General features: G+C 46.2%; 3 protein-coding genes and 1 pseudogene across 4 annotated transcripts; all 4 read right to left on the bottom strand.

The window, feature by feature from the left end:
• Positions 1–16675: 16675 nt before the first annotated feature.
• On the bottom strand, positions 16676–23209 carry LOC105727905 (glutathione S-transferase Mu 5). The gene is made up of 8 exons (XM_012468077.3): positions 23081–23209; positions 22746–22821; positions 22311–22375; positions 21921–22002; positions 21721–21821; positions 20732–20827; positions 20534–20644; positions 16676–17188 (listed from the first exon to the last, which is right to left on the bottom strand). Exons 1-8 carry the CDS (start codon positions 23114–23116, stop codon positions 17099–17101), a joined length of 657 nt encoding a protein of 218 aa, XP_012323500.1. The 5' UTR covers positions 23117–23209; the 3' UTR covers positions 16676–17098.
• Positions 23210–33134: 9925 nt separating this feature from the next.
• Positions 33135–39492, bottom strand: LOC105727904 (glutathione S-transferase Mu 2). Of its 2 annotated transcripts, none has more exons than XM_021671935.2 (8): positions 39391–39492; positions 39036–39111; positions 38530–38594; positions 38140–38221; positions 37940–38046; positions 36873–36968; positions 36672–36782; positions 33135–33669 (listed from the first exon to the last, which is right to left on the bottom strand). In XM_021671935.2, the coding sequence occupies exons 1-8, from the start codon at positions 39424–39426 to the stop codon at positions 33580–33582; spliced, it is 663 nt and encodes a 220-aa protein (XP_021527610.1). In that variant the 5' UTR covers positions 39427–39492; the 3' UTR covers positions 33135–33579. The 2 variants fall into 2 exon arrangements, with proteins under 2 accessions (XP_021527610.1, XP_021527611.1); XM_021671936.2 differs by having other exon boundaries at positions 37940–38040; positions 39391–39491.
• Positions 39493–46307: 6815 nt separating this feature from the next.
• Positions 46308–51865, bottom strand: LOC110568499 (glutathione S-transferase Mu 1). The gene is made up of 8 exons (XM_064372730.1): positions 51555–51865; positions 51198–51273; positions 50692–50756; positions 50302–50383; positions 50102–50202; positions 49070–49165; positions 48869–48979; positions 46308–46835 (listed from the first exon to the last, which is right to left on the bottom strand). Exons 1-8 carry the CDS (start codon positions 51588–51590, stop codon positions 46746–46748), a joined length of 657 nt encoding a protein of 218 aa, XP_064228800.1. The 5' UTR covers positions 51591–51865; the 3' UTR covers positions 46308–46745.
• Positions 51866–55054: 3189 nt separating this feature from the next.
• LOC135273082 (large ribosomal subunit protein uL30-like) lies at positions 55055–57076 on the bottom strand (annotated as a pseudogene).
• Positions 57077–58753: the final 1677 nt, after the last annotated feature.

Genomic DNA, 58753 nt, shown 5'->3' on the forward strand with positions numbered 1-58753 from the left:
AGCTCACTTCCAACAGGGAAGATGAGTCGTTTTTTCTGCTTCTAGGATTGTAGAGAGCAGTTTACAGCCTGAGAACCATCACTGGATAAGAAACTACAGCCTGAGACCCATCACTGGGTAAGAAACTGGTTTGGGATTCTGTCTCGCAAATTATTTTTAACTGATTAAGGTTAGCATTAACAACCAGCAGATGTTAATTTCTGCTTACACTTAGAGCACTCAGAAATCATACAGTGTGTGTGATCATTGTTAGTTTTGCTTAACTATTTTGTTGTTTCTGTCTTGTTGGGTTTTTTGCTGTGTGTTTCGGTCCTTTCCTTATCAAATGTGACCAACTCCAAACCCTCTAGCTCATGAGTGTGGAATATTCCACTCTGCAGAAAAAGAGCACCTTGCTCCCCTTAGCCTTTTGGGGCATTCTCAGGCGACTTAAAATCACGTAAGGGTGTCCGGGAGGAACACTCCCTAAGACCTGAGCGGCTTTAAATAGGTTTCCCCCTCAGGAGAATATAGTTAGGGTCTAATCTCAGCCAGCAGGTGCATATAAGGAGCTGGCCCTTCCTGCATCTTGAGCCCCTAACACACTGTACCAGGTGGCTGCAACACAGGTGGACCGAACTCATTCAGGGATAACAGCCCTGAAAAGCCAGGTCTGCAAGTAGCACATGTTGGGTCCAGTGCACATCCTGACTTGGTCAAATCTGAAGGGAAACTCTAAATTATGGGGAACAATCCTCTGAAGTGGCTAAAATACACCCCCAACACAAAAAGGTGGTATGCTAGGGGAGAAAAACAGCCAGCAAAAGAAAATAAAAAAAGAGGAAATATTTCTTAGCCAAGCATGGTGGCTCATGCCTGTAATCCCAGCACTTTGGGAGGCGGAGGCAGGTGGATCACGAGGTCAAGAGATCGAGACCATCCCGGCCAACATAGTGAAACCCCATCTCTACTAAAATACAAAAAAATTAGCTGGGCGTGGTGGTGTGCCTGTAGTCCCAGCTACTCAGGAGGCTGAGGCAGAAGAATTACTTGAACCCAGGAGGCAGAGGTTGCAGTGAGCCGAGATAGGCCACCGCTCTCCAGCCTAATGCCTGGTGAAAGAGCGAGACTCTGTCTCAAAACAAACAAACAAAAAAAAAGATTTCTTATTTTGACTACTAAAGGAACTTTACATAACAAGGCCACCTTTTTGCCAGCCAGACCAAACTGAAAGCATTGGCTGTCCCACCACACTGCAGTTCGATAGCTAAGGTCTTCCTTCTTTTTTTCTGCCATGACAGATCTGGTTCCTAAATTAAGCCCTTGCTGGTTTGATATTTGGTACTTCTGAAATAGCAGCAATTTGTCCTAGCTGAAATATAGTAATGAGATTTTAAAACATTTTTTTAAAAGGAGCTCAGTGGTGAAATATCAGCTTAATTGAAAGCTATCATCCAAGAGGTGTGCGTATGTGTGCCTAAGTGCGTATTTGTACTTAAAAGGCCTTTTTGTTTTTGTTTTTCTCATCTAGAACCTTGTCTTTTTTGAGCAAATGGTTTTTTTTCTTCTGAGTTGACTGAATTCTTTCACCTGATTTTTTGACTAAAATATTTATTGCTACTCTTGGGTTAAGGAAGAACGTAATTTAGACACTTAGACATGTGTTTGTTTAAAAGAAAAAATTAAGTGCACTGTAAAAGCATCACATGGTCTAGCCTCATAATAATTCTCTCTTTTTGGAGAGCCAGGATTCAGTATGGGCTCTGCCCAGAGCTCAGAGATCCAGTTAAAAAAAAAATAATAGGTAGGCCGGGCGCAGTGGCTCACGCCTGTAATCCCAGCACTTTGGGAGGCCAAGGCGAGTGGATCACGAGGTCAAGAGATCGAGACGATCCTGGTCAACATGGTGAAACTCCATCTCTACTAACACAAAAAATTAGCTGGGCATGGTGGCGCGCGCCTGTAGTCCCAGCTACTCAGGAGGCTGAGGCAGGAGAATTGCCTGAACCCAGGAGGTGGAGGTTGCGGTGAGCCGAGATCGCGCCATTGCACTCCAGCCTGGGTAACAAGAGCGAAACTCCGTCTCAAAAAAAAAAAAAAAAAACAAATAGGCAGTCCCTATCTAAACAAAATTGGTCTCCTTATACGATCCAATGATAAGTTTCTGTAATTTGTATTCAGTTGCCAAATAAATCCGTTTTAATTTCCCTCAGCTCACCAGACATTCTCTTCATATCTTATGATGTAAATTTAGCTATCTAAACAACCTGAGTTGTTTCCTTTTTTATTTTGTTTTGTTTTCTTTTTAGAGTTGTTTCCTTTAATAAACAAATTTAAGGCTATTTAGCTGACAAATGCCTATGGTTGTGAAACAGGTTATCAAGGATCTGAAAATCTAAAATAGGGGGCAAAAAAGGTTTTTTGGGGACTCTAGGAGATATACTTCTATGGGCATGCCTAATACATTCTATGTATTTATGTGTTATGTTCAAAATGTTTCACTACTGAAAATATATAAAAGGGCGCCAATTAATTGGCTTAAAGAAAAATAAAAGCATTTAAATAAAATACTTTATAAGGAAATGAGAAAAGACTAGTCAAATGCTTTTTCAAATTTATGTAACTTAAGTACAATCTTTAATAAATAAGCTAGCTTTAAAATTATTGGTAAAGTGATATTAGAAATGTCTTAAGAGGGCCAGGCGCGGTGGCTCACGCCTATAATCCCAGCACTTTGGGAGGCCGATGCGGGTGGATCACAAGGTCAAGAGATCAAGACCATCCTGGTCAACAAGGTGAAACCCCGTCTCCACTAAAAATTACAAAAAATTAGCTGGGCGTGGTGGCGCGCGCCTGTAGTCCCAGCTACTCGGGAGGCTGAGGCGGGAGAATTGCTTGAACCCAGGAGGCGGAGGTTGTGGTGAGCCGAGATCGCACCATTGCACTCCAGCCTGGGTAACGAGCGAAACTCCGTATCAAAAAATAAATAAAAGAAAGAAATGTCTTAAGAATTGCCAGCATACATTTTTGTTTGCATTTGTTAATCAAGCAGTTTCATTCTTACCCCTGCCAAATACTATAAGGTGTAAAAATTTGGCATTGGAGTTAGGAAACTATAAACCCACCCCAAAACAGAATGATCTTTGCTTGTGTAATTTTTAATGCGTAAGACATTAATAATGGTTTAATGAAAATAGCTCCATCTTGAATTAGTAAGAGTACCATAACTTCTAATCCTGTGGCTTTAGGCAGTCTAGTCCACAAGCATAAGGAAGTTTGTTTTGGGAAAGGACTTTATCATCTTTGTTTCAAAGCCGCATTATAAATTAAGTTCTTCCCAAAGTCCAGGAACAAGCAATAACAGCTTGGAGGTTAGAAATAAGACGGAGTCAGTTAGGTCATATATTTTCGCAGTCTCAGATTTAATTTTGCAATGGCGGTTTTATAACTTTAAATGGTAACTATTGCAGTTTTCATAAATAATATTGGTAAACAAAATAGGTAAATGTAATGGGATAAATACTTGTAAACAAATTTGTCATAATTTAGAATCTAAAGTTATATTAAATTAAAGAATAGGTATTTCATTCTTTAGGTATTTTCCAATAAATATACATTGTAGAAAAACATTCTTGCTAAAAAAAAAAAAAAAAAAAAAAAGTGTGTCTTTTTTATAAAAGGTAGACAAATTTTATCTAATTCAAAGTTTAGGCCGGGTATGGTGGCTCACACCTGTAATCCTAGCACTTTGGAGGGCAAGGTGGGCAGATCACCTGAGGTCAGGAGTTTGATACCAGCCTGGTCAGCATGCTGAAACCCCATCTGTACTAAAAGTACAAAAATTAGCCAGGTATGGTGGTGCATGCCTGTAATCCCAGCTACTTGGGAGGCTGATGCAGGAGAATCACTTGAACCCAGGAGGTGGTAGTTGCAGTGAGCCAAGATTGCCCCACTGCACTCCAGCCCCTGGATGACAGAGTGAGACTCGGTCTCAAAAATAAAACCAAAGTTTATTTAATGGTTATGTGTAAAACAAAGTAAAAGAAAAAGTTATAAAAATAAAGAGGGTTTTTTTGGGGGGAGGGTCAAGGAAGCTTAAAGAGAAACAATTTTATATGAAAAAGAATCTTGTATGGTAAATTTAGTCCTAAAATAAAATGGCTAGTTGTTTAAAAAGGTAGGGGGGTGTTCAGGACAAACCAGAAAGTCCAATCATGTCATGAACAGTCAGTATAAGTCATAATAAAAGACTTTATTTTTTAAAAAAAGCAAAAACTCTTATGTGATCAACTTGTCATATTATTATAAAGTTTTGGTTTGCTTAGGAATAAAAACTGAGATAAAAAAATTTTTAATTAAGTTTATTATATACATATATCTTCCTGTATGTTCTTTTAAAGTCCTTGTGACATTGCATTACAGGGCTTTGACGCATGAGTCTAGAAAGGACACCAAGTCCTGCTAAATCTTAAATACTGGCAGCAGTTAAAGCCTCATCATCAGGCCCAGTAGAAGATGCCAAATCAAAATAAACTGCAAGACACAGGGCCGGAAATTAAAGCTATTCACCTCCTCAAGGCCCAGGGATTGTTGCAGAAGAGTAAGGTGCATGAGACTGTAAGGGCTGATTTTGAAAGATAAAATAAGTTCAGTTTCTCTATAAATTTTTTTATTTTTATTTTTTAAATTTTTTTATTGCATTTTAGGTTTTGGGGTACATGTGAAAAACATGCAAGATTGTTGCATAGGTGCATACGTGGCAGTGTGATTTGCTGCCTTCCTCCCCTTCACCTATATGTGGCATTTCTTCCCACGCTATCTCTCCCCAACTCCCCACCCCCCACTGTCCCCCCCACTCCCCCCCAACAGACCCCAGTGTATAGTGCTCCCCTCCCTGTGTCCATGTGTTCCCATTGTTCAACACCCGTCTATGAGTGAGAACATGTGATGTTTGAGTTTCTCTATAAATTAATCATTAATGTTAAAGGCACACTGATGCAAGACCAGTATATGGGCCCCTGTGTCAGATTAACAAGGTTTTCTAAAAGCATTAACTGACACCTTAATAAAGGTTATAAAAGGCTTATGAAAGCTATATTTTATGGTCAAGATTAACATTTTATACATTGTTTATTACATTTTGAAAAACAAATGTAATTGGCTTCATGCTGTTTTTATTAGAGCTTATTGTTTGGAAAATTAGGTCCCCTCTCTCAAAGGATAAAGGTTTTCACCTTTATTTAAAAATCCTTGAGTTATCACTTTGGTTATTTTACAATAACCTGTGATCCTATTTTGTGATATCAAGTGTTTTAAACCTTTGATATTTGACAAACATTCCAAAATCAAATTATAAATTATGTCTTTTTCTGACCTAATTAATCCTTTAAGATATTAGACTTCCTAAAGTTGAAAAAAGTCATAATTTGGCTTATTTGGTACAAAAATTATATGGGAAGCATTGTCAAATATGAAATCGTGTTTGATTTTCTTTGGGCTAAATTTGTATAAATAAGTTATTGGTATGTGTTCCAAAATTTGTGTGTGTGTGTGTGTGAGCAACATGGCTGTTTATTCACCTGGGTGCAGGTGGGCTAAGGCCAAAAAGGGTGTTAGCAAAGGGTGGTGGGATAGCAGTTGGTTTTACAGATTTGGTGTGGGCAGTGGAAAGTTACAGAGTAAGATCAGTTACAGTAGTGGGGGCAGGAGCAAGGAGTACACTTTACCGTAAGTTCAGTTACAGTGGCGGGTGGGGTAAGGAATAAGAATAGTTAAGATAGGCCGGGCGCCGTGGCTCAAGCCTGTAATCCCAGCACTTTGGGAGGCTGAGGCAGGCGGATCACCAGGTCAAGAGATTGAGACCATCCTGGCCAACATGGTGAAACCCTGTCTCTACTAAAAATACAAAAATTAGCTGGGTGTGGTGGTGTGCGCCTGTAGTCCCAGCTACTCAGGAGGCTGAGGCAGGAGAATTGCTTGAACCCAGGAGGCGGAGGTTGCAGTGAGCCGAGATTGTGCCACTGCACTCCAGCCTGGCGCCTGGTGACAGAGCAAGACTCTGTCTCAAAAAAAAAAAAAAATAAGAATAGTTAAGATGGCAGGGTAGAGTGAGGAGTATTCACATTATTATAATAACAGTTAAGATGGCAGGTGGGTTGATGTCAGGGAAGCTCCGCTAGGCGATCAGGGATAATGGCGATCACAGGCGGTGGGATGGGGGTGATTAGCTGAGGCAGGCAGGACTTCAGAATTTCTGGGTCTGGGCTTGCACATGGAGGCCTGACATACCTGTCAAAATAGCTGGTGGTGTATGTCTTGGGGCTGGTCTGATGATCCCAGGTCGGTAGGTAGATCTGTTCATGGAGGGAGCACAAGAACAGGGACAGGATTTGGTCTCCTGTAGTTCTCCTGTCCAGGTTTCAGCACCAAATGTTAGAAACATGCACTTTGAATGAAGAGACTCCCCAAACAGGCTTTGTGTGAGCAACATGGCTGTCTATTCACCTGGGTGCAGTTGGGCTAAGGCTGAAAAGTGCGTTAGCCTGTGTTCCAAAATTATGGGACACTCCTATAATTCTGCTATAACTTCATGTACATTATCAGTTATAACTGTTATGTTAAATTATTGTATGCCACAGAGGTAACAAACTTCCTTGTCAGTTGTGTCTTTGACTATGACTGCCCTAAAACTTATTGTCATCCATGGACAATTGTCTTTTTTTGGTCCTTTTTAGATGCTGATTCTATAATCAGCTAACAGAGATTTCTGATAACTCTGGAGATTATGACATTAGAATAGAGAAAAAAACTTTCAGGACTCTCATGGAGAGCTAAAATGTTCATTAATATTAGGCAGAACGGGAATTAACTGCATAAACTGAACTGATAGAATACTAAAGTAGGCCAGGCCTGGTGGCTCATGCCTGTAATCCCAGCACCTTGGGAGGCAGAGGTGGGCAGATTACCTGAGGTCAGGAGTTCAAGACCAGCCTGGCCAACATGACAAAACCCCATCTCTACTAAAAAAATACAAAAATTAGCTGGGCATAGTGGTGGACACCTGTAATCCCAGCTACTTGGGAGGCTGGGCAAGAGAATTGCTTGAACTGGGGAGGCGGAGGTTGCAGTGAGCCAAGATCGTACCACTGCACTCTAGCTTGGGCAATAGAGTGAGAAGACTCCCTCTCAAAAAAAAAAAAAAGAAAAAAAGGACTAATCTTTTTAAACTTTGCTTTAAACATTACTAATCCTTTGTTTTGTTTTTCAGAGTCTTGAAATTTTTCTTTTGAGCTATTGACAGCTTTTAACAATTTATTCCTATGAACAAAATTTGGAGCATATTTGTTTCTGTCTACCTAATTTCTCCACAATTTGGAAACTATCTGTGAGTATTCTTAACTTACGGTAATATGATTATTTGCTTAAGTACAATAAGAATCTGTTTTCATTTGTAACAGGACACAATTGGAGAAACTGGTTATTTTACCAAAGCTTCAACTTGAATAGTGTGCTTTCCTTTAAGGACACGTTTTCCTTGGGAAACTGGTCTTATACCTTTGTCCACACAGCCCTTGTACAGGGCTCTTGACCTGTGGTAGGTAAAGAATGTCACTTTCTGACGGGTCTAAGAGCCCCAAGTTTATCTTGGAACCTCAAGAGGAGAGGATCACCCAACTCATAGGTATTTGATGGCACAAATCCATGGCTGAGCTCAGCTTTAAAAAAAGTCTCATCTAAAATTCCTCCTGTGAACCCCAAAAATCTGAGACAGGTTCCAGAAAATCTGAGACAGGTCTCAGTTTGGTTTGTCTGTTTGTTTATTGATAGAGGGAGTCTTGCTCTGTCACCCAGGCTGGAGTGCAATGGCGTGATCTTGGCTCACTGCAACTCCATGTCCCAGGTTCAAGTGATTCTCCTGCCTCAGCCTCCCAAGTACCTGGGACTACAGGTGTGCACCAATGTGTACCCAGCTAATTTTTGTATTTTTAGTAGAGACAGGGTTTCACTATGTTGGCCAGGCTAGTCTTGAATTCCTGATCTTGGGTGATCCGCCTTCCTCAGCCTCCCAAAGTGCTGGGATTACAGGCGTGAGCCACCACACCCAGACAGGTCTCAGTTAATTTAGAAAGTTGATTTTGCCAAAGTTGAGGACGTGTGCCTGTGACACCGCCTCAGGACATCCTGACAGCATGTGCCCCAGGTGGTCAGGGCACAGCTTGGTTTTATACATTTTAGAGAGACATGAAACATCGATCAATATCTGTAAAAGTTGCTGGGTCTGTCCCGCAGGCCCTGGCCAATGGATGAAATGAGTACTCACACACAGGTATGCAGTGTGAGAGCAGCTAGGTGACTGCCTGGCTCTAGTGGCCAGAGAGCAGCCCAGGGAAGTTGAAGCTGCTTGCTTTTATTCAGTGCAGGCACAATACCAAAAACCTGGAGCAAACACAACCTGTAGGTAATTAACATTTATTGTTCCCCTTTCAGGGAAAGTCACCTGCTGGGATGATCAAAAGTCATCAGTTCCTGGTTAATACAAGTAAACAAGCCTGTTTAAGATAGATTCCCCTATGCTCCCTTGTACCCACTCCTTACTCTCTGCCTTAGGGCTATAGAACAGCTACCTTCATCTATTCTCTTGGGGCTCTGGAAAAACCCTCCAACCTTTCAGAAGGTTTGTGCCCTTTCCCTATAGTTTCTCCTGCCACTCTGACTGATCCCCCACAAGAAATACATTGGTTCGGTCTGGAAAGGCAGGACAACTTGAAACAAAAGCAGGAAGACTCAAAGCCTGGAGGGAACTCCCAGGACACAGATAGGTGATACACAAATGGTTACATGCTTTTGAGTTTCTGATTATCCTTTCCAAAGACGGATCTATCTCAGTGAGCAGAGGGGTGACTTTAATTAGACTGGGAGGCAGGTTTGCTCTAAGCAGTTTCCAGCTTGAAGTTTCCTTAGTGATTTTTAGGGACCCAAGATATTTTCCTTTCACACTCCTATAGAATAATATTCCATCAAAGTACATTTAAAAGCTTATATAGGCCAGGTGCAGTGGCTCATGCCTATAATCCCAGCACTTTGGGAGGCCAAGGCGAGGGGATCACAAGGTCAAAAGATCGAGACCATCCTGGCCAACATTGTGAAACCCCTCTACTAAAAATACAAAAATTAACTGGGCATGGCGGCACACGCCTGTAGCCGCAGCTACTCTGGAGGCTGAGGCAAGAGAATCGCTTGAACCCAGGAGGCGGAGGTTGCAGTGAGATGGCACCACTGCACTCCAGCCTGGCAACAGAGCAAGACTCTGTCTCAAAAAAAAAAAAAAAAGCCTATGTAAACAATAATTATTCTTGCTGTACTGTTTACAAATAATTAGGCCAAGTATAATGTGGGAAGTAGAAAAGTTTCTTTTTAAAGTTTCCTTTCTTGTTAAAGAATAAGTGTGCTGATAACTTTGTTAAGCTCTATCCTATGTAGCTGTTAGAGATGCTGTGCTTACAGGCACATAGAACATTCTATGTCCTTGCACTTTAACCAAAATATCTGTGCTGGATGTGCTCACAGGCATGTCCCAGCTCTCCATTGCTTTTACCTGTTTAAAAAAATTTTCAGTTGTTAGCCAATCAGGTTTTAGTTTAGACTCTGAAGTCTGGCTCCAGCCAACAGAAATCAGACACAGCAGTAAGGACGACCCCAAATGCGTAAGGGATAAATTTGTGTGTTTTCCTTTGTTCTTTGTACTCTTGTGGCAAGATGGCTAGTGAGAGTACCTTTCCTGCAGCCCAGGAAGTAAAAATTGCATTGCCGAAAGATCCTTTGTCTCAGTGCTAATTTTTCTTTGCGGCACTGAGCATCTATTTCCAACATCTATTTCCAACACATAATAAAGCAGACTAGTCCTACCATGATTTGTCTTTAGCAAAAATAGGAAATTGGAGAGAGAAAAATTGTGTTGCAAAAACTATAGTATACCTAGTGTTAGATTTTAGTCTTGCCTAATGTTTTTCAATTTATATTATTTTCTACAGTTTGGACCAAATTCTAATTTTTCTTGGCTGCAAGTCTCCAAAATAATGTTTTCAATTTTTTTTACTCTTTTTTTCCCATTTTTTCCTAATGTAGAATCATGGAAAACTAAGCTGTGCATTCTTAAAATTCTGCAAACAAAAGCTAGACAAAATAAACTTCAGAAGAAAAATAATAGGAACCTATTTAAATACATAAGCAGGTTTCATGCCTGCTACTTACATATGGACTTCAGAGGAATGTGGCTTATATCGATTTTTCCAGGATTCTTCTTTTGATTGTTATTGTTGTTTCTCTCTTCCTCCCCGCTATTTTCTCTTCATAGGATGTGAGACCTCACAACCTGCTAAAAATGAACTTTGAGGACCTATGCGTCTAGGAATAAATCACCCTAGCCATGAGCGATCAGATGAAACCTGAGACCAGAGACTCATTTCCTTCTAAAATGCTTTCTCCAAAAGATTTTTTTTTAAAGGGGAAAATGAGAAAGGAAAACATTTTGGGGCCCCCAAACTCAATAAGGTAAAAAGAAAATTGAAATTGGAAACTGCTCAGGGCAAACCTGCCTTCCATTCTATTCAGTCATCCCTCTGTTCACTAAGATAGATGCAGATTCTGATTGCCTCCTTCAGAAAGGCTTATCAGAAACTCAGAAAAATGCAACCATTTGTCTCTCACCTACCTGTGACTTGGAAGCCCCCACCTGCTTCAAGTTGTCCAGCCTTTCTGGATGAAATCAATATAGTTTTTACGTATATTGACAAGCCATAGCTTTTACATATATTTACAAACCAAGCTGTGTCCCAACCACCTTGGGCACATGTCATCAGGACTTTCCGAGGCTATGTCACAGGCACATCCTCAACCTTGGCAAAATAAACTTTGTAATTTAACTGAGACCTGTCTCAGATTTTCTGGGTTAACAAATTCATGGTCTGGCTTGTTCCTTGCTTAGGCCAAATTGGAATGAAACATTTCATTTCCAAAAACAGGTATTAGCTCTTAATGTTCTTATGGGGTTTACAATGGAAATAATTACAGATAACATGTGAGACTTAAATCCGGAAGAAAAGATGAAATGGGTATGTGTATATTTGAATTTTAAATAAATAGGTGCTGCTGTGTGGCCTGACTTGGAGACAGAGGGCCAACCTAGTGTTCAAAGGAGATGTTTTCCATGATGCAAAAGAATAGGAATAGAACACACAAGCTAATCATGTTCATGCTGTATTGGAAGTGTGAAGGACAATTAGAATTAAATAGGCCTGTACTTTATCTTCTGTGGTACAGCATTTCCAATTATATTAACAGATACTTTTTTTGAACTGTGACCAAGACCCATCTGCTTCTTTCCAAAATTATGTTTCAGGCTGGGCGCAGTGGCCCATACCTATAATCCCAGCACTTTGGGAGGTGGAGGGAGGCAGAACCGGGCAAATCACTTGAGCCCAAGTGTTCAAGACCTGCCTGGGCAATATGGCAAAACCCCATCTCTTCAAAATAATGGGGGGAAACAATTAGCCAGGCATGGTGGCATGTACCTATAGTCCCAGCAACCCAGGAGGCTGAGGTGGGAGGATCACTTGAGCCCAAGAAGATCAAGGCTGCAGTGAGCTGTGACTGCACAATGCACTCCAGCTTGGGTGATGGAGTGAGACCTTGTCTCAAAAATAAATTAAAAAAAAATAGACTGAGCACAGTAGCTCATGCCTATAATCCCAGCTACTTAGGAAGCTGAGGCAGAGAATTGCTTGAACCTGGGAGGCAGAGGTTACAGTAAGCAGAGATCATGCCACTGCACTCCAGCCTGGGTGACAGAGCTAGACTTTGCCTCAAAATATATATATATATATTTTTTATATATATATATTTATATATATATATGACCAAGTTCTAGTCAATGATGCTAAGCAGAAATTGTGTATGTTATTTCTAGGAAGTTTCTTTAAAAGGGAGGAAGCAACTCCCATTCCTCTTTTTCCCTTCTGTTGTTTGGAATGCAGATGTGATGGCTGGACTCTAGCAACTACTTTGGACAAAAAGGTGCTTGGATAATTTTTCTTGGATAATGGCCTTTCCAATCTCAAAGAAGGGAGAAGGGAAACCACATGCTGAAGATAAAGTTAAGAAGCTAAGTCACTAAAACCATTGTGAAGCTGACATTACCAGCACTTAACTGTCTACCTCAAGGCACTTTTTTACATGAGAAATAGATATCGGTCCTATTTAAGCCACTGCTATTATTTGGCTATACACGGTAGAACTTAATGCCAACTAATCCTCTTGCTCTTCCAGCCTCCCTTGTGGCTGAGGCACAGACTCTGTTAATCGCACAGAGTGGTGCAAGACTAAAGAAGCGAGCCCTGCTTCTTTGCTTTCTTACAAGAAGGGTAGTGGTGGAGGGATCAGGAGTTTGGAGACAGCAGTGGTGAAACTGGTATCCAGTGCCATGTGTCATGGGTAGGGATTCTGGTGATGGTGCCCAGGAATAGCTGTGGTGCCTTCTCTAGAATAACCCCACATGTGATTAGGCATACTTCCTAGCTACCCAGCTTCCAAATCCAACTCCCTGGCCCTCCCAGGGATTCAGTGAGCTACCTGATATCTCTAATAAATTCTTTTGCTGTTTTAGCAACAGGGAACTCTAAGTGATATGCCACCCCCCTCAGGTCTAGCAGAAGATAAAGATCTTACCTTTAATACCTTAGCCTCTGTCCCACCTGCTTTGAACCACTGGCTTAAACCCAAGGTTTCTCCTGAACTTGGGTTTAATTCACCTTTATCTCTATTTTCTGGATGCGAGAGAGATGTAATTGGCTACCAAAATCCATTGTTCCAGTATAATATGCATCTATCCTTGTGACTAAGTATAGCCACACAACTGCATCTCACCTGTGGAATGTGAATGCTTGCGACGTGGGCAACTTCTGCCTCACTTGCATAATGGGAAGTCGCTTTCTTAGCTTGGGTGATACAGCTTCAACCAAGGGGATAAGGAAGCACTATAGGGGATGACAGAGTCACAGGGTGGAAGGAGCTTGCGTCCCTGAAATAACTTCACAGAGCGGGACAGCTTCCTGGCAACCTGGACTCTTCCCTGTAGAACTGTTATACAAAAGGAGAAGAAACTGTTTTCCATAAGCTGCTGTCTTGGGGTCTCTGTCAGCTTCATCTTTTTCAGCTAATACAGTAGTAATGGGGGAATATAAAGCATGGAAGTTGTAGTTAACAACAGATAATTACAGATCATTGCAGGAGCCACCAACGCGGGCAGCTGTGTTCTCCGAGTGCATCTCATTTTCTGATTCTATTCTATTAATAGAAGAGGGAGAGTCACCGAATGCTGTGTGAGCACTGTTGTGAGGCACCGAACAATGTCACGGCCCGGACTTCTGCTGGGCTCTAGCCACTATCAGATTATCCTTTTTGGTGGCTCAGTGTGAAGTACACAGGTTTTATTTACTACTTCTGTCTCTGACTGTAAAGTGTATGTTTTTGTCTTTTATCATTTTGACCACAATGTTTAGAAAATCATTTTCACTTGCAGTTGTCTTTGTTTACCACATCTTCCCTCTTTTTTAAGGATTGAGTTATGTGGGTGTTTTTCTTGGATAATCACCTTTCCAATCTCAAATGTAGTATTTTATGTTTAATGTAACTATGCACTTTTAATTTGAGCTTCTAGACCAGGAATCAGAAAACTACCACCAGCTGCTGTTTTTTGTTCTGTTTTGGTTTTATTTTTTATTGTGGTAAAATACACATAACATAAAATTACCATCTTAACCATGTTAACAATTCACTGATATTAAATGCATTCATAGGCCGGGCGCGGTGGCTCACGCCTATAATCCCAGTACTTTGGGAGGCCGAGGCGGGTGGACCACGAGGTCAAGAGATCGAGACCATCCTGGTCAACAAGGTGAAACCTCGTCTCTACTAAAAATACAAAAATTAGCTGGGCATGGTGGTACGCACCTGTAATCCCAGCTACTCGGGAGGCTGAGGCAGGAGAATTGCTTGAACCCAGGAGGCGGAGGTTGCGGTGAGCCAAGATCGCGCCATTGCACTCCAGCCTGGGTAACAACAGCAAAACTCCGCCTCAAAAAAAAAAAATGCATTCATAATGTTATGCAACTATCCACACTATATAGCTCCGTAACTCCTTTCATCTTATAAAACTGGAACTCTATATACCTTAAATAATAACTTCCTGTTCTCTCAGCCACTGACAATCAGCATTCTACTTTATGTTTAGATGTTTCTTGACTACCTCACATAAGTGAAATCATAAAGTTTTTCTTTTGTTGTGACTGGCTTATTTCTCTTTGCATAATGTCCTCAAGGCTCACCCATGTTGTAGCATATGTCAGAATTTCCTTCCCTTGTGAAGGCTGATCACATTCCTTTGTATGTATACATGATATTTTATTTATTCATTCATCTGCCAATGCACACTTAGATTGCTTCCACATTTTAGCTGTTGTGACTAATGCTATTATGAACATGGGTGTACAAGTATCTAGAGAGCTTGCTTTCAGTTCTTTTGGGTGTGTACTCAGAAACTGAATTGCTGTACCATATGCTAATTTTATGTTTCATTGTTCGAGGAACTGCCACACTGTTTTCCACTGTGGCTTTGCCATTTTGCATTCCCACCAACAGTGCACAAGGGTTCCAGTGTCTCCATATTCTCACCAGCACTTGTGATTTTCTGCCTTTCGATACCATCCTAAGGGGTGTGAGGTGGCGCCTCATTATAGTTTTGATTTGCACTTCTCTAATGCTTAGTGATATTGTGCTTTTTTTTTTTTCGTGTGCTTATTGCACATTTGCATATATTCTCTGGAGAAATGTCTGTTCAAATCCTTTGCCCATTTTTGAATCAGGTTGTTTGGTTTTTGTTGTTGTGGTCACCTGTGTCTGTAAATAAAGTTCCACTGTAATGCAGCATCCCGCCATTCATTTATGTATTATCTGTGACTGCTTTTACACTATGATGATAAGGTTGAATAATTATGCCAGAGCCCATTGGCCTGCAAATCCTAAAATGTTCACTACCAGCCCTTTACAAAAAGTGTTTGCTGACCTCCATTCTCTAGATCTATGTCCATTTTACTCCAGTTAAAATTTCCATGCTATTGACTTATCTTTTACCATAATATAACTCCTAACTTCTATTATTTTTCCTTTTTGTTTTTAATCCCTTCTGTATTGAAATCAAAAATTCATAAATATTTGGCTTAACTAATTTTTCTTACTAGTTTCATAAGCTTTTAATTATGCTGAAATTTTTTTTAGGCAGGGTCTCACTGTTGCCTAGGCTGGAGTGCAGTGGTGTGATCTTGGCTTACAGCAGCCTTGACTTCCTGAGGCCAAGGGATCCTCCCACCTCAGCCTTCTGAGTAACTGGGAAAGCGCCACCATACCCAGCTAATTTTTGTATTTTTTGTAGAGATGGGGTTTTGCCACATGGCCCAGGCTGGTCTCAAACTCCTGAACTCAAGCGATCTACCAGTGTGGACTTCCCAAAGTGCTGGGGTTTATTACAGGAGGGAGCCACTGTGCCTGACAAATTAGTCATTTACTCCTTAATGACCTTTAACATTACACCTATTGCTCCCTTTTTATTTAACTGCAGGAAGTGATGATCTGGACAATAGCCCCACAAGACTCTCCTCAAAATCCCCCTGTCTGGGCTACGTCTCAAGCCTGGGCCTTACTAAGGCCCAACTCCACTATCCAGCCACTGAGGAACCTGCTCATCAGATGGTTAGCCAATGAATCCTGCTCCTTTGCATATGACTTAATATAAAATACTCACAACACCTGCTGACCACACAGATTGCTACCATGTGGCCCAAAAAACCAGGCTTCCCCATCTCAGGTCAAGCTATTCAAAGGAAAGCTAGCAGCTATTAAATGCTGAAGTTACAGAGAGCTACTGGCTCATTCTCTGAGACCTGTACATGTAAAATCTTCTGAATGTGGTCCTGTATTTTCTCTGGTTAAGACAACTATATCCAAAGCCCTAAATCCCAATAATGACTGTACAGGTTGGCAGACTCTTCCCTGGAGAGAATTCTTTCAAATTTCCACATTTATTAAACATTTACTGTATTTCAGGAACTGTGATTCATACTACTAGAGGTAAAATGTTAAATAAGATATAGCTTCTCTCTTCAATAAATTTATGATTGAGTTTGGGTGAAAAATAAGTACCACAATTGCAATACAGTGGGATGTGTTTTATTGAGAAGTGTCATGATGAAGGATATCTAGATCAGAGAAGGCTATCAGGACAGGGTGAAAGAAGGCAGTCCACCTGGGAGCTGCTCAGCCCCCTTCCCCATCAGCCTAGCTCCTCTTCGAACCATGCCAATTCTAGATGGCCTGCAGGAGGCTGAATGAGTGAGGAACTTGGCATAGAGGAGTACGTTTCTGTAGTTATCCCCACAGTGAGGAACAGAGGGATGTGGCTAGGGGGCAGAAATGACCAAGGAAACTTATGAACCTGAGGGACCACCACCCCCAACACACACACACACACGCACACACACACACCCATCCACTAAGCTCTGGCTGTGGACAACAGAAGACCAAAAAACACCCACAATTTGAACACAGTCCTGAGTCCAGGGAGACTCAGGGAATAAGACAAGACAAATCAGGCATGGTTAAGGCTTTATTGGACATCACACAGGGCTGCGGTATAGAGACCCAGCAAAGGGAGCAGGGCATGTAGATGGGCTTTGAGGACAGTGCTGGGGAGCTCAGGGATCAGTGTGGCTTCTCAAAGAAGAGATAAGCACGGATAGGAAAGGCAGTCAGGTTGGCATTAGTGCAGGAAAAGGGAGATGTTAGGAGGGGGACTTTGGTGGAGGACAGTGGGGAGCCGAAGCTTTAAAGAGCCTCAATGTGGGGAGGGCTCATGTTAGAAGAAAGGAAGACAGTGAAACCTTGGGGAGGAGAAGACAGTAGAAAGAAGGAAAAAGGAAGAAGTCTGGTCCAGGGAGTCAGGCTGTTCTCCAGCATTCTGCCCAGGCAGCAGGGTCGGCTCCTCCCTCCCATCTTCTGGCAACCCAGCGCCTTATTTGCTGTTCCATGTAGCTGACTTTCCAAACAAAAGACCTGGGACAAATCTGCTGGACTTCATGTAGGCAGAGATCTTCTTCAAACCCTGAGGGCGGGAAGAAGGAGCCAGAGCACGGTCGGCTGTCTAGGAGGGCCGGAGCAGCCCTGCGGCAGGCACAGCAGGTCAGGCCCTGGCCACAGCATTTCCACGTGAGCTCAAGCGCTGGAGTATCACATGGTCTCTTAGGGACCCCACCTCTTCTAATTAACTCTTCCAATCTCCTTAAACTAATGTCATACCATAATAACACCTACCACTTATGAAGCTTCGACACTGTACTGGATGCTCTATATCCAAGAGAAATTACAACACAAGCTTAGAACATCCACAACTACTCTCCAAGGTCGGTTCTATTATCACCATTTCTCAAGTGGGAAACAGAAGTTCAGCAACTTCCTCACACTCAAATAAGTGGGATGGGGCTGGAATATAGTCTGGTTCTGTCTTCAGTTCTAACATGTTTTTGCCAAATTCTGCTCCTCTTCCATCCGGCCACACCCCACGCCAGATCCTGTCATTCCTTGTCTGCACAAACATTCTCCTTTTTCACAGGGAGGTTCTTGGCTTGCCCAAGACTGTACACACAGAAAGTACCTCCAGCAGAACAAAGGGGCTCAGAACACACCTGTACAACCAGGAAGAGCGCCCAGATCTCACCCAATGACTTAGCAAAACCTGGGTGAAACTAGATAGGGCAAGGGTAAACCAGCAAAAGAAAGGCCAGACCAGGCTCCGATCATTCCCCTTAAAGCATAGTGCAAACTTTTCCACTTGGTACCTGAGCTAAACCTCCCTGTGTCCCTGTCTCCAGACCTGCTACTGCCAGCCAGGCTGCATGACACTCGGATATGCTGCACACAATCTTACAAGGATTAAATGACCACGTAACTTCTAAATAATTCAAAAAGATCCCAGCCTCCCTCCTCCCTAAGGGCTAGGGCCAGGGCCTGTCAGGCCAAGGCCCCAGCCCTCGGCTGTGCCCCACCCCTTCCCTCCCACCACCTCTTACATAACCCCAAGGCTGCTCAGCCTGGACCAGAACCAGAGCTGATGGGAACTAGCTGAGCAAGCAGATCTCTTGACCGGAAGTGGGAAAGGGAAATAGATTCTAGGCTCAGAAACTTGTTGGACTAATGCCTCAAATTCCCAAATCTGTACTAAAAGTAGAATTTGCAGCTCTCAAACAAGTTTGGCATGGGTGAGGGATGGTTCCTGAGAGTGAGGGGCAGGCCCCAGGCTGGGTACCCATTTTACAAATAAAGACACTGAGAATGAGAGGATCAGTCCTTTGCTCAGGGTCCCAGAGCCAGAAGGCTGTGCTGGGCTCCCTGTGAGCCTCTGGATCTATGGGCGGCAGTCAGGGCTCTCCCTTTTGTGAGAAAAGAAAAAGCCTCAGGCCTTGTCCAGCCTAGGTTTCACAGCCCAGGACACTCTGGAAGGGGCAGAGCTCTTCAGGAGTGTGGATGCAGCTGGCAATAGTAGGACTGGCACACGGTAGCATCGATATTGAGTACTAAACCCACAGGCAGCATTCATAGCTACCCCCAGAAGCTTTGCACAAATTGACCCCCATGTGGGGAATCCTGAGAGCCAGGGCTGTGGCTGTAGCTGGATCAGGTACATATGTGGGTGCCCCTGTTGAAGGAGTTTATGTTGACGTGCTCTGCGCTGGGGCGCTCTCCTTCCCTACCTCTCTTCCTCTCCTTTTTACCCGCAGTGTTCCAAGTGTCCCCCTGTGAGATGGGGAGCACACTGATTTTGACTCCTATTCACCGACCTTCTCCTCTGCATGAGGCAGGGTGAGAGGCACAGTGGGACATGCATAGATGACCGCCCCATCCTGGAAGTGACAACAGTGAGAGGCCTGCAGGCAGAGCAGCCTGTGAGGTGTGTGTGGCACCACCTGAGTACGGGGGCCTGCCCCTCACTCACGGGCAACCATCTCTCATCCGTGCTGATCTTGTTTGAGATCAGCAAATCCTACTTTAGTACAGATTTGGGAATTTGAGGCCAGAGCAGGCTCTAATCATTCCTTTTAAAGCAGAAAGTCCAAACCTCCCCACCTGATACCTGAGCTAAATACCACTGTGCCCCAACCCACCTCATCTTTAACCCCACTACCACGGGCCAGGCTGCAAGACACTCAGGTGTGCTCTGCACGATCTTCGCAAGACTGAATGACCATGTAATTTCTAAGGATTCTAAGAGATCCAGGGCTGCCTGATCCCAAAAGGCCAAGCCCAGGTGAACCGCATGCTGCAGCCCTTGGCTCTCCTCCCCTCCCACCACTTCTTATGTAACCCCAGAGCCACTCAGCCTGGACCAGAGCCAGAGCTGATGGGAACTAGCTGAGTGGATCTCTTGACGGTGAGTGGGAAAAGAAAACAGATTCTAGGCTGAAAAACCTGTTAGACTAATGCCTCAAATTCCCAAATCTGTACTAAAGTAGGATTTGCTGATCTCAAACAAGATCAGCACGGATGAGAGATGGTTGCCCGTGAGTGAGGGGCAGGCCCCCGTACTCAGGTGGTGCCACACACACCTCACAGGTTGCTCTGCCTGCAGGCCTCTCACGGCTCTCACTTCCAGGATGGGGCGGTCATCTATGCATCTCCCACTGTGCCTCTCACCCTGCCTCATGCAGAGGAGAAGGTCGGTGAATAGGAGTCAAAATCAGTGTGCTACTCATCTCACAGGGAGACACTTGGAACACTGGAGGGAAAAAGGAGAGGAAGAGAGGTAGGGAAAGAGAGCACCCCAGCGCAGAGCACATCAACATAAACTCCTTCAACAGGGGCACCCACATATGTACCTGATCCAGCTACAGCCACAGCCCTGGCTCTCAGGATTCCCCACATGGGGGTCAATTTGTGCAAAGCTTCTGGGGGTAGCTATGAATGCTGCCTGTGGGTTTAGTACTCAACATCGATGCTACCGTGTGCCAGTCCTACTATTGCCAGCTGCATCCACGCTCCCGAAGTGCTCTGCCCCTTCCAGAGTGTCCTGGGCTGTGAAACCTAGGCTGGACAAGGCCTGAGGCTTTTTCTTTTCTCACAAAAGGGAGAGCCCTGACTGCCGCCCATAGATCCAGGGGCTCACAGGAAGCCCAGCACAGCCTCCACTGGCTCTGGGACCCTGAGCAAAGGACTGACCCTCTCACTCTCAGTGTCTTTATCTCTAAAATGGGTGAGATAATTCTGTCACCCTGTAGGAATGTTGTAAGGTTCAACTTCGACACCATAGGTATAATGTGCTGGTCACGGTTCGTGGCATGAAGTCAGCACTCAACAAATATGAGTTATTCTCTGTGTAGCTCCAGGACTGGGAAAGCATCTCAAAGGAGAGAAAAGAATAAGGGGCATCAGAGAGAAAGGAGGACAGGGGCATCACCTCAAATCGGGACATGAAGTCCTTCAGGTTTGGGAAGGCATCCAGGCAGCTGGGCTCAAATATACGGTTGTGGTCAAGGACATCATAGGCGAGGAAATCCACAAAGGTGATCTGCAGAAGGCCAAGAATGTGTGGGCTGGAACCTCCATAACACATGCAGTAAAAGAAACCTCACTCCCCATCGCACTCCTCGAGTACCTTGTCTCCTGCAAACCATGGCCGCTTCCCCAGAAACTGTGAGTAGAGCTTTAACTTTTCAGGGAGTTCCTCCAAGTACTTTGGCTTCAGTTTCTCCTGAGGAAGAAAACAGCTGTCACCACCCTCAGACACAAGCTCCCTGCACAGACGCGGCCTCCCCAGGGCTGTGTGTGGCCCCAGTTGGCCAGAGGCAAGTAGCCATCTTCCCCACAACTGGAACTGGGTCAGTGCCAGGCTTCAGTTGCATACATCAGCATTTATTAGATTCCAACTCGGTGCCAGACCCTATCTGAAGTGAGGGGAAGGCAGAGAGGAATGTGACACTGTCCTTGAATCTGTCCTCACTGACCTCCCAACAAACAGGCTCTGGGCAGCCCCAGGAGCGCCCGAGCACCTGGCAGCCTCTGGACCCAGACACCAGCAGAATCCAGGATACAAAGGGCTAAAGGAGCTCGGGGAAAGAAGAAAGTTCCTCCTAATGGGGAGGCGGAAGAATACAATGAACATTGAATATCCGGCGAGATGAAAAGTTCAGGTTGAAAGGAAGGAGGGAGAGGAATGAAGGCCCTCTGGCTACCTCTGAGCTGTCTGTTATGAAAATGCGCAGATCCCCACTCATGCTAGAGAAGACACAATTCGAGGGTGCCATTACATTCCTCTGTCTTGTACTTGAGTCTACGTATTCTAGGAGCAGGAAGGTGATGTGAACCGGCTGAGAGAAATGACCCATGACACAGGCCAGAGGCCATGAAGAAGATGCTGAACACAAACTTTACTGTCTAGGAATTGAGTTTCTACCCTGGGATACCTGGATCGTGTCCTAAGATTGGTAAGAATTGCCTCTGCTTCTGTTGACATGGCATTGGAGTTGTGAGAGTAACTGCTAATAGTACGGAAAACCAGTTGGAGGATGAGTGGTACTCAAGGAGTTAAAACAAGAAAAGACCAGTGTGTGTAGGAATGCAAGAGTCCTGGCCCTGAATCCTCACAAATTCTGGGTCGTAGCAGATCATGACCAGCTGCATCCGGGTGTCCATGGTCTGGTTCTCCAAAATGTCCACACGAATCTTCTCCTCTTCTGTCTCCCCACCTGCCACCCACAAAACACAGACTCACTCTCAGCATCTCACCCCAGACAAGCCCAGGAGGAGGCCACCGTCCCCCCACACCCTCAGCCTCCTGCACTCACACAGGTTGTGCTTGCGGGCAATGTAGCGCAGGATGGCGTTGCTCTGGGTGATCTTGTGAGCCCCATCAATCAAGTAGGGCAGCTGGATGGATGGGAAACCAGGGAAGCTCAGTTGGGCCAGCAGCCTCCCCAGCATCCCCTTCCCATAAGCAAGGGCAGACAGGAGACCGGGCACTCACTGTGCCTGCTCATGGCAGGCCTGAGATAGGAATACTGTCATGGACAAATGAGCTGGGACACAGAACATCATGGAAGGACTGTGCAGACAGCCAGGAATGAGAGGAACTGGGCAGAAGACTCCTGACCCTAACACCTCTAAGCTGAGGAGAGGAGATGCAGTCAGAGACACGCTGCACTTTCCCCCAAAACCGCCCCTTCCCCTGCACCTACATTGGGAAAGTCCAGGCCCAGCTTGAACTTTTCCTTCAGCCACTGGCTTCTGTCATAGTCAGGAGCTGCGGTGGGAAGATGAAGTGAAAACAAACCTCCCCGGAGCCCAGCCCACCTTCCCCGGGGCCCTCCCAAGGAGCCAGTGGCAAGACCCCTGAGACAGGTGGATCTAGAATCTGACCACTCAGTCCCAAGTCCCAGGGTTCAGGGAGAAAGAATCCGGGTGAGGGCTCTGGACCCCACACGACTAAGGCTTCCAGGCTTTAGGCAAGCCCTGAGGGACACCCAACCCAGTTACCCAGAAAGGGGGCCCAGCTTCCTGCCCCAGCATCTGGCCCCAGAGTCCAGCATTGCAAAGGCACAGGTGGCCTTCATGGGTTGCTTGGCGCCAACTCAGCGTGAGTGGGCAGGGCCCGGACAAGAGGGTGCCCTTACCGTCCCCCATCGTGTAGGTCTTTTCCTCGTAGCTTGAGTCTGTGTATTCCAGGAGCAGGCGGATGGCGTGGGCCAGCTGGGAGAGATGGCCCGCGGCTCGGATCAGAGACTGAGGGTCCCTGACTTGGTGACTCTCTCTGCACCAGGGGAGCCCCCAGTCTACACTGCACCCGTCGCCTCCTCTACCCGCCCCCACCCCCAAAAACACACACTGCGTCATTCACGGGCCCTTCTGAGGGGCGCAGGGAAGAACTGTCCTTAGAGCCGGTCCCGCAGTTGCTCCGCACTTCCCTCCCCCGCGCCCTCGTTCCGCCGCCCAGCGGACCCTCGCTCACCCCGCGGAGGTCCCAGTACCCCAGTGTCATGGGCATGGTGCTGGTTTGCGCGAGTTCTGCAAACAGGCCTCAAGCTGCGCCGGAGTCAGACTTTTAGTCCGGAGAAAGGAGAAGAAGGGCCTTGCTGCGACCCCGCCCCTCAGCCCGCCCCGCCCCCAAACGCGCCCTTCTGGAGGCCCCGGATCGCGCGCCGGGGCTGGGATCAGTGAGACCCCCTCCCGCCTGCCAGCCCCAAGGGTTCCGGGAGCAAGGTCAGAGCACCCCAGGAAATGGGCCAGAGGAAAGGAAATGTGGTCTGTGTGTGCTTTTAGGGGCCCTTGGGTACTGAGTCCTTGGGTCATCTGACTAAGTACTGTGTAAATTAGCCACTTCGTATTTTGGCACAATTTATGAATCTGAATCCAAGGATCAGACCCAGCAAGGAGGTGAAATATCTGAGGTGCCCCCTAGAAATGTCCAGCCAGTCGGCTAGGTGAGCCTCACATAGACCGCACAGCCTAACAGGGAGTGCAGTGGCCACAGAGGAAAGGTGAGGGAGGCTGAAGGACTCTTCCCCCACCAAACTGAGGGTCGAGCTGCTGTTTCTCTCGGCCCAATAACGAGATGCAGATGAGCTGGGGAGAAAGAGTTTTTATTTCTTAAGAGTTCCGGTTATAGGGAGAAGGCCTGGAAATTACCACCAGACCAACTCAGAATTACAAAGTTTTCCAGAGCTTATCTACCTTCTAAGCTATATGTCTACATGTAAGTGTGCATTCATCTAAAGACATAAGTGATTAACTTCTTTTAATCTATCACTAAGGTCTGAGTCCTGAAGACCTTCCTCTGGAGTCTATTTACTTAGTCTAAATGGGTCCAGGTGCCGGGGATGATTACCCTTATCTTGTCTCCCACTAAATCTCGAAGGTTTGGAGAGTTCCTTCAGAACCCCAGTCAATTTGTTTGTGGAGGCCCAGGGAGTTTCTTCAAACTCGCGATGAAACTTGTTTAATCCTAAATGTGTCAAGAATTTCTTCATTATTTTGTCGTGCTTTAAGGCCCAGGAAAGGCCTAGGCAAACTCTTGGTGACCGTTTGTTACATTCCAGCCTTTGTATAAAGGCCTGGCTTTTTTTTTTTTAAGCTTTTAATATTTAATCACTCAGTCGGTACTGAAACAGTTGTTATGAAAGCCTGTGTTCGTGAGATCTGGCCTGCCATAGAACCCGTCCTCAGAGAGGGCAGAACCCTGTCCTGCTGAGGAGGGAGGTCAGAGGATGGTGGCCAGAGAGGAGCCTGAGGAATCCCCATAGGACGACAGGCAGGGTGGGGACCCTCCCCTCTCCAGAGCCACCATTCTGGACCTGGACCTGGCTCCTGACCCATGTGTGTTCTTCAGTATGAGAAGATGGCTCCAGTGGCCTTTGAAGTCACGCTGTGATATGTGACCCATGGTACAACCACCACAAGAACAATGTCCAGCCTGCCAACTTTCTTCTTTCAAGGTAGAAAGAAAACTATTTCAAGAGTTGTGCAGTGAACTGACTTGGGGTTGATTTTGCTTTGTTTAAAGGATATTACAAATAATAATGGATATATGAAAACAGATGACAGACCTTTAAGGAGAAATCGTTTTACAGTGTAAAGGACAATGTTATTGCATTGCAAAAAAGTAATTTTTTTTTTGGAAATTAGCTAAAACATTGTTAGGACTGCAGAGGATGAACCCAGTATACCAAAAAAAGTTTCAAACCACATGGAAAATGTGTGGATTGGGGTTGAGGAGCACAGGGGGACTTCATCACATCCCTGTGAGGCCGCAGAAGTCAGGTGGTCAGCAGGTTTCTGCTAAGGAGGGTTGGGGCACTTGGACACTGTGTCACTGAGGCTGGCAAGGCACAGTCCTTGCTGCAAACACTCCCTACCCATCCAGATCTGGGCAGTACTCCCAGCTCAGATACCTGATAGGTATCCATGTTTTGAAAGCAGTTTTGGCCTCAAAGTGAGTTCCTATGTAGATGTTCCTGCAGCGAGGCAATAGCACCAGCGCAGATGCAAGTGCCTGGCCCTAGGAATCGTTATATTTCTCATTATGCATTAAGAGTTTATGATTCTGAGTTTATCCATCTTGGGTTGTGAAAGATAAAATGTCTAGATCCAATTAAAAAAAATTTTTTTCTTTTTTGAGATGGAGTTTCACCATGTTGGTCAGTCTTGTCTCAAACTCCTGACCTCAGGTGATCCACCCGCCTCGGCCTCCCAAAGTGCTGGGATTACAGGCATGAGCCATGGCACCCAGCCAGAAAATAAAATGATTTTTTAAGAAAGCTAACACTCATGAGAATAATAATGTTGAAAGGTGTAGAGCCGGTACTGTTACATTAGTATTCAGGTATTTGGTCATTTCTTTGTTGAAACAACAGTTGTTGAGATCCTACCACATTTCAGGCACTATAACTAAAACCAAGGACACTGTACTTTGCTACATATCAGGTGGGAACTTCAAGGGAGAGATTTCGAAAATATGGGACACATCTTTGCGTTTTTGCACACCGAAAGGCAGTGGAGTGGGAGAGGGGTTGAGTGCAGCAGAGGGAAGCAGTGCCTGCTGTTGCAAGGGCCCTGAGGAGCCAGGAAGACGGGGCCCAGGCCCTTCAGAAGGAGGAGGACAGCTCTGCAGAAGGCGGGAAGGATGGACCAGCAGGCTCTCCAAAGCAGGGGCCACAGTGACCACGAGGATCACAGCGGCAGAGGGAGTGGGTCTGTGGACCGGGATTGGGAGTAGCGGGATGAGAGAAGCTGGAAGTTTTCTGAAGGGAGGGGTTGTAGCGAGTTGTCACCACACAGAAACTCAGTCCCGATAGGGCCAGGTCTTCTGGGTTTATATGTGCTGTCGGAACTGCAAAATGTGGACTAGTTCTAATTTTTAAAACAACACTGTGCCAGACAATCAAAATGCACTGGGTCCCATTTGACCAAGGTCCTGAATGGGACCTCTAGACTGGATTTCATAATTCCTTTTGTCTCTTCTGCCAACAGTCTTACATTCTCAAGGCAAATTAACAGAAAATCTACGTAAAATATTGTCAAAATTTAAAAAACCAAACTATTAGAAATGAATACAGACAAAATAAAATGTATCCTACTTCATGGAAATTGTTTAAAAGTTCTCTTAAATACTGTTTGGATAAACTTAGGAAATCCAAAATATAAAGAATCCGTTCTTCAATCTGAAAAGAAGGAAATAAAAATCACCATTTGCAAGGTGCTACCAAATTTGAACTGAGAAAACTGGGCAGCCTGGTCTTCCAGGGCACTGGGCAGGGAGTGGCGGGACTGTCTCTGCCAGTCCAACTTGCCTGTGATACCCAAGAATAAGGCAAACAAACTAGAATTTATTTTTTGTTTTTTATTTTTATTTTTTAATATAAAAATGGGGTTTCTCCATGATGGCCAGGCTGGTCTTGAACTCCTGACCTCAGGTGATCCACACACCTCGGCCTCCCAAAGTGCTAGGATTACAGGCGTGAGCCACTGCGCCAGGCCACAAACTAGAATTTCAAGAAAGTAGAACAGGAACAAAATTGGAGATGGAAGAGTGGAAGCAGTATCTTCAATATTTTACCTTAAGAAAACTTTAACCAATTTGCTTGTTATATGAAAAAGTCTATTCTCTTAAAAGCTAATTAACAGAGCATTAGTACAGCAACAAAACCAAAAAACAAAATTACAAGTTAATACAAATCAGAACTAAGAAAGAAGATGTAGTACAAATAATTTTTTAAATTGGGGAAACATTTTTTCTAAACTTTGTGTTAATTGATGTTACCACCAAGCGGAAGAAACACAAACAGGCCAAACAAAACATGTTAAGAGATAAAGATTCTGAATGAAGTCATCAAAGTGTAATATAGAAAAATAACACGAAAGGGCATTTGATCCTCAGGATTTGGTTGGATATGTTTTCTAAACTTTTGAAAATGTCATGGATGACACAGATTATCATAAACTACAGGCATGACCTAACATGGGAAGCACAACACAGGCAAGGATGATTATAAATCACTCTCACTTACCTGCCTGAATCCAAAAGTCAGGAATGCCACCTCAGAGAAAAGAAAATGGTATTTTTCTTATAATTGGTGTTGTGCTCATAGAGAGCTTGCTGGGGGAGAGAAAGAGACAGACAGGCTGGGGCAGGAGAAGGAGGGGCAGAAGAGACTCTGCGGGGCAGAAAGCCCATGTGGAAATGTTAGTATCTGGGGTATAATCAGAGTCATTTCTACTCTTTCTACAAGTTTCTCGAACTCTGACACTAGATCAAAATAAAAGGTAAAAAAAATTACATATACATAAACTCATATTCATATTATTAATAAATATTAATAATACTTATTGACTTAAATGTTACATCCAAAAGGACTTACCTTCACTGCATGAGTTACATTATAATTTTTTAATTCTTTTTTTTTTAATGGTAGTATTCACCCAGCACACCACCGGTCTTCACGTGAAGGTGATTTTGCCCCTCAGGGGACAGGTAACTTTGTCTGGAGACTTTGTTCATTGTAAACATTAGGAAGTGCCCACGGCATCTGGTGGGTAGAGGCTGGGTAGGATGCTGAGCACCCTGAGATGCTCAGGACAGCACCCTACAACAAAGAATTCTGCCCTCCAAATCTCCGTTTCGCTGAGGTTAAGAAATGCCACTCTATGACCCAGCACTTCGTCAAAAGCTGCAGTGGGAGAAGCAAGGCCCTCGAAATTCTGGCTGGCAGGAAAGAGGCCACAGGACCCACTTCCCTGGACACCAGCTGGCAGAAGGGAGGACCTAGAGACTGTCTAAGCTGGGGCAGTCCCTGCAGGCATCAAGCTACACATCAGAAATGAGAGAAGGAGAACTGGGCAAGAAAACGGTCTAGCAGGTGGACAGGCTGGGCAGCCTGGTCTTCCAGGGCACAGGGTAGGGAGTGGTGGGACTCTCTCTGCCAGTCAGACAGCAGGCCTCCCCTGTAGCTCTGAGCACGCTGTTCCAGAGCCAGGCAGCCTGAGCCCAGCACCATGGGGGTAATTCTTCTAGAGCTGCAGTGACAAGGCTAGGCAGGATGAACTGAACTTATTTTCAAAAGGTATCCACCCTGACTGAGAAGGGTGTGCAGAAAGTTGCTACAAGTCACTGCCAACTTGTAACGGCTTGAATAGACTCTCCCTGCATTTAACACCCCCATAGGGGTGGCCAAATGACGAATATATAATAAGCACCTGATGACTGCCACAGACATGGATATGAGTGATGCTAGTCACCACAGAGGCAGCCCCTTCTCCTGTTCACCCACCCTTCCAAGCCTGCCAGAGAGCCTCACCCAAAGTGAATCGGCAACATGTGCAAACAGATGTTTTGATCTTTGGAGTCTTTAAAATAATGACCATGTACACGGAGATTTACCAGGAGAAAAAAGGATATCTTCCCTCAAAATCTCCTTGAAGTTTTACTATAAGGCATGTCAGACAGTGTTTTCCATATAGAAAGAGCCCCCAGGTAATAGATATGCTGTAGCATTTTATCTTGTGTTTGATTTTCTTTTTTTTCTTTTTTTCTTTTTTTTTTTTTTTAAGATGCAGTTCCACTATGATGGCCAGGCTGGTCTTGAACTCCTGACCTCAGGTGATCCACCCACCTTGGCCTCCCAAAGTGCTAGGATTACTGGCGTGAGCCACCACGCCTGGCCTGTGTTTGATTTTTTTTAACTTAACTTATTGATGATGGTGACCCACTTGTGTTTTATTTGTTTGTTTTTGCTATGTGTACTAGTCAGGGTTCTTCAAAATTTGAAGTGACACCACTGAGATAAGCCCATAGGAAATCTGTCTGTTTATTTATAAATTTATGTATCTCTTATGGGAATTAGCTCACACAATTTTGGAGTGAAGTCCCATGATCGGCCGACTGCAGGATAGAGAAGCAGGAAAGCCGGTGGTATCATTCAGTGTGAGTCTAAAGGCCTCAGAAGAAAGGTGGGGGTGGGAGGCGATGGTGTTAGTCCCTGATCAAGTCTGAAGGCCAGAGAACCAGGAATGCGAATGTCCTAGGACAGGCGGAGATGGATGTCCCAGTCAGAAAGATCAAATTCACCCTTCCTCTGTCTTTTTCTTTGCTCTGGGCCCTGACAGTTTGGTGGATGCCCCCTCATTGCTGAGGGAAATCTTTGCTCAGTTTTCTGATTCAAAAGCGAATCTCTTCTGGAAACACCCTCACAGTCATTTTCCCAGCCATCTGAGCATCCCTTAGCGCAGAAGAGCTGATGCAGAAAATTAACCCTCACAGTAGGCCATAGGAAACCTAGAACAGAATCACAATTAACTGCATGTGGCCTATCAGAGAAAAGGTCTTGACTGCCACAGATCATTCTTTAAGCTTTCTCCAGAAATTGACTGAGCCACAGGTAGAGAATGGGTAAACAGAGAATTTTATACAGGGGATTCACAAACAGATTCATAGACGGTGATTCATTGATAGAAACATGCACAACCAATAAACAAAAAAGGGGTAAAGGTAGAAAACTTGAAAGTATTCTTTTTTAAGTGCTCCAGCCCAAGCTGGAGTGCAGTGGCCTGATCTCGGCACCTCTGATCACGGCAACCTCTGCCCCCCAGATTTAAGCAATTTGGCCTGGTTAATTTTTGTATTTGTAATAGAGATGGGGTTTTACCATATTGGCTAACCTGGTCTCAAACTTCTGACCTCAAGTGATTTGCCCACGTCAGCCTCCCAAAGTGCTGGGATTGCAGGTATCAGCCAGCACACCCAGCCGGAATACTTGAAGGTATCCATATATATGTATATATGTGTGTGTGTATATATATATATACATGAAAAAACAAAACAAAAGATGAAACTGCAATCCCCTAAGTGTCTAAAATAGTGCAGAAAGGTCCGTGTACCTTGCTGGTGGCACCATAAATTAAGTTATTCCCTCTGAAGAGCAATCAAATTATGTTATAATACCATTAAACCATTCTCACCCTTTACCTTGTAGTAATCGCCTTTGGGGATCTATTCAAAGTAACCAAAAACAGAGGAGGATTAGTCTAAACATGATTACCCTGCTCTAAAATAAATAAGTTAGAAAAATCCACATGCCCAGTAGCATAAGAATGACTAGGCAAACTATAGTTTATCCACAGGAACTAATGTTAGACAGCCATTCAACATTAGAAGTAGGCATGCATACAGACTGCCAACATGTATGGATTTCTAAGTAGAATGTTAGGCCAGGCATGGTGGCTCACACCTATAAATCCCAGCACTCTAAGAGGTTGAGTGGGTGGACAACTTGAGGCCCAGAGTTCGAGACCAGCCTGGCCATCATGGCAAAACTTCATCTCTACTAAAAGTACAAAAATTAGCCAGGTGTGGTGGTGTATGCCTGTAGTCCAAGCTACTCAGGAGGTTGAGGCACAAGAATCACTTGAACCCGGAGGCAGAGGTTGCAGTCAGCTGAGATTGTGCCACTTCGCTCCAGCCTGAGCAACAGAGCGAGACTGTCTCAAAAAAAAAAAAGAAGTAAAATGTTAAAGAGAAAAACTGCAGAATCTGAGTATACATGCACACCAGTCTCACCAATCCAAAGAGGTAGGCATGAATACAAATCTAAAGAGAATCTGAAATGACACCATTAAGATGAGCCTATAATTTGCTTAACTATTCAGTGAGCACCTACTATGCTCAGGGACTGTTCTGGGTGATATCCAAACACCTGTAACATCAGTGAATAAGAAGAGGTAAAAACACATGCCCTCAAGATGTTGACACCTTATGAGGGAAAGCAAACAAACACAAACACACAAATAATATAAGAATATGTTCATACTCTTCATTGAAGTGTAATATACATACAGTGCACAGGTCTTAAGTGTGCTACTCTGGGATTTTCCACTTGTATGCTCTTCTGGAATCGTCTCCCAGATAAAGATAGAGGAAACTTGCAGCACTCCACCAGGCCCCTTCAACAGGCAACTTCCCAGTTCCCCCCAGGGCCACCCATCATCGGCCCTCCGATACCATGGACTCATTTCCCTCTCCTGATTTTCGTGTAAGTGGAATGAGACCATGCGTCCTTTCTCCTGTCTGGATCCTTTTACTCAACATGTCTGTGAGGCCCATTCATGTTTCCGCATGTAGCATTAGCACATCTGTTTTCATTATAGTAGAGTAAGTATTCCATTATACGAACGATGGAATTATGTCGATAAACCGCAGTTCATTTGTTCATTCTTGTATTCATGGAATTTGGATTGTTTTCCATTATTGGCTATTTAAAATAAGCTGCTTTTGACATCATTGTATCTGACTCTTGGAATCCATTAGGACTCATTCCTGTAGGTTGGGATTTCTGGGTCCTGGGTAGATGTATGTTTAGCTCTAGTTGACACTGCCAGTATTCCAAAGTGGCTTTCCCACCAGCAATGCATGACAGTTCCAGTTACTCCATAAATCACCAACAATTGGCCGTAGTTTCCATGTCAGCCATTCTGGTGGGGATACAATAGGATCTGAACAGTAGGGGTTTAACTTTCTGCTGTCTAATGATGTTGAACATCTTCTCATGTGCTTATTGGCCATTTGGATATTCACTTTTGGGAAATGCTTGTTGAAATTTTGGCTCATTTTTTAATGAATTGTATTTCTGGATATATAGTTTTTGGAGAAGAGACCTTTGTTGATTTGTACTAAGTTCCCCGTACTGAGCCTTGCGTGAATACCTAACCCACAGACTCAACAACTATTTCTGGTATCATAGCTTAGGAACTGCTGCACTATGAGAATCTTCCTCTGAAGCAGCTCACTCTCCAGTGAGATTTTAAATTACTTCAAGAAGATGCAATGCAGATGAAGATAAGGGATTGCTGTCAGGGTGGTGGAAGCCTATGCTTAAAATGTTCCTGAAAGGATGGGAATCAGGAATTCCTGAGATCAACCTGCAGATCCCCATGCAGGCTTTGGAATCATAGACCTCAGAATGACAAAAAGAAAAAGCTTAAGTAAAAAAGCAAAGGATGCAGTCAGACTGGCATCCACCTCTCATCAGAAATGCTCAATTCTAGAAAAGAGTGAGTAAATCTATTAGAGGTCTGAAGGGTTTCATCATAGAATTCCATCCCCAGCTGATATGGTTTGACTGTTTCCCCATCCAAATCTTACTTGAATTGTTAATAACCCTCACGTCAAGGGTGGGGCCACGTGGAGATAATTGAATTGTGAGAGCAGTTTCCTCCATACTGTTCACATGGTAGTGAATAAGTCTCACAAGATTTGATGGTTTTGTAAGTGGGAGTTCCCCCTGCACAGGTCCTCCTGCCTGCTGCCATGTAAGAAGTGACTTTTCTCCTCATCCACCTTCTGGCATGGTTAAGAGACTTCCCCAACCATGTGGAACTGTGAGTCTATTAAACCTCTTTCATTTATAAATTACCTGGTCTCCAGCATGTCTTTATTAGCAGCATGAGAACAGACTAAAACACCAGCCAAAGTATTAAGTTAGCATGTAAAGACACTTTCAGTTATGCAAGGACTGAAGACATTTCTCTCGCAGGTACCCAGGAAAGTGAGGAAGTAAACCCAGAGAGAACGTCCTGATGACAGCTGTGCAGCAAGCCTGGAGAGGGTACCTGGAAGCCATCTGAGAAAACAATAGAGACTGGGTCCTGAAGACCGAGCAGAAGTGATGCAGTCATAGAGTGGAGAAGGCAAAAGGGACCCTGGCTCTTTCTGATGGGGATTACACCCCCTTAAGATCCCTATTCAGTGAAACACAAGCTCTGCATAATTACGGAAAGCACTCAATAAGGCTGGATGAATGAATGTTAGCTTCAGGCCCAGAAATAGATACCCTTTCCATAGTGCCTCACTGAGTCTGTCAGAAATGACAACAAGAATTGTCAAGTGCCTTACTACACCCAGCAGAATCCTTTCCAACCCAGCCACTGTCAGGGTCACCACCCAGTTCCTTGGAAGAAGCAGTGACAGACACTCTGGGTAGGTAGCCGGGAGCAAATAAGAGAAGACACACAGCAAATGTGGTTGAGGCTTTACTTGGATCAGGTAGGCCTAAGGCAGGGATCAGGCAGGCCTAAGGCAGGGATCAGGCAGGCCTAAGGCAGGGATCAGGCAGGTCTAAGGCAGGGATCAGGCAGGCCTAAGGCAGGGATCAGGCAGGCCTAAGGCAGGGATCAGGCAGGCCTAAGGCAGGGATCAGGTAGGCCTAAGGAAGGGATCAGTAGGCCTAAGGCAGGGATCAGGCAGGCCTAAGGCAGGGATCAGTAGGCCTAAGGAAAGGATCAGTAGGCCTAAGGCAGGGATCAGGCAGGCCTAAGGCAGGGATCATGCAGGCCTAAGGCAGGGATCAGGCAGGCCTAAGGCAGGGATCAGGTAGGCCTAAGGAAGGGATCAGTAGGCCTAAGGCAGGGATCAGGCAGGCCTAAGGCAGGGATCAGGCAGGCCCACCGCCTGCCTTCAAGGCACTACTTGTTGCCCCAGACAGCCATCTTCGTGAACACAGGTCTTGGGAGGAAGCGGCTGGACTTCATGTAGGCAGAGATCTTCTCCAAGCCCTGACAGGAGGAAAAATAAGGCCAGAGCTCAAGGTCAGCTGCCCATGAGGGCTGGGCCAACCCCACTGCAGGCGCAGCAGGTCAGGCCCTGGCCACGGCCTTTCCATGTGGGCTCAAGTGCTGGAGCATCACACAGGCTCTTAGGGTCCCCACATCTGCTAAGTTAACTCTTCCTACTTCCTTTAAGTAATGTCATACCATGAAAACAACTACCACTTATGAAGTTTCTACACTGTACTGGGTGCTCTATACCCAAAAGAAATTACAACATAAGCTTAGAAAATCCACTCAACCACTCTGCAAGGTCGAATCTATTATCACCATTTCTCCTGTGAGAAACCGAAATTCGGCAACTTCCCCACACTCAAATAGCTAGTAAGGGGACAGGGCTGCCATGTAGCCTGGTTCTGTCTCTCTCCAGTTCTGGCCTCTTTCTGCTAAATTCTCTTCTTCCTCTGTCACACTACCCCCCACACCAGGTCTTGTCACTCCTTGACTGCACAAACAGTCTCCTTTTCCATAGGGAGGCTCCTGGCTTGCCTTGGTGTAGACTCACAGAAGGGACCTCCAGCAGAACAAAGGGGCTCAGGAGACAACCAATGTCTCAGTAAAACCTGGATGAAAGTGGAATGGGGGGGCGACGGTGCACCAGAAAATGAAAGGCCAGACCAGGTTCTAATCATTCCCCTTAAAGCAGGAAGTCCGAAGTTCTCCATCTAGTTCCTGAGCAAAATCTCACTGTGCCCTAAGCCATTGCATCTCCAGCCCTGCTACTGCAGGCCAGGCTGTATGACACTCAGGTGTGCTGTACACAATCTTAACAGGATTCAACGCCCAGATAATTTATAAGATGTTCAAAAAGATCCGACTAGGCATGGTGGCTCATGCCTGTAATCCCAGCATTTTGGGGGGCCGAGGTGGGTCGAACTTCTGAGGTCAGAAGTTCAAGGCCAGCCTGGCAACATGGTGAAACCCTGTCTCTACTAAAATTAGCAGGGCATGGTGGCGGGAGCCTGAAATCCCAGCTACTTGAGGCTGAGGCAGAGAATTGCTTGAACCCAGGAGGCAGATATTGAAGTGAGCCAAGATCACGCCACTGCACTCCAGCTGGGGCGACAGAGCGAGACTCTGACTCAAAAAAAAAAAAAAAAAAAAAATATCCAAGACTGCCTGTTCTGAAAGTGCTCGGCCCTGGCACGTTGCAGGCCATGGCCCTCAGCGCTCCTCCACCCCTTCCCTCCCACCACCTCTTATATAACCCCAAGGCCACTGAGCCTGGACCAGAACCAGAGCTAATGGGAACTAGCTGAGCAAGCAGATCTCTTGATGGGGAGTAGGAAAAGGAAACAGATTCTAGGCTCAGAAACCTGTTGGATTAATGCCTCGAATTCCCAAATCTGTACTAAAGTAGGATTTGCTGCTCTTAAACAAGTTTGACAAGGGTGAGGGATGGCTCCCCGTGAGTTAGGGGCAGGCCCCGAGCCAGGTACCCAGGGGTGCCACATACACCTCACAGGCTGCTCTGCCTGCAGGCCTCTCACTGCTCTCACTTCCAGGATGGGGCGGTCATCTATGCATCTCCCACTGTGCCTCTCACCCTGCCTCATGCAGAGGAGAAGGTCAGTGAATAGGAGTTAAAATCAGTGTGCTCCCCATCTCACAGGGGGACACTTGGAACACTGAAGGGAAAAAGGAGAGGAAGAGGCCAGGAGCAGTGGCTCACACCTGTAATCCCAGCACTTAGGGAGGCTGAGGCAGGCAGATCACCTGAGGTCAGGAGTTCGGGACCAGCCTGGCCAACATGGCGAAACCCCGTCTCTACTAAAATATAAAAATTAGCCAGATGTGGTGGTGCACACCTGTAATTCCAGCCTCTCAGCAGGTTGAGGCAGCAGAATTGCTTGAAGCTGGGAGGCGGAGGTTTCAGTGAGCCGCGATTGCACCATTGTACTCCAGCCTGGGCAACAGAGCAAGACTCTGTCTCCAAAAAAAAAAAAAGAGAGAGGGGAAGAGAGGTAGAGAAGGAAAGTACCCCAGCGCAGGACATTTCAATATAAACTCCTTCAACAGGGGCACCCACATACGTACCCTAATCCAGCTACAGCCACAGCCCTGGCTCTCAGGATTCCCCACATGGGGGTCAATTTGTGCAAAGCTTCTGGGGGTAGCTATGAATGCTGCCTGTGGGTTTAGTACTCAACATCGATGCTACTGTGTGCCAGTCCTGCTATTGCCAGCTGCATCCACACTCCTGAAGAGCTCTGCCCCTTCCAGAGTGTCCTGGGCTATGAAACCCAGGCTGGACGAGGCCTGAGGCTTTTTCTTTTGTTGCAAAAGGGAGAGCTGTGACTGCTGCCCATAGATCCAGAGTTACAGGGAACCCAGCACAGCCACCACTGGCTCTGGGACCCTGAGCGAAGGACTGACCCTCTCACTCTCAGCTTCTTTACTTCTAAAACGGGCAAGATAATTCTGTCACCCTGTAGGAATGTTGTAAAGTTCAACTTCGACACCATAGGTATAATGTGCTGGTCACGGTTCATAGCATGAAGCCAGCACTCAACAAATGCGAGTTATTCTTTTGTTCTTCTTCTTCTTTTTATTTTTTTCTTGAGAGGGAGTCTCACTCTGTCGCTCAGTCTGGAGTGAAGTGGCACAATCTTGGCTCACTGCAACCTCCATCTCCTGGCTTCAAGTGATTCTTCTGCCTCAGCCTCCCAAGTGGCTGGGATTACAGGTGTGCGCCACCATGCCCGGCTAATTTTTCTATCTTTTTTTTAGTAAAGACGAGGTTTTTGCCATGTTGGGCAGGCCAGTCTCAAACTCCTGACCACCGGTGATCCACCCACCTTGACCTCCAAAATGCTGGGATTACAGGCACGAGCCACCATCCACGGGCATAAATGCGAGTTATTCTTTGTATAGCTTCAGGACTGGGAAAGCATCACAAAGGAGGAAAAGAAGTAAGGGGCATTAAAGAGAAAGGAGGATGGGGGCATCACCTCAAATCGGGAGACGAAGGCCTTCAGGTTTGGGAAGGCATCCAAGCAGGCGGGCTCAAATACTTGGTTTCTCTCGAGGACATCATAAGCGATAAAGTCCACAAAGGTGATCTGGATAAGGTCAAGGATATGTGGGCTAAAACCTCCATAATACAGGAAGTATGACAAATCCGTAGTATCCCCATCACACGCCCCAGTTACCTTGTCCCCAAGAAACCATGGCCGCTTCCCCAGAAACTGTGAGTAGAGCTTCAGCATTTCAGGAAGTCCCTCCAGGTATTCTGGCTTTAGTCTCTCCTGAGGCAGAAAACAGCTGTCACCACCCTCAGACACAAGCTCCCTGCACAGACTCGGCCTCCCCAGAGCTGTGCATTGCCCCAGGCAGCCACAGGCAAGCAGCCATCTTCCCCACAACTGGAACTGGGTCAGTGCCAGGCTTCAGTTGAATATATCAGTATTTATTAGACTCTAACAGGGTAGCTCAAGTCTTTCTGAGGTGATGGGAAGGCAAAAGGAATGTGACACTGTCCCTGAATCTGTCCCTACTGACCTCTCAACAACCTCTGGGTCAGCCCCAAGAGCTCCCTAGAACCTGGCAGTCTCTGACCCAGACATGAGCAGAATCTAGGATGCAAAGAACTTTAGGAGCTCAGGGAAAGATGTAGAAAGTTCCTCCTAGTGGAGCAGCAGAAGAATACAATGGACATTGAGTGATTTCTGGAAAGATGAGATATTCAGAGGCTGAGTGAAAGAATGGAGGGGAAAAAAGAGCCTCTGGCTGCCCCTAAGCTGCCTGTTGGGAAAATGCACTGATCTCAGTGTGTGTCAAGAGAGTACTCAGAAGACACCAAAGTCTGTAGGTGCCATTACATTCCTTTCTTTTGTGATTGTTTTCACCCTAGTTTGAGTTTGTGTATGCCAAAGCAGGCAGAGGATATAAACCACTTGGGAGAGATGGCCCAAAGCACAAGTCATGGGTCAGAGATGGAGGGGATTCTAGAAGTAACCATTACTGTCTAGAGAGTGAATTCATACCCTGGGGAGTCCGGATTCTGTAAGCACATTGGTGGGGAATTGATTCAGAGGTTTTATTTGAGACAATTTTGGGGTTTGAGAGTCACTCTGGTGGCAGTACAGGAAATAGCTTGGAGGATGAGTAGCAGGAAGGAATTCAAATGGAAAACAGGAACAGTGTAGATGGCAGTACCAGAGTCTGGGCTCCTGATCAAAACTCTGAAGGGAAAGGGGTGACAGGGTAGGGGGCTCACAAAATCTGGATCATAGCAGAGTCTGGCCAGCTGCATGCGGTTGTCCATAAGCTGGTTCTCCAAAATGTCTTCCCAAATCTTCTCCTTTTCTGTCTCCCCACCTGCCACTCACAAAACACAGACTCACTCTCAGCATCTCACCCCAGACAAGCCCAGGAGGAGGCCACCGTCCCCCCACACCCTCAGCCTCCTGCACTCACACAGGTTGTGCTTGCGGGCAATGTAGCGCAGGATGGCGTTGCTCTGGGTGATCTTGTGAGCCCCATCAATCAAGTAGGGCAGCTGGATGGATGGGAAACCAGGGAAGCTCAGTTGGGCCAGCAGCCTCCCCAGCATCCCCTTCCCATAAGCAAGGGCAGACAGGAGACCGGGCACTCACTGTGCCTGCTCATGGCAGGCCTGAGATAGGAATACTGTCATGGACAAATGAGCTGGGACACAGAACATCATGGAAGGACTGTGCAGACAGCCAGGAATGAGAGGAACTGGGCAGAAGACTCCTGACCCTAACACCTCTAAGCTGAGGAGAGGAGATGCAGTCAGAGACACGCTGCACTTTCCCCCAAAACCACCCCTTCCCCTGCACCTACATTGGGAAAGTCCAGGCCCAGCTTGAACTTTTCCTTCAGCCACTGGCTTCTGTCATAGTCAGGAGCTGCGGTGGGAAGATGAAGTGAAAACAAACCTCCCCGGAGCCCAGCCCACCTTCCCCGGGGCCCTCCCAAGGAGCCAGTGGCAAGACCCCTGAGACAGGTGGATCTAGAATCTGACCACTCAGTCCCAAGTCCCAGGGTTCAGGGAGAAAGAATCCGGGTGAGGGCTCTGGACCCCACACGACTAGGGCTTCCAGGCTTTAGGCAAGCCCTGAGGGACACCCAACCCAGTTACCCAGACCGGGGCCCAGCTTCCCGCCCCAGCATCCCACCCTAGATTCTGCCTTGCAAAGCCAGAGGTCTCCCTCACCGGGGCTCAGGGAAGGGGCAGGCTGCAGCTCCAGCAGGCGAGGCCTGCAGGGGCAGCCACAGGTGGCCACCGTGGGTTGCTTGGCACCAACTCAGCGTGAGTGGGCAGGGCCCGGACAAGAGGGTGCCATTACCGTCCCCCATCGTGTATTTCTTTTCCTCGTAGCTTGAGTCTGTGTATTCCAGGAGCAGGCGGATGGCGTGGGCCAGCTGGGAGAAATGGCCCGCGGCTCCGGTCAGAGATGGAGTGTCCCTGACTTGGTGACTTTCTCTGCACCAGGGGAGCCCCCAGTCTACACTGCACGAACCCGTTGCCCTCTTCTTCTCCCCCTCGTCCCCCCTCCCACGCCCCCCCCCCCGGAATGCACAGGTCCTCCTGTAAGGGACAGCCCTGAAGAGGAACCGTCCCTAGAGCCTGTTCCCAGGCGCTCGACACTTCCCTCCCCCGCGTCTCGCCTCCGTCCCACGGCCCGGCGGGCCCTCCCTCACCCCGCGAATGTCCCAGTACCCCAGTATCATAGGCATGGTGCTGGTTGCTGTGGAGTCTGCCAGCGGCCTCAGCCGGGCGGGGCTCAGACTTTATAAGAGGCCCAGAGAGGGAGAGGAGGGGCCTTACCGCGACCCCGCCCCTCGGCCCGCCACGCTCCCGAAACGCGCAGTTCTGCAGGCCCGAAGAGGGCGCCCGGGGCTGGAAGGAGAAGGATCCCCTCCCACCTCCAGCCACGTGGGTTCCAGGAGCAAGGGCGGGGGAGAACCGTTTGAGACTTTGAGCCCAGGGGTTCAAGGTTGACCTGACCTATGAGCGCGCCACTGCACTCTAGCTTAGGCAACAAAGACTCTCTCTAAAAAAGAGTGAGATTCTCAATAAAGTCATAATAGCCTAATAAAGAAAAATAACGCAAAAGAACATTTGGTGCTCAGGGACTCACTGGGTAAGTTTTCAAAACCTTTCAGAAGGCATGTATAACCTAGATTGTCGTGAACTGCAGACATACATGGCATAACAAACCTAACATGGCAAGGACAACACAGGCAAGGATGATATAGCTCACTGTCACTTCCAGCCTAAATCCAAACGTCAGAAATGCCACTTCAGAGAAAGAAAATGCTGTTTTTCTCATAAGTGCTGCTGCACTCCCAGGGAGCTTGCTGGGTGGGGAGATAGACAGAAGGGTGGGGAGCAGGGGCTGGGGGACTCACAGGGAGGGAGGAGAAAGCCGATGTGGAAACGTTAGAATCTGGGGTAATCAGAGGTCTTTGGATTCATTCCTTTTGCAAATTTCTTAAACCCTGATATTAAATCGAAATAAAAAGTTTTTTAAAAGACCTACCAAGGCAGACATATACAAGTATTATTAACTGAAATAAATGTTCCATCAAAAAGGACTTACCTTAACTATATGAGTTAATTATGATTTCTATCGTTATTATTATTTTAATGCTAGTCTCCATCCAGCACACCACTGGTCTTCAAGTGGAATTAACTTTGCCCCTCAGGGGACATGTAGCTCTGTCTGGAGCCTTTGTTAATTGTGACCACTGGGAAGCACCCATGCCATCTGATGGGTAGAGGCTGGGTAGGATGCTAAGCACCCTGCAATGCTCAGGACAGCACCCCACAACAAAGAATTCTGCCTCCCAAAATGACCGTACTGCTGAGGTTAAGAAACCCTAGCCTACAACCCAGCCAACATGGTGAAGCCCCGACTCTGCAAAAAATACAAAACATTAGCCACCAGGCATGGTGGCATGTGCCTGTAATCCCAGCTACTTGAGAGGCTGAGGCAGGAAAATCGCTTGAACCTGGGAGGCAGAAGTTGCAGTGAGCTGAGATTGCACCACTGCACTCGAGCCTGGGCAACAGAGTGAGACTCTGTTTCAAAAAAAAAAAAAAACAAGGAAAAGAAAAAGAAACCCAGGTATGAGTCAAAAGCTGCAGTGGGAGAAGTAAGGCCCTGGAAATTCTGACTGGCAGGAAGGAGACTAGAAGACCCACTTCCCTGGGCACCAGCTGGCAGAAGGGAGGACCTAAAGACTATCTCAGCTAGGGCAGTCCCTGCAGGCATCAAGGTGCACAACAGGAATGGGAAAAGAATTGGGTAAGGAAAAGGTCTACTAGGTGGACAGGCTGGGCAGCCTGGTCTTCCAGGGCACAGGGTAGGGAATGGTGGGACTCTCTCTGCCAGTCAGACAGCAGGCCTCCCCTGCAGCTCTGAGCATGCTGTTCCAGAGCCAGGCAGCCTAACCCAGCACCATGAGGATAATTCCTCTAGAGCTGCAGGGGCAAGGCTAGGCAGGATGAACTGAACTTATTTTTGAAAGGTATCCACCTAGTCTGGAAAACATGGTGAAACCTTGTCTACCAAATATATGAAAATTAGCTGGCCATGGTGGCCCCTGCCTGTGGCCCCAGCAATTTGAGAGGTTGAGGTGGGAGGATCATTGGAGCCTGAGAGGTGGAGGAACAATGAGCCGTGATCACACCACTGCACTCCAGCCTGTGTCACAGAGTGAGACCCTGTCTCAAAAAAATAATAAAAAGTAAAATTCTAAAAAGAAGGTATCTACCATGACTATCGTGTGTAGATAGGTCCCAGAAGTCCTGCCAATTTGCAATAACTTGACTCTCCGTGTATTTAACACCCCCATGGGGTGGCCAAATGACGAATATATAATAAGCACCTGATGACTGCCACAGACATGGATATGAGTGATGCTAGTCACCACAGAGGCAGCCCCTTCCCCCTGTTCACCCACCCTTCCAAGCCTGCCAGAGAGCCTCACCCAAAATGAATCGGCAACATTTGCAAACAGATGTTTTGATTTTTGGAGGCTTTAAAATAATGACCATGAACACGGAGATTTACCAGGAGAAAAGAGGTAAATCTTTCCTCAAAATCTCCTTGAAGTTTTACTATAAGGCATGTCAGACAGTGTTTTCCATACAGAAAGAGCCCCCAGGTAATAGATACGCTGTAGCATTTTATCTTGTGTTTGGTTATTAAAAAGTACCCATTGATGACAGGGAACCCATTTGTGTGCCTGTGTGTGTGTGTGTGTGTGTGTGTGTGTGTTGTTGTTGTTGTTTTTGCTATGTGTACTAGTCAGGGTTCTTCAAAATTTGAAGTGACACCACTGAGATAAGCCCATAGGAAATCTGTCTGTTTATTTATAAATTTATGTATCTCTTATGGGAATTAGCTCACACAATTTTGGAGTGAAGTCCCATGACTGGCCGACTGCAGGATAGAGAAGCAGGAAAGCCGGTGGTATCATTCAGTGTGAGTCTAAAGGCCTCAGAAGAAAGGTGGGGGTGTGTAAGGGTTAAAACATTTGTGTCTACTTCTCCTTTTGTTTTTAAATGAAGTTATGTCCAGAACTCCATGCTTGGGAGCCTGTTTTATCTTCATTTCCTTGAACTGTCTGGGGGCTTTCAGAGCTCAAAAAGTTCCCAGATGTACTTAAATAAACAAGGTACGGGAATCTGGCCAATTCCCGTGTCTGCTCTTTAATAAATAACTTCAAGGACGTAGTTACAAAATGAAGTTCGCTCTCAAGATGGGGGTCCGTGTGCCAATTTAGTGAACTTGTTACATAACCAAGCGTAATAAAAAACCAGTGTAACACAGCCTTAATGGAACAGACAGGCTTCTGCATCTGACTCGTGCCTACCCGTGCTGCTGTACCGCCGGTGTTGATTGCAAGATTGCTCTTTGGGTATGATACCAACTTATGTATGTATTTGTAAATAAATCTTTTTTATTCCTATTTCTCGGCTGGTGTTTTTCCTTCCCACGAACCTGCCTGCTTAAATTAAATCCAAGCTTGGTACTAACTGAAACTGAAACAGGGTGGGAGGCGATGGTGTTAGTCCCTGATCAAGTCTGAAGGCCAGAGGAACAGGAATGCGAATGTCCTAGGACAGGCGGAGATGGATGTCCCAGTCAGAAAGATCAAATTCACCCTTCCTCTGTCTTTTTCTTCGCTCTGGGCCCTGACAGTTTGTTTGGTGGATGCCCCCTCATTGCTGAGGGAAATCTTTGCTCAGTTTTCTGATTCAAAAGCGAATCTCTTCTGGAAACACCCTCACAGCCATTTTCCCAGCCATCTGAGCATCCCTTAGCGCAGAAGAGCTGATGCAGAAAATTAACCCTCACAGTAGGCCATAGGAAACCTAGAACAGAATCACAATTAACTGCATGTGGCCTATCGGAGAAAAGGTCTCGACTGCCACAGATCATTCTTTAAGCTTTCTCCAGAAATTGACTGAGCCACAGGTAGAGAATGGGTAAACAGAGTTTGATATAGGAGATTCACGAACAGATTCATAGACTGTGATTCACTGACAGAAACATGTACAACCAATAAACAAAAAAGGTGAAGGTAGAAAACTTGAAGGCATCTTTATAAACCTATCAAAATATCGTAAGAAGAAACTGCAATCCCTCAAGTACCTGAGGTAGTGCACAAAGATCCATGTTCCTTGCAGGGGCTACCATGAATAAGTTTTTCTCTCTGGGCCAGCGCGGTGGCTCACACCTGTAATCCTAGAACTCTGGAAGGACAAGGTGGGTGGGTCACAAGGTCAGGAGTTCAAGACCAGCCTGGCCAATGCAGTGAAACCCCGTCTCTACTAAAAGTACAAAAATTAGCCAGGCATGGTGGCAGGCACCTATCATCCCAGCTACTTGGAAGGCTGAGGCAGGAGAATCACTAGAACCCAGGAGGCAGAGGCTGCAGTGAGCTGAGATCACACCATGGTACTCCAGCCTGGGTGACAGAGCAAGATTCCACGTCAAAAAAAAAAGTTATTTTCTCTGGAGAGCAGTCAGTTCATCTATGATAATACCATAACACCATTCTCACCCTTTGCCTTGTAGTAATTGCCTTTGGGGATCAACTCAGGGTAATAAAGTAACCAAAAACCAGGAAGGAATTTGTTTAAACATGATCACCCTGTTCTAAAAATAAATATATTAGAAAAATCCACATGTCCAATAGGGTAAGAATGACTAGGCAAACTATAATTTACCCACAGGAAGTAATGTTAGATAGCCATTAAATGTTAGAAACAAGCATGCATATAGACTGCCAACATGTACAGATTCTTAAGTAAAATGTTTAAGAGAAAAAATCTGCAGAATCTAAAATTATATGTGCACATCAATCTCACCTACCCAAAGAAGTAGGCATGAATACAAATCTAAAGAGAATCTGAAATGACACCATTAAGATGAGCCTATAATTTGCTTAACTATTCAGTGAGCACCTACTATGCTCAGGGACTGTTCTGGGTGATATCCAAACACCTGTAACATCAGTGAATAAGAAGAGGTAAAAACACATGCCCTCGAGCCGGGCGCAGTGGCTCACGCCTGTAATCCCAGCACTTTGGGAGGTCGAGGCGGGTGGATCACGAGGTCAAGAGATTGAGGCCATCCTGGTCAATAAGGTGAAACCCCGTCTCTACTAAAAATACAAAAATTAGCTGGGCATGGTGGCGCGCACCTGTAGTCCCAGCTACTCAGGAGGCTGAGGCAGGAGAATTGCTTGAACCCAGGAGGCAGAGGTTGCGGTGAGCCGAGATCGCGCCATTGCACTCCAGCCTGGGTAACAAGAGTGAAACTCCGTCTCAAAAAAAAAAAAAACAAAACACATGCCCTCATGATGTTGACATCTTATGAGGGAAAGTAAACAAACACAAACACACAAATAATATAAGAATATGTTCATACTCTTCATTGAAGTGTAATATACATACAGTGCACAGGTCTTAAGTGTGCTACTCTGGGATTTTCCACTTGTATGCTCTTCTGGAATCGTCTCCCAGATAAAGATAGAGGAAACTTGCAGCACTCCACCAGGCCCCTTCAACAGGCAACTTCCCAGTTCCCCCCAGGGCCACCCATCATCGGCCCTCCGATACCATGGACTCATTTCCCTTTCCTGATTTTCGTGTAAGTGGAATGAGACCATGCGTCCTTTCTCCTGTCTGGATCCTTTTACTCAACATGTCTGTGAGGCCCATTCATGTTTCCGCATGTAGCATTAGCACATTTGTTTTCATTATAGTAGAGTAAGTATTCCATTATACGAACAATGGAATTATGTTGATAAACCGCAGTTCATTTGTTCATTCTTGTATTCATGGAATTTGGATTGTTTTCCATTATTGGCTATTTAAAATAAGCTGCTTTTGACTTCATTGTATCTGACTCTTAGAATCCATTAGGACTCATTCCTGTAGGTTGGGATTTCTGGGTCCTGGATAGAGGTATGTTTAGCTCTAGTTGACACTGCCAGTATTCCAAAGTGGCTTTCCCACCAGCAATGCATGACAGTTCCAGTTACTCCATAAATCACCAACAATTGGCCGTAGTTTCCATGTCAGCCATTCTGGTGGGGATACAATAGGATCTGAACAGTAGGGGTTTAACTTTCTGCTGTCTAATGATGTTGAGCATCTTCTTGTGCTTATTGGCCATTTGGATATTCATTTTGCGGAAATGCCTGTTGAAGTTTTGAATAATTCAAATGGTTGTATTTCTGGATATATAGTTTTTGGAGAAGAGACCTTTGTTGATTTGTAATAAATTCCCCCTGCTGAGCCTTACCTGAGCACCTGACCCAAAAAATCAACAACTATTTGTAGTAACACAGCTTGGGAACTGCTAAGCTAGGAGAACCTTCCAGTGAAGCAGCTCACAGTAGAGCTTGGGTCCTACAGATCTAGCAGCTGTGATGGGGTCAGTGTGGAAGACAGAAGAATCCTGGTTCTCTGTGATGGGAATTCCACTACCTCTGGGCATCTAAGACCTCCTCACTGAGATCCAGCTCTGCCTAACCATGGAAAGCAGTGAATAATACTGAATAAAATAAGATCTAGGCCCAGAAAGAGGCATCCTTTCAACAGAGCACTTTATGAGGCTTCCTGCTCTAAGGCTGTCAGAAAAGAGATCAAGAAGATGGAAACAGGGTCAGCCATGGTGGCTAACACCTGCAATCCCAGCATTTTGGGATGCCTAGGTAAGAGGATCGCTTGAGGTCAGGAGTTCCAGAGCAGCCTGGGCAACAGAGTGAGACACTGCCTCTACAAAACAAATTTTAATGTGGCCAGGTGTGGTGGCACACCTGTAGTCTCAGCTATTTGGGAGGCTGAAGTGGGAAGGCTGCTTGAGCCCAGGACTGGATACTGCAATAAGCTATGATCCCACCAGTGCCCTTCTCCTTGGGAAGCAGGAGACTCTGTTACAAAAAAAAAAAAAAGGTTGGAAACACCTTACTGAGCCCACCATAATCTCTATGAATCCAGCCACTGCCAGGGTCACCAATCAGTCCTTCAGAAGGAGAAGTGACAGGCAGCCAGTCTTGGCAGACGGGAACAAATAAGACAAGACTACAGCAAATGTGGTTGAGGCTTTATTTGGATCAGGTAGGCCTAAGGCAGGGGCCATGGTGCAGGAGCATGGCCTGTAAACCAGTCAATGCTGCTCTTTCATGCAGCGCTGGGACAGCTCGGGGCTGAGCTCCACAGCCAGGCAGGCCCCTCAAAGCAGACACAACCACTAACAGGAAGGAAGGTCAGACTGGCTTTAGTGCAGGGAAGGGTAAGTTGGGAGGGGGATGTTCCTGAAGGAAAGTGGGTAGCTGAGGCTTTAAAGGGCCTTCATGGGACAGGGGTTCAGAGGAAGTGAAGACGGCCAATAGAGTCTTGAGGGTAAAGAAGAGAATCAACAGGAGAAAGGAATGAGACAGATGCTGGGGTGCAGAGCCCACGTGCTCTACACGGCCTGCCCAGCGGGCCGCGTAAGGGCTCCTCACTCCACCGCCTGGCCTTCAAGGCACTACTTGTTGCCCCAGACAGCCACCCTTGTGTACAAAGGTCTTGGGAGGAAGCGGCTGGACTTCATGTAGGCAGAGATCTTCTCCAAGCCCTGAGAGGAGGAAAAGTAAGGCCAGAGCTCAAGGTCAGCTGCCCATGAGGGCTGGGCCAACCCCACTGCAGACGCAGCAGGCCCTAGCCACGGCCTTTCCACGTGGGCTCAAGTGCTGGAGCATCACACAGGCTCTTAGGGTCCCTACATCTGCTAAGTTAACTCTTCCCACTTCCTGTAAGTAACGTTATACCATGAAAACAGCTACCACTTATGAAGTTTCTACACTGTACTGGGTGCTCTATACCCAAAAGAAATTACAACATAAGCTTAGAAAATCTACTCAACCACTCTGCAAGGTCGAATCTATTATCACCATTTCTCCTGCGAGAAACTGAAATTCAGCAACTTCCCCACACTCAAATAGCTAGTAAGGAGACAGGGCTGCCATGTAGCCTGGTTCTGTCTCTCTCCAGTTCTGGCCTCTTTCTGCCGAATTCCCATCCTCCCCCAAATTCCTCAGGAGCTCCTATCGCTCTCTGTCTGCACAACAGTCCCCTGTTTCACAGGGAGGCTCCTGGCTTGCCTAGGTTTGCACACATAGAGGGACCTTCAGCAAGACCTCCAGAAAATGTGTGTGCAGCCCGGAAGAGAGCCCAGATCTCACCCAATGAGCCAGCAAAAGCGGGATCAAAGTGGACAAGGTGTGCTGGACCAGCAAAAGAAAGGCCAGAGCAGGCTCTAATCATTCCTTTTAAAGCAGAAAGTTCAAACCTCCCCACCTGATACCTGAGCTAAATACCACTGTGCCCCAACCCACCTCATCTTTAACCCCACTACCACGGGCCAGGCTACAAGACACTCAGGTGTGCTCTGCACGATCTTCGCAAGACTGAATGACCATGTAATTTCTAAGGATTCTAAGAGATCCAGGGCTGCCTGATCCCAAAAGGCCAAGCCCAGGTGAACCGCATGCTGCAGCCCTTGGCTCTCCTCCCCTCCCACCACTTCTTATGTAACCCCAGAGCCACTCAGCCTGGACCAGAGCCAGAGCTGATGGGAACTAGCTGAGTGGATCTCTTGATGGCGAGTGGGAAAAGAAAACAGATTCTAGGCTGAAAAATCTGTTAGACTAATGCCTCAAATTCCCAAATCTATACTAAAGTAGGATTTGCTGATCTCAAACAAGATCAGCACGGATGAGAGATGGTTGCCCATGAGTGAGGGGCAGGCCCCCGTACTCAGGTGGTGCCACACACACCTCACAGGCTGCTCTGCCTGCAGGCCTCTCACTGCTCTCACTTCCAGGATGGGGCGGTCATCTATGCATCTCCCACTGTGCCTCTCACCCTGCCTCATGCAGAGGAGAAGGTCGGTGAATAGGAGTCAAAACAGTGTGCTACTCATCTCACAGGAAGACACTTGGAACACTGGAGGGAAAAAGGAGAGGAAGAGAGGTAGGGAAGGAGAGCGCCCCAGCGCAGAGCACGTCAACATAAACTCCTTCAACAGGGGCACCCACATATGTACCGCATCCAGCTACAGCCACAGCCCTGGCTCTCAGGATTCCCCACATGGTGGTCAATTTGTGCAAAGCTTCTGGGGGTAGCTATGAATGCGGCCTGTGGGTTTAGTACTCAACATCGAGGCTACCGTGTGCCAGGCCTACTATTGCCAGCTGCATCCACGCTCCTGAAGAGCTCTGCCCCTTCCAGAGTGTCCTGGGCTGTGAAACCCAGGCTGGACAAGGTCTGAGGCTTTTTCTTTTGTTGCAAAAGGGAGAGCCGTGACTGCCGCCCATAGATCCAGAGTCACAGGAAGCCCAGCACAGCCTCCACTGGCTCTGGGACCCTGAGCAAAGGACTGACCCTCTCACTCTCAGTTTCTTTATCTCTAAAATGGGCAAGATAATTCTATCACCCTGTAGGAATGTTGTAAGGTTCAACTTCGACACCATAGGTATAATGTGCTGGCCACAGTTCGCAGCATGAAGCCAGCACTCAACAAATGCAAGTTATTGTCTGTGTAGCTCCAGGACTAGGAAAGCATCTCAAACAAGGGGCACCAAAGAGAAAGGAGTACAGGGGCATCACCTCAAATCGGGAGATGAAGTCCTTCAGGTTTGGAAAGGCGTCCAAGCAGGTGGGCTCAAATATACGGTGGAGGTCAAGGATGTCATAGGCAAGGAAATCCACAAAGGTGATCTGCAGAAGGCCAAAAATGTGTGGGCTGAAATCTCTGTAACATAGAATGTATGACAAGTCTGTAGTGTCCCCATCACTCGCCCCCATTACCTTGTCTCCAACAAACCATGGCCCCTTCCCCAGGAACTGTGAGAAGTGTTGCATCATTGTAGGAATTCCCTCCAAGTATTCTGGCTTCAGTTTCTCCTGAGGCAGACAGAACACAGCTGTCACCACTCTCAGATACACGCTCCCTTCACAGCTGTGGCCTCCACAGGGCTGTGTATGGCCCCAGCTGGCCACAGGCAAGCAGTAATCTTCCCCACAACTGGAACTGGCTTCAGTTGGATATATCAGCATTTATTAGATTCCAAGTGGGTGGCTGGAGGCTTTCTGAGGTGATGGGAAGGCAGAAAGGAATGCAACACTGTCCCTGAATCTGTCCCCACTGACCTCCCAACCACCCGCCTCTGGGTCAGCCCCAGGAGCACCTGAGTACCTGGCAAGCTCTGGACCCAGACACAAGCAGAATCAAGGATGCAAAGAACTAAAGGAGCTCAGGGAAAGAAGTCAAAAATTCTTCCTAGTGGAGCGACAGAAGAATACAATGGATACTGAGTAGTTTCTGGAGAGATGAGATTTTGAGAGGCTGAGTAGAAGGAGGCAGAGGAACAAAGGCCCTCTGACTGCCCCTGAGCTGCCTGTTAGGAAAATGCACTCATTCCTGTGCCTGTCAAGGAGAAGCACTAGGAAAAGAATAGGCCAGAATTCCGCAGAGGAGAGTGCTCTTACATCCCCATCGTGTACCTCGTTACCACGTAGTGTGAATCTGCCTATTCCCTGAACAGGCAGATGGCATGAACCAGCGGAGTGAGATGGCCTGTGGAGGAGGTCAGGGGTCAGATGTAAAGGGAATTCTGAACGCATGACTTTATTGTCTAAGAACTGAATTTCTAGCTTGGACTTCCTATGACTGGCGGGGACCAATTTCGACTTTTTATTTGATCATAATGATATGATGGTCACTCTGCTACAGTACAGGGAACCCCCAGAAGATCAATAGCAATGAGGAATTCAAACAGGACCAGAGTAGATGGAAATACAAGAAGCCTGGCTCCTGGCCCAGACCAGGGAGGGACTCACAAAGTCAGGACTGTAGCAGACTCTGGCCAGCTGATTCGAGACATCCATAGCCTGGTTTTCCAAAATGTCTACACGAATCTTCTCCTCTTCTGTCTCCCCACCTGACACCCACAAAACACAGACTCACTCTCAGCATCTCACCCCAGACAAGCCCAGGAGGAGGCCACCGTCCCCCCACACCCTCAGCCTCCTGCACTCACACAGGTTGTGCTTGCGGGCAATGTAGCGCAGGATGGCGTTGCTCTGGGTGATCTTGTGAGCCCCATCAATCAAGTAGGGCAGCTGGATGGATAGGAAACCAGGGAAGCTCAGTTGGGCCAGCAGCCTCCCCAGCATCCCCTTCCCATAAGCAAGGGCAGACAGGAGACCGGGCACTCACTGTGCCTGCTCATGGCAGGCCTGAGATAGGAATACTGTCATGGACAAATGAGCTGGGACACAGAACATCATGGAAGGACTGTGCAGACAGCCAGGAATGAGAGGAACTGGGCAGAAGACTCCTGACCCTAACACCTCTAAGCTGAGGAGAGGAGATGCAGTCAGAGACACGCTGTACTTTCCCCCAAAACCGCCCCTTCCCCTGCACCTACATTGGGAAAGTCCAGGCCCAGCTTGAACTTTTCCTTCAGCCACTGGCTTCTATCATAGTCAGGAGCTGCGGTGGGAAGATGAAGTGAAAACAAACCTCCCCGGAGCCCAGCCCACCTTCCCCGGGGCCCTCCCAAGGAGCCAGTGGCAAGACCCCTGAGACAGGTGGATCTAGAATCTGACCACTCAGTCCCACGTCCAAGGGTTCAGGGAGAAAGAATCCGGGTGAGGGCTCTGGACCCCACACGACTAGGGCTTCCAGGCTTTAGGCAAGCCCTGAGGGACACCCAACCCAGTTACCCAGACCGGGGCCCAGCTTCCCGCCCCAGCATCCCACCCTAGATTCTGCCTTGCAAAGCCAGAGGTCTCCCTCACCGGGGCTCAGGGAAGGGGCAGGCTGCAGCTCCAGCAGGCGAGGCCTGCAGGGGCAGCCACAGGTGGCCACCGTGGGTTGCTTGGCACCAACTCAGCGTGAGTGGGCAGGGCCCGGACAAGAGGGTGCCATTACCGTCCCCCATCGTGTACTTCTTTTCCTCGTAGCTTGAGTCTGTGTATTCCAGGAGCAGGCGGATGGCGTGGGCCAGCTGGGAGAGATGGCCCGCCGCTCGGGTCAGAGATGGAAGGTCCCTGATTTGGTGACTTTCTCTGCACCAGGGGAGCCCCCAGTCTACACTGCACGAACTCGTTGCCCTCTCCTTCTCCACCTCGTACCCCCTCCACGCCACCCCTCCACCCCCCAGGAATGCACAGGTCCTCCTGTGAGGGACAGCCCTGAAGAGGAACCGTCCCTAGAGCCTGTTCCCAGCCGCTCGACACTTCCCCAGCCACGAGCCCCGGTCCCACCGTCCAGCGGACCCTCACTGACCCCGCGGATGTCCCAGTACCCCAGTGTCATGGACATGCTGCTGGTTGCTGCGGATTCTGCAGACAGGCCTCAGCTGGGCTGAACTGCGACCTACTCCGGGGGTTCCTGCGCGTGCAGGGGCAGGGCCTAGCGCCAGACCCGCCCCTCGGTCCCGCGGCTCCCGCCGATCTTCAAGGTCGTCACTTCCAACTGGCTCCAGAGATCTGCAGGCGCGGGAGGCCCGTAGCAGGTCGCTGGATCCTCCTGGCGGGAAGGAGTAAGATCTACCGCCACCTCAGAGGGTCCCAGAAGCGAGGTCAGGAAGCCCTAGGCGGGGTCGGCCTCTCCAGCTTCCGTAGCCCCGCCCCGCGCCCCGCGCCCCGCCCCCCGCGCCCGCTCCCCGTTCAGCTCGGTATCCAGGGACTTGGCTGTGCCCTTTAGAGTCAAGCCAGATCCTAAGAGCAAAGTTCTTCCCCTTTTACTTTCCTGACGTCGCCCAGCCTTCCGCCTGTCCGCTGCCGAATTCCCACGGGCTCTGGGAGACTGAGGCTGCCAGGGTCAGACCAAAGACAAGTCTCAGAGAATTTAATTCAGCCCTTCTTGGCCTACTAAGCCTTAGAAGTCTGATGGAGTGCTCTCTCTGTTGAGTTGGGGAGGGTGGATGGAGGCTGTGTCATCGACGATGGCAGAGCTCAGGCTCTGCTGCAGATGCTCCCGACCCTTTTGCACTGGGCCATTTGCCCAGCTCTGAGACTGGGTCCAGGCTCAGGAAGTGGCCTCTGTGTTAATGTAGGTTTGCCCACAGCAAGGCGATAGCACCATGCACACACACACAAGTGCTTGGACTTCTGAATAGTTAAACTTCTCATAATACATTAAGATATTAATGTATGATAATAATTACTTATTCATTATTGTTAATTATTAATATGCATTAATTATGTGCCTTAATATACATTAATGTCTGTACTTTGGCCACCTATTAGAAGTCAGGTGGGAACTACAGGGGAGAGATTTTGAAAATATGGGACACGTCAGTGTTTTTGCACGCCCAGAGGCAGTGGAGTGGGAGAGGGGTTGAGTGCAGGAGAGAGAAGCAGTGCCTGCAGCCACAGGGACTCCGTGGAGCCGGGAAGACAGGGCCCAGGGCCCAGGTGACTTATTTAGAAGGAGGAGAACAGCTCTGCAGAAGGCGGGAAGGACTGGACCAACAGGCTCTTCAAAGCGGGGGCCACAGTGGGATCGAGGATCACACTGGCGGGGGGAGTGGGTCTGTGGACGGGGATCCGGAGCAGTGGGGATGAGGGAGGCGGAAGTGGTGCCCTGGGGAAGAATGTACAGCTGTTGTTGTCAGGTGGTTTTCTGCGTGTCTGTGAGATCTAACTGGTTCACTGTGTTGTTCACATTCTGTATTTCCTCACTTACCTTCTGTCTCAGCCTTTCCACAATTGAAAGAAGCATTTGGAAGCCACCCATTGTTAATGTAGAACTATCTATTTCTCCCTTCAATTCTGTCCAATTTTGCTGCATATATCTTGTTTTATTCCTACTATGGGAATTGCATCCTGTATGACAGAGAAATCAGTTATGCTTCCTGGGCAGTCTACCAGATTATCTGTGCTTTCCTCATTTTAGAAGTGTCTGGATATCTTTTTAAAGAAAGCATGATTTCCTGGTGGGATGGTAGTTTTAAATACCTGGCAATCTCTAAAAAGTCATTAGAATCACAGGTAAGTTACTGTGCAGTGGACAGAATGAGCCTGATGTCATGTAACAAACAGCATTTTAGCGGAGCACTGATCACACTGGTATTAAGTATCATTTACTGCAACAGGAATGAGTCACTTTTGTGTTCCTCAAGATGGACAGATTCCTTGAGTGGAATTAAATAGTTTCTGCAAAGCAGGCTCAGATGTCTCTGAAGAAAGCAAACAACCATGGGAGCCAGAATAGCCCCAATATTAGTCCTGATTGACTGGCCTTGTAATGGCCTCAGCAGAAGCAATTTGTTGGCATGAAGTCAGAGCGCAGTTGTTGGAAGACTGGGATTAATGATATGAGTGAAACATAATTACCATAAGGAGCCAGTTAAAGGGAGGTTGCCTTGTAAAGTTTTTCAAAGGACAGCTATGAAATTTTTGTCAGCAGGGTTGTTAGATTCAGAGTGGCAGCAATGGTCTGGAAAAAAAAGTACAAGAAACTTTTGTTTTCTACTAAGTGGTAGATGGAGAACATAAGAGGTCAGAAGTAATAGGATGAGGGCCAGGTACAGTGGCTTGTGCCTATAATCCCAGCTACTCGGGAAGCTGAGGTCGGAGGATCACTAGATCCCAGGAGTCTGAGGGTGCAGTGAGCTATGTACAATCACCTATGTAGGTGATTGAGCTATGTACCTATTGAGCTATGTACAATCAGCTGTGTACAATCACCTAAGCTATCCACCTCTGAAGTCAACATCTTCTGGAGCATGCCTAAGAATCTAACATTTCCAATGGCATGGGTGTCCAGTGGTCAGGAGGAAATATTGTATCTCTTTTAAGCTAGGAAATAATTAACCTAAGGATCCATATTTTGTAGTATTACTGCTGGGTCAATTACTAACAATATCTGATAAGGTCCATTTCGTCAAGTCTCAAAGGCCAGTCTTTTTATCTCAGGTCTTTTCCAGAACACTAAATCTCTTGTTGTGAATCGTAGGTGAGTGGTTTGGTACAATCCACTGCACTCCAGCCTGGGCAACAAAGTGAGACCCTGGCTCTCAAAAAAAAAAAAAAAAAAGTAATAGGATGAAAATATGGAAGTTAACATTAATATTTTACATGGCTTCAAAGTAGAATAATAGCCAGGAAAGTGTGTTGAATGTTAATCTTTATCCAAAGTGCTGGGCAGAAGCTAACCACCTCTGAAGTCAGCATCTTCTGGAGCATGCCTAAGAATCTAACATTTCCAATGGCATGGGTGTCCAGTGGTCAGGAGGAAATATTGTATCTCTTTTTTTTTTTTTTTTTTTTTGATGCGGAGTTTCGCTCTTGTTACCCAGGCTGGAGTGCAATGGCGCGATCTCGGCTCACCGCAACCTCCGCCTCCTGGGTTCAAGCAATTCTCCTGCCTTAGCCTCCTGAGTAGCTGGGACTACAGGCATGCACCACCATGCCCAGCTAATTTTTGTATTTTTAGTAGAGACGGGGTTTCACCATGTGACCAGGATGGCCTCGATCTCTTGACCTCGTAATCCACCCGCCTCGGCCTCCCAAAGTGCTGGGATTATAGGCGTGAGCTACCGCGCCCGGCCTGTCTCTCTTTTAAGCTAGGAAATAATTAACCTAAGGATCCATATTTTGGAGTATTACTGCTGGGTCAATTACTAACAATATCTGATAAGGTCCTTTTCGTCGAGTCTTTTTATCTCAGGTCTTTTCCAGAACACTGAATCTCTTGTTGTGAATCATAGGTGAGTGGATTTGAAATGTAGATCATATCTGTTGATGATAAAGCTGAAGGTATTCTATGACTCCCTGGCAATTCTTAATCATATTTCATTATAATTGTAATAGAGCCAAATCTAAGATTGGTGGTGAAATTTTCAAATACATGGATGGGCCATTTTTCTTTTTCCTTTTTTTAGAGACAGGGTGTTGCTATGTCCCTAGGCTGGAGTGCAGTAGCTATTCACAGGTGCAGTCACAGTGCACTACAGCCTCAAACTCTTGGCATCAAGCAATCTCCCACCTCAGCCTCCTGAGTAGCTAAGACTACAGACACGAGCCACCACACCCAGCTTGGCCTCGTATTAATTCATAAGGTGGTCACCTGTGGGTCTCAGAAAGGGTTGATCTTATACACACTGAAGCTAGAGGTAAGATTTTTTTTTTTTCAATTTGAGAGCAGGTACTGTTTATTAACTGAACAGCTTAGCAAAATAATCATGGAAGACAGTCTTCTAATAAGCCTGTTGATCTGGTCCTCCCTGTTGCCAGAATCTCTACCTTCTACAAAATAGGTGGTCTTTTTCTTCATTCTGCCTCATGGAGAAGATGATTTGAAGGGCCACAGGAATTTATTTGCTTCTTTTTTTTTTTTTTTAATTGAGATGGAGTCTCACTTTGTCGCCCAGGCTGGAATGCAGTGGTGCAATCTTGGCTCATGGCAACGTTCGTCTCCTGGGTTCAAGCAATTCTCCTACCTCAGCCTCTCGAGTAGCTGGGATTACCGGCATGCACCACCATGCCCAGCTAATTTTTGCATTTTTAGTAGAGACGGAGTTTCATCACGTTGGCCAGACTGGTCTCGAACTCCTGACCTCAGGTGATCCACCCACCTTGGCCTCCGAAAGTGCTGGGATTACAGGCGTGAGCCATTACACCTGGCCTATTTGCTTCTTTGAAGCATTTCCCAGCAGTATAGATCTCATGAATCAGATCCTCCATGCAGGTGATGCCATATTTACCAAGAGATCGAGCAATCAAAGAATTACCTGTCAAAGCAATTAGCCTCTTACTGACTTTGCCATAAACAGGCTTGTAGAGTAGTTCATTTACTGACTTCAGATGTGGATACCCCCATGCAATATATGGCTCTACAATCTTCAGCATGTTAATTGAAGCCTTGTTGAGCTTCACAAAGCTTCCACTGAAGATTTGACAAAGGCGAAAAATTGCAACACCTTTCGGACTTTTCGGCTCACACCATTGATACCTCTGATCCTGATAACAAACGTCAATGTGAGTTCTGCAGGTACATAGAAGTTGCCAGCTTTTCCTGCCATGCTCGCCATTCAGATTTCAGTTCTGTACATCTGCCTGTTCACTTTTTCACAGATAAGCGTCCTCCTTGCCCTTTGAAGCATCTTTTGGGCAAACTTATTTCTTAGGCACTTGATCTTCAGCTCTGAGAAATTCCTTCTTGTTTTCTGAAGGTTTTCTGGCTCAGCAGGAACCTTCTTCTTCTTCTCTTTGACACTCTCCATGGTTCCAGCCAGAAAAGAGAAGATTTTAGACCATGGGAGTTTAAGGGAGTTTTGTTCATCTTAGCTTTCAAATTTCATTAGTTCGCTCTGTTTCTCCTGAGGAATGTGAGTATTAAGAACAGTAAAGTTTTTGGACAAAAGGCGAACTTTACAGAGTTCCTTAGAGAAATAAGTAGAAATTCCCAGGTTGGAAAACAAAATGAAGCAGAAATTTTTGCCACCGTTAATAGTCATAACTCTCCAGCAAGGAAAAGCTTTAATCCATCTTGAAGAAACAACAACAAAAAACAACAGAAAATAATCAGAACATATTTATAGTCCATTACAGGAGCCATTTGTATAAAGTAATTGGAGGTCTGAAAGGCCCTCGAGATCTTGGTTCTTGTTCATATCCCACATTTGCATTTATGAGGATTGCACTGTTGGCAATAGGACAAGTTTTTAAAATATCTAAAATTACCCCCACCAATGTTGGTTTAGTATTTTTGACAAATTATCCCTGCTATTATGAGTAATATCACAAAGCAGTTTTCTGAAATTCCACTTTAAATTATTTGGCATTATGTGTCAGTCATCCTGAGAGCATCAGATAATCTCTTTATGCCATGAACATTCAAACTTTTCTGACTTCCGAATTTTTTCACTTTTCTACTTTTTGGAATCAAGCGTTTGTCTCTGACAGTTAAAAATGGCCTCTTTGAATCCTCCAAGACCCCTCTTTTCTGTGTGATTGCAGGAGCACTGATCTTGGTGAATGCTTCTTGGGTTAGCATAGCGGTCAGTTAAAGTATTACTAGAAATTCTAGGTCTTTGTGCATTGAATGCTGGTCTACTTTTATTACAGCTATTTCCTTAGGTAACAGCAAAGCAGCTGGCAGTTTGATTTTTAACCTGTCATCCAATTTTTGGAGGTTTTTGTGAAGGTTAGAAAACTCCATTTCCAAAGCATTTCAAAGTCACAGACTCCCCAAAAGTGCACCTGCCATTAGTGTATATGCTTACTCTTTTACATTTTACCAGCCAGCATACCCAGATGAGGGCAATTATTTTAGTCATTGGGGCTGATTTAATTTCTGGAGTGGTCTCTACTTTAAGGGTAAATTTAGGTCTGTGATAGCATTTTAAAATATGAACAAATAAAATCAGGCCAGGGCTATCCAAGGGAATTTCTAAGAAGATGTTTTAAGAATATGTGAAAAACACTGAGAGTTAACAGAATAATTTGTGAAAAAAAGAACCTCTAGTAATCTGGGTGTAAAACAGCTGAGTCATTTTACATGGCAGAGCCAAATCCTAATTTTACTCCTATAGCACATCATTTTCTAATAGATTATAATAAAGACTCTATTAATATTCCTTTATTTGTATGCATTTAGGTATACACAGATATATAAATATGTAAATAAGTAACAAATTAAAGCCTTTTTTTAAGTTGTAATAAAAACACTTAAAGTGAGATCTACTTGCTACCGGTGGAGGGTGTTCAGGTTCTTGGCGTTTTGAACAAAAAACTGGACAGAATACACAAACAAAGCAAGGAGAGAATGAAGCAACAAAAGCAGAGATTTATTGAAAACGAAAGTACACTCCACAGGGTGGGAGCAGGCGAGCATAGGGGTCCAAGAGCCTGGTTACAGAATCTTCTGGGGTCCAAATACCTGCTAGAAGTTTCCCATTGGCCACTAGGTGTTTGCCCCATGCAAATGAATAGTGGACTACAATCAGTCTGATTGGTTGCGGAAAGCAACCAATCAGAGGCTGAAGTGAAGTTACAAAGTTACACTCCTAGGCAAATATCTGATTGGTTGCAACTGTCAATATTCCATCCGCAGAGCAGAAAAGCAGGGGGTTTGCAAAAGGAGTAGCCTCTGGTCCTTTTGTTACTTAAGTGGGGAAAGTTAGGATTTTCCTTTCGATTTAGTTCTAGGAAGTCAGCGTGAATTGGCCTTAGATTCCCTGCCCAGACCCTATTCTCCTGCCTCATACTCTCTTAACAAAATTTTAAGTACACAAGTACACAGTATTATTAGAACATGTTCATCTTGTATAACTGAAACTTTACACCTCTTGAATAGCACCTCTTCATTTTGTTACCAAAACACCTGGGATTCAGTCTGGGTCCTGCTGTTTGCTGCACAGATGGCCAGTTGGTTAGTACTGTGCACAGAGTAAGTGCTTGATAAATGTACCCCATCTTTGGTCTATGCCAGGCTCTGCCCCTTCATAGCTGTTAGACCTCTGCAGTTGATATTTG

This window comes from Aotus nancymaae, unplaced genomic scaffold (assembly GCF_030222135.1).
Source record: "Aotus nancymaae isolate 86718 unplaced genomic scaffold, 86718_ANA_hifiasm-v0.15.2.pri h1tg000007l, whole genome shotgun sequence".
Taxonomy (NCBI): Eukaryota; Metazoa; Chordata; class Mammalia; order Primates; family Aotidae; genus Aotus; species Aotus nancymaae.

Coding starts and splice junctions, on each gene's coding strand:
- LOC105727905 (XM_012468077.3), bottom strand. CDS start 23,116: ATGCCCATGACACTGGGGTACTGGGACCTCCGCGGG. Junction 20,828..21,720: donor TCTGCTACGACCCAGAATTT/GTGAGGATTCAG, acceptor TTTCTTCCTCAG/GAGAAACTGAAGCCAAAGTA. Junction 17,189..20,533: donor ACTTCATGTCCCGATTTGAG/GTGATGCCCCTG, acceptor TCCCGCCCTCAG/GGTTTGAAGAAGATCTCTGC.
- LOC105727904 (XM_021671935.2), bottom strand. CDS start 39,426: ATGCCTATGATACTGGGGTACTGGGACATTCGCGGG. Junction 38,222..38,529: donor TGGGCCTGGACTTTCCCAAT/GTAGGTGCAGGG, acceptor CCATCCATCCAG/CTGCCCTACTTGATTGATGG. Junction 33,670..36,671: donor CCTTCGTCTCCCGATTTGAG/GTGATGCCCCCA, acceptor TCCTCCTGTCAG/GGCTTGGAGAAGATCTCTGC.
- LOC110568499 (XM_064372730.1), bottom strand. CDS start 51,590: ATGTCCATGACACTGGGGTACTGGGACATCCGCGGG. Junction 50,384..50,691: donor TGGGCCTGGACTTTCCCAAT/GTAGGTGCAGGG, acceptor CTATCCATCCAG/CTGCCCTACTTGATTGATGG. Junction 50,203..50,301: donor TGCCCGCAAGCACAACCTGT/GTGAGTGCAGGA, acceptor TGTGGGTGTCAG/GTGGGGAGACAGAAGAGGAG.